Here is a 60,948-nt window from a genome sequence, read left to right as displayed (position 1 = left end):
ATGAGCCGCAGCCTTGTCACCCTCTGTCACCCCTGCAACTGGCAGATAGCTGGCAAGCCTTGCTTTCAAATATATGACAGCCCCAGTGAACTCTGTGGGACCTTCCTAGCTAAGAGCTGGGCACAGGGTGAAGGAACAACAGGGCCTGGCGTTCTTGCTGAAACCTGTGGTTCAAGCACATGTTTAAAGGCAGCTGTCCTTGCCCACATTAGGAGCCGGGCTGCTCGGTACTGAATCTGTGATGAACTTCTCACAGACGGGTCCTGGAGTGGTCACTGCTGGGTGAGGACCTCTGGCCGCATCCACGCTGCTCTGAACATGTTGAGCTGGGGATGGCAATGAGCACTGGTTAGGTACCTCTCCCCTGCACTTCTACCTCACCCAGAAGCTAAAGACCATTTGGAGCTGCTGAGGTGCTGGATGTGTGAGGTCCTGGGTGTCCCACAGAGACCAAGCAAGCTCTGGCTGTGCCTGGGGCTGCCCTTGTGGGTTGGATCTCTGCACAGGCACTGCGTCTTGCCTGCTGGGCTCCTCCAGCCCTGCAGCAGACTGTGACAATAGTGGTTGCAAAAGATTCCAGTATTTGAATAGTTTATTGAGGGCTCCCATGTTTATTGTGCTTCTTCTTTTCACAGCAGAATGGAGCATGGAATACACTGGATGTTGCTGTTTAGATACTACACTGAAAAGTACAGTGTCAGTGCCTAGACAAAGCTAATTCCCATCCCATTTCTAATTATGGCATAATTTCCTTTACAATAACTTGTGTGGGGAAAAAAAAGTCTTGATAGCATTTTTGTTAAGATCACCTGTGATAAAGCCTCATTTTCTCTTTTCTCTGCCTATTGTGCTTTTCAAAAAACTTTTGCTGAACCTATACTTTGAACCTAGTACCTTCATGCTTTGTACTACAGAGATCCAAGGAATTATTTCTTCACAAATAGTAGCCAAAAAAACCCCAAAAAACAAAACAAGAAAACAAAACCCCAAAAAACCCCAAGCAAAGGCTAGAAACTGGCATGCTGTAAAGACAGTTTAAAAGCATAAAAGCATACATTTTCCTCTGTGTGTATTTAACAGTTTCCATCTTTGCCATATGTTCTTTCCCTCATCAATTTGCCTTTTAGATTGTTCTTTAACACTTGCCTATTTTCTTGCTTCTGCAACAGAAGGGAAGTTGATCTTTCATTTGTTCCGCAAATATTCCTTATTGTCCCAGGTTTTATTACCCCATCTGTTATTGTGTGATCAATTGAAGTCTCTCGTGGTCTCACTTTTCCAACTGATCACACTATACCACAGGTTATATTTCAATTTAATTGCTATCTACTGTATAATATGTAAGCTAGAAAGAGTGGAGCATAAAGACGAGGATATTTTCCCCCTGCCTACCATTCCTCTCTTTCTGTGTAAGCACATATCTTCAGTGCTTACTTGTTATCAGTCACAGCGTTTAAACTAAAATCCCTCATCTCCATTCTTTTCTATGCAAATCCGATGGTTCCATCTCAGTGTTTACTACTTTAAACACAAAAGTATTTGCAGAACATGCTTACCAACACTTGAGTTAAACAGGTAGTTTCTGTCACACTTCATCAGCTAAAGCAACACTTCCCTGCAGCACCCTTGCCAAAATGGGAACTTCTGTCTCCAAGCACAGTGTTTCCTCATTCTTCCTCCTCCATCTCCCAGCCCTCTCTTACTGCTCCCAAACCCTTGGTCATGCACGGTTGTGTTAACTCTGAGTGCATGTGTATTTTCAAAATTACTTTTCTCCTTTTTTCTTTTTCTTTTTCTTTTTTTTTTTTTAGGCATTTGTAGATACTATCTTATGCAAATTCCTCTTTGATCTTCCTGCCCTCAGCTCTATCTATCACAGCAAGGTGTTCAAGGTCTTTTAAAATCAGAGGTACGATACTTTTTCTGCAAGGAAAGCTAGCCCTGTGAGCATGACCAAGCTGATTTGAAGAAGATGAGTCCTTTGCAGCAGGACACATAGATGGAAATTTCTACTATCTGTCCAGTTCTACGGGAGAGAAGACTCATTTATAACTATTGCTTTTCATAATAATAGTGCAAAGTGGGTCAATGCCAGGGATGAACACGGAAGCAGCTCCTTCTGTAACAGCGCTTGGGGGACATTGTGCAAGAAACAGCACCCCCGATTTGCCCCTGAAAATAATGACTCAAAGTATTGACGTTCATGCATGCTATGTTAATCCAGTGTCACGACCACATGTGCTGCTAATTTGGTGTTGTGATCCCTCATTTGATCACGTACTTAAAGACCAGGCTGTCTCTTAGAAATCAGGCCTCGGTGGACTGAGCTGTTGGGTGAATCATTTATAAAAACTTAACAGGATCTTTAATGTGGAGCTGTGGAATGAAATGTATCCTGTCTGCTTCCGGATGCGCACACGGAGATTAAATTTATCCCAAAAGCTCCTGATGCTGCTGCTGGGATCCAAGTCATCATTTTACAAGAGCTGCCTGCGCTGAGGCTGGAAAGAACAAAAAATGTGACTTCTACAGTGCTGTGTGGGCAGGTTTGACAGAGGGGAAGGGGGAACTAAGACAGGAAATACGAATCAATGCAAGGAAATACTAATATTGGTGGAAAGAAAAGCTGCGGTAAATCTATCAAGCTAAATATCTTTTCCTCAAGATATTTGAATGGAAAGCTCTTTCTAGATTTGACTATTTCCTCAAAAATATTAACTAAAAAAAAAAAAGATATATATATATATATGTATATACATATATAAATCTCGGTGCTAAGAATGGACAACAAGACAGCAGCTTCTGGCTCCCTAAGTGAACTCCAACCCACAAATGGAACACAGTGCCAATCTCCCACTGAAGGCATAAAGGCATTAGGCTCCATCATATGCATGTCTGTGGTGTGGATGCATGGACAGCAGCCAACTCCATAGACTGGATAACTCTCCATCATCAGTGGGGAGACAACCAGGCATTTCACTTCAGACTCAGTTTAAAAGAGATGAGCGAGAGGAATTCCACTTTGGGTTAGAATTGTAGAATCATAGAGTAGTTTGGGTTGGAAGGGACCTTCAAAGGTCACCTAGTCCAACCCCCTGCCATGAGCAGGGACATCTTCAACTAGATCAGGTTGCTCAGAGCCCTGTCCAGCCTGGCCTTCAATGTTTCCAGGGATGGGGCATCTACCACCTCACTGGGCAACCTGGGCCAGTGCTTCATCACCCTCACTGTGAAAAATTTCTTCCTTATATCTAGTCGTAATCTCCCCTCTTTTAGTTTAAAATCATTACCCCTTGTCCTACCATGGGATTTCCACCCTGCAGTTTCAGGGGGAGTTAAGCACTTTAAACATCTCGCTGCTGCAGGAGCAGGAACACGGACGGCTGGCTTTGTGCCCATGGAAGGTCCCCACCGAGCCTGCCCAAGCTACTCGGGACGCTCCGTGGCACCAGGCTGAGGGTGCGGGACACGGCAGGTCCCTTTGCGGGGGTTAAGGGGAGCGGATTTTGGCCGAAGGTGCCCGCTTCCCCGCCTCGGATCGCAGCCCCGGGTGTTTCCTGCCCCCTGGCGGTCAGGGCTTGCCCCGATCCGCCGGTGGGGCGGGGGTGTGCGCATCACATGCGCTTCCAAAAAGAGTGCAGTCGTAGGAGAAACCTCGGGTTTCAAGCAGAGTTTCAAATCTGACGCCCGTACTCAGGATGACGTGAAAAACTAACATCTTCCCTGCAGGTGGCAGTTACAATAAATGCATTTCCAGCTTTGTATCTGATATTGCACAAATACGGTATTTTCCAAAACACATCTTCTCTCAACTTATTTGATCTGAACACATAATTCAGAATAAATATAAGCATGCTGCTCTGCAGGAGTAAGTCTTCCTTGTACCTCTGAGTAAATAGAAGTAAATGTTAAAACTAAAAACCAGTGAAACCCCTCATGCATAAATATACACTATACCTTGGGTTTTCTTGAATGTAATGTAATACTGGCAGCTCCAGGAAATAATGTTGACATGTTGCACCGAACTCCCATTCCTGTGGGAATAGTTTCAGTGTTAGCTGGGCAATTGCTATCGCTTTATTAGCACTCTTGACCATCACACACAAAGATGGTCTGTTTGCAGCCTTGGTAAAGGACTTATGGACAAACCTAAAATTGGTATGGAGGTCAAGGATGACACAGTTGTTTTTTTTGATGCTTTCCTTTTACATACTTTGAAAATGCAAATAAGAGGATGTGGTAAAGCAGAAATAGTTGCAGCAACAAGTCCGTAGACCTTAATTTTCCAAAGACCCTGGATATTGTGTGGGCATGATTTGTAAGCCTGAAGCCTCCAGAGACCTCTGGGGCAAATACTGAGCCACCACGGATTCTGCTGTTTCCTTTAACAAAGATGAGATTCCATCCAGGATAATAGAGAGGCTTCTGCACAGCTGAAGTGTAGAAAACTGGAGCTGCTGAGTTAGTAGGCTCACATGCACCTTGATGAATATCTGTATGGCAATCATAGGCACAGAATGCACAGAAGGAGGAGAGCTCTTCTATCTTTTTATTTCTAAGATTTTAGGTCATCTCTGGCTGATGGAGTCGCATAAGGTGTTTCTTGTGGGAATGAGAAAGGGTTAGTCACACCTCTGCGGGCTGCGCTGCTGTCCTAGTATTTTCACAAGGCTTTTGAAGCAGCCTCAACAGCACATCAATTGCATGGAGCCAGCTTATTTCAGCTATGCCAGCCCCAGATGAGTCTCTAATGTATGCTGAGTTCAGCCAAGGGCTACTGACAAGAGCTGATCAGAAAAATTGCTTTCTTTTAAATTTAGATAATGGCAGCTTTTTGGCACACATGAGGAAATTGAAGTTTGATCTGGAAATACTGCTGGAGCAATTGTTGCGGGTTATACAAAGTACCTCCCATCCCTATCCTGTTTTATGGGTTGAATGACTACCTTATTTGGTGATGCTACTTAAACATTATGGTTGTGATGCCTGAAGAGAGATTAGTAGAATTAGGGCACATGGACATGGAAGAAAGTGAGCATAAGATGCTGCTGAAGGACAACACCCACGAATTACGAAATAATTGGATTTACAACAGGTATTCAGTTTGCAGATATTGCTTTTTTTTTTCCTAATGGTTTTATCTGAGAGGTAAACAGACTAGAAAAAAATAGAAAAAGGAAGGGCACCCCAGCCCTGAGGGGACCCCACGTCCTGCCTCACAGCTGCCCGATGAAGGGCAGAGGGGTGCCCTTGGCACTGTGTTGCTCAGCTGCCTCCTTTCCCAAATGCACTCTTGGGAACCAGCCTGGGATTCCCAGCAGCCCATTTCAAAGCTGTCCCCCTGAGAGCCCAGCCATGCCCGTCTGGGCTGGAGCTGATCCCCGACCTTCACTCAGCGCTGCTTGGTTTTCTCCAATAGCTGGGTGAATGATTGCCAGCAGTGGTAAATGATTTACTCCACGTAACACACTGTCTACTGGAGGCGCATATGTTGTAGAGCCCCAAAGATTATGAAATTATCTAATTATTTACATAATAAAGAATTAAAGGTAAGGATAGTGGTGCTGAAAGAAGTTTATTATTCCTTTATTCCATGGCAAAACAAAAATTTTGGAAAAGTGTTTTATTTTTATAATAGCTACAAAAGACACAGCTTTGTTCATAGCTGAAGATAACACACTTTTGACAGAGCAGCTTGATCCAGAGTGCCCAGATTGATTCAGGCATTTTTGGTTGTTTAGTAAAGCAGTCCCCCAGTTTATTTTGTTACTTATTAGGGCATCTTTTCCTCATGATCATAGCACTACATGTTTTTCATCCGTGTATCTTTGCAGCCCCACAGAGCTGACTCCTACCATCTGGTCTCTGTGAAGATGCGGGCTACACAGCCTGTAGGCGAGAAAAATGACATATGCTGCTGGAGCTGCCTATTTTGCTGCAGGAGGCACTGGTTTATTAGTTTGCTAGATTTCCTCACTACTAAATCAAAGCAACATCAGGACTGAAGGCAGATTAACTTCATTGACTGTGTTGTAGGCCGTTGGTCACACAGAATGAAATCTCTGCTGTATTTTCTTTTAACTTCTGCTAGATTTCGCACTTGTTTAAAAGCCAGATGTTTAAGAACAAAGGAGAAGATGGAATTTCTCTCTTCATGGGTTCACTGGGAGCAGCAGGGTAGCTGACCAGAGCTGCTAATGCCAGAGGTGGGCTTGGAGGGGTTCGGTGTGATGTGTCGCAGCAGGGCCAGGCTGCTCGTGGTGTTCCTTGTTGTGTCCCCCAGCCACCGCATTGTCCAGGCACTGAGGCACTCTGGATACAGGCAAAGCCTTGGGAAACCAGTTAATGCAACTAGAACTCTCTAACTTCAGACCTTGTGATAAAGCGAGCACTTTCCTGAGCGGTGCGTTCCTACTCTATTTCTGGCAAAATGGATGAAATTTGACCTCCCTTCTCTTCCAACAGCTCTCCCTTTTTGTGCTGAAGAAAGTACCTTCTGTGTCTGCTTCTGAGGTGAATTGAGTGCTGACAGTAAGACTGTTGGAAAATCACCTCTTGGCACCTTCCAAATGAAGTTCTGCTATAGTGACAAAAAGAGACGATCGTGGTGCCCAGTTCTGCACTTACTTCTTCTTTATGCAAAAATTGTGTGCTGAAGAATTATGCTTGCAAGTAGTTCAAGCAAAATGTATTTACAGATCGCTTTTATAATGAGTTTGGAATGAAACCTGAACAGTGAACATGGCCATCAGGAGTGAAGGAGGAAGATTATTTTGGTTGTAGTACGGTACTGAAGACTTGGTTGTATTTGAAAAGGACAAAGTTACGGTAATCGAGGCCTCAAGAATAAGACAAAGGTAGAAATGATTGAAATTGATATTGCAATGAAACACTGGCGAGAACTGAAGGGTGGAAGAGGACTTATGAACAAAAAGTATCTGTATCTAAAAGGATATGTATATGTGCATGTGGATATGTATATATACATGTATATATTATAAAACAGTAAATTGATACCTTGTCACAATACCACTTACTATGCGAGAATACACAGGCCATTAATTTTTCAAAATGGGTGATTTAAAGCTAAATTAGATCTTAAAACCAGCCCTTCATTATTTTGCCATTCAATATGCACTTGCCCATAAAAGCCCACGAGACAGTTAAGTGGCAAGTAGTCCTTCGAGAGTATTAAAAGAAGGAAATTCTTAAAAATCTCAACTTAAAAATACCCCTTTTTCAGTTTTATGAAATGTTACAATAATTCATTGCTATAGCTTTTCATTTGCACTCTTTGAAAAGCCACATGCTATTCAGCAAATATGCAAATGATCTTTTGAAGCTACTTTTTAACAGAAATTGTGTATTTTTATTATTATTGATGGAATTAGTATTTCTCACTGTCCTATTTTCCCCTCACATTCCATTAACAAGTACATACAGGTATATGCTTTCTAGATACATACAGCATCTTTCTAGATTTTTCTGGTGGGGAGTTTGAGGAGGGTGTTAAGAGAGGTCTCGTGAAACTCTATGTGGTTTGAAGTAACCTGCCTGAGATATTTTCAATTTGCCTATGGTGATATCATCTTACTGTTCTAGTTTTTGCATCACAATCCATCCCCTGGCATTTGCCAGTAATTGGTACGCAAATGAGTTTCACCATCACTCCTCAAAGGACACTTCCCCTGAGTATCTGTTGAGGAACTGACGCTGGGCACAGTCTGAGCATGTTTGACACAGCTGTGAAAATATCCCCTTTGATGCAGTCCAAGAAGAACTCATATGCCCTTATCTTTCATGAAACCCATGTAATCCCCACTGCCTGCTATTCTTTTTCAGCCCTTCAGAAGTCAAAGGTTTGTTCTACTGATCTCTTTGCTGAGGCCTTGAAGCTTCTCCAAGCCTTGACCAAATGCATGCGAGTTATGTGCCCAGAACACATGCATCCCTAGTCCTGTGATAGGCACATGTCTGTTCATATCATGGGAGTTTATGCTGATGCTGGGCAATGGGATGACATGACGGGATGTGTGTAGACCTTATTGTGGAGAAGTGTTTTGCCCATGACAAAAATGTTGGGTGTTCATTCATGACATATGATGGGCAAGCTTTCATTTTGGTCATCTTGGGGCTGCATTTCCAGATATGGGGTGGGGAAAGGTCAGGGACTATGTGTCCTGAGTACCACTCCTGGACTGTGCCTGGCACAGCCTGGTTGGAAGCCGGAGCATAATTGCAATAAAGCACTCATTAGACAGCCATTAGGAAACATGCATTTGTTTGATGCCAGGCAAGTGATGGCATCCTTATTAATTATGTCACATGCCAAACCTCAAATAAAAACCTTTCTTTCTTCTTCTCATTTGCATTAAAATTGTCCAAAAACCAGGCAAGAAGTTGACTGTTTCAACTACAAAGCAACTTATTACAAACTTTTGGCACCTGATGTGGCTAACATCATTAGTGTTATCAATGTTGGGTAACGCTGGCCTGTCTAATGAACAGAAAGGAGAAAGATGAGCTTCCACACCCAAGAGGAGGCTAGTGCTTGTGAAACCCAGTCAGAACATGAAGGTTTTTGCTGTGGTTATACTAGGCGGTGCCAGTGTCACGACGGAGAAGCGCTTCTGGAGGCAGGAGGCTGTCTGCCAGCCAGGGACTAAGTGCAAGGCTGGGTCAGGGGAGGATAAATGAGGGGACAGGCGGTTCGCGGGGCAGGGAGGGAGCCAAGCAGGGCGAGGAGCAGGATCCAGCCCCGCACTCCCTTCTCTCCTCCCCGCCGGTCCCACCGGTTGGTGCCGCCGCCGCCAGGCTTAGTCAGAGGAATGTGGGTGGGACTCTCTCCTCCCCGCCGCCTTAAAACTCCGCTCGGACTTACACGCCCGCAGCCTCCCGTCCCGTCGGAGCGTCCCCGCCGCATTCGCGGCACTCAGTCCCGCTGAGTGTGCCCCCCCACTCCACCGGCCGGGCAGGATGGTGGTGTGCGGCCTCGCTTGCTGGAGGTGCAGGTGGCTCCTGCCCCTGCTGCTGGGCCTGGCCATCATCATGGGCATCATCGCCTTGGCGGGCAGGGGCTGGCTGGAGTCCGAGTCGGAGCCCTATGTGCAGCAAGCTTCGCTATGGGAGAGCTGCACCCGGGGTGAGGAGGACCTCAACTGGAGCTGCGAGTCCCTCATGGACTACGGTAAGCTGGGAGCCTCCTGCCTTCCTCTCTGTGGGACCCTGGTCCCTGCCACCAGCTGCACCCGGGGACGGTGGCTGGAAAGCAGCGGGTGCGGTGGGGGCTCATCCCATGCACGGTTGCTCCACCACTGTTGTGACACAGCTGCTTCCTGGGATGGGGTTTCTCTTGCAGAACCAGTACTAACATTGTTTCAGGGCTTAAACCAGCAAAGGAATATAGGTCTAGACTGCCTCAGAGCAATCTTTTCTACTGGTACAACACTGAGCCAGGGTGGTTTGTTTTGTTTTGGTTTTAAGAGTTATTTTACAACCAAAGTAAGAGAGACAACTGGCCACAAGCCCGTTCAGCTTGCTTTCTCTCAACTATGAGCAGGCTGTGGTCCCAGCAAACTCACCTGGCATTAGCCAGCACCCCCTCCCTGTGCCGGTGGCCTTGCCGGTCAGATAGTAAGCATGGAAACTTTCACGCTGGGCAGACCTGGCCAATAAAAAAAAAAATGGTCTTCCCCTGGCCCTCTGGAGGGAGAGAGCACCTTAAATTAACCCTGCTTGGCCAAAGGAACTTGGATATTCAGATGCCTCCTGACCTGCAGCTTAAAATATCCTGATGTGAGTTTGCAGACAGAAAAAATGCTGTTTCCTCTCTATACCTCTCTATTGCACTGGGGCCTAAATCAGGGGATAATTATGCCTTTGTTTCAACTTACTGAAATGCTTTTACATCTGACATCACCAGTAGTACTCATCCCGCACACTCCCCATTTCTAGGGTTTTGGGGGGCTCTTTGATTTTTTTTTTGCTAGAACACATGGGTCTGGTTATATCTGCTTTTCCCTTAAACAAAATACTTCTGGACAAAGAAGCAAACCTGCCTGAAGATCATGGACAAGGGTGCTTTGGGGGCTGGGCAGCTGGCAGGGTGTATTTCAGCCAGGAGAGCTGGGACTGTTGCCTCACGCAGATCCCTTCCCATCTGAGCACAGTGGACTGACTTCCAGAAGCTTTCCATTGCAACACTTCTGCCTAAGCTAAATACTGAATATATTAATTTCTCAGCCAGGTGATGACTGCAAGTTGGACTGTAGGTGGAAGAAACCTGGTTAGTGTGACAAGAATATCTGTCTCCTCCATTACACAGAGAAGAAAAGCTAGTGCAGTAGAGTTGCTGAAATTTGCATTGCACAGGGAAGAAGTGCTAATACAGTAGCAGAGCTGCTGAAATTTGCCTTCTCCTTTCGTGACACTGCTTTTCCTGTTCCTGAGTACTCATGGGTGTGTGCTTCACATCAGCCCTGAGCGTTGTGGGGCAAAAGCAACTTTCTGCTGTTTTTTCAAGTTAACAAGCTGTCAAAGAAGAATAGTAGCCTTGACTTCACTTGTTTAAGCCTTGGCTTATTTAGTCCAAAATTTATTTAAATCTTTAGCTTATTTAGATCAGCTTGTCTTTGCCTCTGATTTTCATGACATCAATGCCACTGTCTACTCAAATACTATTTACATCTAGACACAGGATGCAACATATGAGTTCAGGTTTGATGTATTTAGTTTCCTTTTTCCTATGCTAATGCAATTAGTCTCAAAATAGGTGAGGGCATTTACAAAGGAAAAAATGACTAGCAGGCATTTACTGAACTGCTGCAGGAAAGTAAAAGTTAATTAATTGAGATGCAAAGCTTGTGCTTTGCATACAATAGCTACTGTGCATTAACCATCCTGTACCTCTCCTGATGAAACAAAATTCAGTGTGGATCCCCATCAATAGAAATCTCCATTAGACAGTTTCTTAGTTGAGCTGTGGCATGTGTACTGAGGAGGTGGAAAAGTAAGTGAGTCACCTATTTTAAGTGGGGGGAAAGCGGCAGGTACAGACAAACAAAAATTTGCAAATAGGAATGTCTCCTAAACATTGCTTCTTAATGCATATTTGCAAATGCCACATGAGAGGGAAGAAGTGGAAAGGGAAAAAGTAGGATGTAATTTGGTAGGGAGGTGGGGAAGGATTTGTTTAGAGCTCTATACTGGTTTGTATCTGGGAAATACCTGGCTGGCAGTGTCTGTGTATTATCAAAATGTTGCAATGTACTGTAATATGACTCAAGATGACTTAGTCCGGACCATTGCAGGATTAAACTGTTGATTGTGTGTTTAAAACATATCAGTAAGTCATCAGATATGACAAGGATTGTTTGCAATGTGGTTACTTGTAGAGGGTGATTGTCTTTATAGTGATGAGGCTCTAAGTCTAGGAGCAGTATTTGTGGGTAGCTGTGTCCTCCTGGTTCTGAAGGGCTGCTCCCAGCCACTTTGCTTTGAATTACCACTGTAAAAGATAGGTGTGTATGTGCTCGGTAAAAGTGATCCCATGGAGGTTAACTCTTTCTTATATTCCTACCAGCCACTTGGTAATTATGAAGTACACAACCAGCCTAGAGAAAGGGAACCATTCATCTGGATCCTTAGTAAGTGCTGGGGAAAAAAAGAGGGAAGAAAAAAAAAAGGAAAAAAAGGTGGAACCTAGAAGTAGGAACCCGGCCTTTGTGAACTGTGTTTCACTGTGGCTGTGCCACTGTACCTGTGTCCCTAGAGGCACGGACTTTGATACCACAGACTATTGGTGAAGCTGAGTGCATGTGTCGACTGCACAGAGGGGCCAGGTAAATAAAGGAGGAATGTTACAGGTATGCTTATCTTTTCAGTGCGCCTCTTTCCAGGCATGCTTCTGATTTATGAAGCCAGGATGTATTAGAGATAAACTAACTTAGTTTATAGTGTCAGCCGAGTGCAGGCATGCGGAAAATGCTAATGGAAGAGGTGTAGGAGTTGGTGTCCCTGTCTACACCCAGACAACACTCACTGAAACTCCCCAGTGAAAGATCCTAGCAGGCAGGTGAGGCTGGCACCCTTGCCAGTGGGTTTTGCTGGCCCCCAGGCAGGTGAACTTCCACTGCTAGCAACCTGGGGGTGTTAAAAATTGGAAATGTATAGGATCGCACCTCTCCTGAGCTCCCAGTGGAGCCGAGTGGGAGAAGCCAAGTTTGTATTAGAGGGCTTTTATTTAATAATTTGGTAGTATAGCAATTGGTTTGTATGCACCCCTAAAGCCCAAACAGAGCTGTGATTCCCAACCAGCCCTCCCAGCAAAACTTAGATTCTGGGCTGCCCTGTGCTCATGGTGGGTATGCACATACCTTCCCTTCACCAGTCATGCTACCTTGGAAGTTTGCACATTATGTGAGCAAGAAAATATTACTGACAGTGCTCTCTTGCCTGCAGTCCACTGCTCCTCTGTTTCATCAACAAAAGCAGATATTTTTGGGCATGCTATGTAACAGGCTCTCAAGTCCAAACAAGAATTGCTACAGCCATTTATATAAAGAAAAATATTATAACTGCAGTGTAAAAACATTCCTCATCCTTGCATGTCATGGTAAAAACTTCTACCCTAAGATTGCAGTTACTCACAAGCTAATGAACTAGCTTCTGCTTTTGTAAATGAACAAAGATGAGACAGGCTTGTTACTTCAAATCCTGTAGCAGGTCATCTTCTGCTAGACTATCTTCCCAGTCCTTTTATTCATTTCTAAAAGGAAACCTAGATTTCCCTATAGAGCTTCCATCTCCTCCCTGGTGAGGCTGAAGCATGGGTGAATAAAATCAGGAAATATACCTAACATTAAGGCTCTGTTGCCTTCTTTTTTTTTTTTTCCCCTTTTTAATTTCATCATATTACTGGTGCTCATCACTAAATAATCCTGACCCCTCCTAGTTATTTGCACAATAACATTTTCAGTTTAGTTCCTTTCCATAGTTGTCATTAATGAAGCTGTGTAATAAAACTCTTAATCCTCCTTAATAATTATAGACCTTCGGTCCCCTAAACTTTTTTCTTTTTTTAATGTTCTTTCAACACCACCTAATTGACAAATACTTTTCTGCTGATTAAATGCAAAACACTTGACTCTTCTTTGAGGTAAAGCTGACCTGGGGAATGCTAATATCTCCAACTATTCTGCTTTTCTACTCTCCTATTCTTCTTCTCTTTTATTTATGCAGCTTCAAATTACTGTGGTATTATTGTTTGGTTTCATAAACAGACATCATATTTATGCTTATTCTGAGTAAGAAGTGAAGAGTGAAGAGACCTGAGAATTTTCTGATTTTATGGAAAACTTAAATTCTGGCTAAATGTCTTGTGATTACTTTTGTGCACAAACCAGCTAGATGCTGGGGCTGATGTGTCTTTCGCTGTGCATGAGCAGGTCTCTCAGGCTCTTCAGGCAGCAAACAGTGAGTGTGTAAACCCGCACCTCTCCCCTCCCAGCAGCTGGGAGCTGTGGGTGGAGGATCTTGCAGATGCCGGCAGCAGAGCTGGGTCTCTGCGGGGGCTCGCTCAGCTCTCCAGAGCCTCTGGAGGGAGAAGGAACCCAGAAAGCCTGACAGGATGAGGGGACCCTGCATGGAGAAGCCTCGGTTTCAGTTGATACCCTGCAGCAGCCCCCCCACTGACACCTCTCCCCGTTGGTGGGGGTAGCTGTGGTTTGGCAGGGAAAGGAGCATGCCAGGGCTGCAGCCTGCGCTTGGTAAGGGTGCAGCCGCCCACCCCAGCCTCTTATATCAGTCACTGCTTAAAACACTTCCAGTTAATTTTTTGAGATTTCTCTTACACTGTGTACATGTACAAGTCCAGAGGTTTTTGCTGTTCTTCCCATGGCTCCCACCATTACCTACGTGGCAGGCTGGCTGCTCAATGGCTACTGTCTAGTCCAGCCCAGAGTAAACACATCCAACACCATGCCAGCACCTGTGACCCAGTGTTATCAGCATCAACCTGCTGATAAAACTGCTGCTGGAGCAGGTAATCAAGGAGAGGAAGGTACAGAGTCACCAGCACCAAGGTCTGTCACACGTGAGCACAAAACCCACTGAATTTCATAATGCAGGTACCTACTACTGCCCTGTTTATGAACACCTGAAACAAAGCTTGATAATTAATCTTCCTGACAAGACATCTCCTACAGCTATATGTCTTGTTATTTACATATCTCCAGATATGAGAAAATAAATCACTGTGAGTGAAGCTGGGGCTGACCTGTGTCCAAAAGCTTGTTGCACTTGTAAATTAAACAGAGAGGATATTTCCATAATAGCAGAGAGTGCACTGGGGACTTTCTGGCTCTTATCTCCTCCAGTCGTGTTTGTGATGCACCAGACTTCAAGGTGTGTGACTTCCACATCCATTTGAGTATGCAACCTAAATTTTATCAGACAGATGCAAGACTTTGCTTCCCACACTGTGCCAGCATATGTAATGCATCTCAAAGGGAATGTGCTTTGATAACTAAGTGTTCCTGCTTCTTGTTGTGCTTCTTTTTCTTAATAGGGCGAATATCAATAAATAGCATTCCTAGGTCATTTAGTCCAAATTACTTTTCCTGGGTTGGCTGTGTGTAATGGTTAAATACCCGTTTATATTATTTATCTCTAAACAAAACCTGTCATGGAGACAATACTCAGTACCTGTGTTAGGTACGTCAGAGAATATTTTGTATAGAAAGATTTTATCAGACCGCTGACGTAGCTTTAATCTCCAGATACTCATCGGGTGTCCTCCCTCTCTTCCTCCTCACCCCGCAGCACTCTCTTAGTGAAGAGGTATGGAACATGCACAACTGGCTGAAGAACTAGTTTGAAAAGTTTTTGCTGTCCTGAGTAGCTCCAAGAAAGGAGAGAGGGAAGAAAACCCTTTCCCTTACTCTTTCTATGCCAGCATGACTGTCTTCAGGTGTCAGCAGTGGTGGTTGTGAGTTTTGGGCTGAGATCTGTCATCTGATGGATTGCTGTTGTATTTCACTTTTTCTATTGGAACAGGGGAGAAAGAAACCAGTTCAGGCTGATCTAGTGAAAATAGCTGTAAAACAATGCTTTGCTTTCAGAGAGTAAATTGATGTACGTAGTAAAGGTGTCTAAGATAGTTTTACTGCATTCTCTGTCTCAAATGACTACTTTTTCCCCATTTATGCAACTAGTAGACTATGTGAGTTAAGCTGGAGAATTTTAACTCTTTAGGAAAAGGTTCTCTGTCTCACAGTCTTTTTCCACTTGGTTTTTGCACAGAAATATTGGAGGCTACTCCAATTGGAGGCTACTCAGGGTGTCTCCAGAGTTGCTTCAGCCATGTTGGAACAGACAGCTCTGATGAAAGATTTTATTTAATTTTTTTTAAAAATGCTCCGACCTAGGTCTCGCCACTCTTTTTATTCTTACATTAGGGGGAGCTCTGGATCTGGCCCTACCTCTATCTGAATGAGTGAAAGTAGAAAGCCACATTCTGCAGGCAGGCAAAGTGAGCTGTGATGACAGCTGAGTGGAAAACAAAGCACTAGCTGGTATGGTTTAGCCCATGTGGGCAGGTATCCTGCCTCCAGGGCAGCAACACCTTTGCTTGTTGTTGTTTGCATTGGGCTCACCTGAACTCCTACTTGGTTTCTAAAGAGGACAGGATCTGTCCACGATGAGGACCTTTCACAAGCCTGTGTTACTGTGAAAGGGGAATTGCTGGCTGTTTTTCTGGAAGGTTTTCTTATCTTTGTTGCCCTCTCTGGTCCTGCTAATTTTGCTCCACATGCATTATGCTTCTCATAAACAAACGGGCAAAAAAAGCTGTATGCTGACAGCTCTGTTATCTCCCAGCAGTTATCTCCTGCAGTGATACCCTCTTGTCGGCTCTCATACTTCTCCATGCATGGAAGTGGCTTTGTAAACTTGCATATTGAACAGGAACAGCAATGATAAAGTACATTCTCAGCAGTTGTGTGCCCTATCTGCTCAGATGTCTGTGGGTCTCTTACAGATATGGAGTTTGGAGGTGTTATCTCTGTTACTATGCAGCACTATATCCCTCTTTTCAGCAGGACAAGTTAGTGGGTAGGGAGTCCTGTGCTGCTCCACTGATGGTGACTCTCCACTGTGCAGCTTTGTGCTTTGGAGGCATCCATTACTGTTTTGATGTAGGGCATGCTTCTTCCAGTAAAGGATTTCAACAAAAAAATGATTAAAGGAAGCCAAAGACCTGCAATGACCTACAGTTCAGTGCACTGCTGTGTGTAACATCTTTCTTATTTTCTCTTCAAGGATGGGGGAGAGCAGCAGCTGCCACATACCTCGTTGGCTTTGTGATCCTGGTCATCTGTTTTGCCCTCGCAGTCATCGCGTTCTCAATCGAGATACTCCGCTTCAACTTTGTGCGAGGAATTGGAGGCTTGCTCTTTGTCGTTGGTAAGGCTGGGCACAAAGACAAGGCTGTTTTAGACGTAAAACAGGCATGGGCAGAAAAACATGCTAGGTGGAGCCTACCTTATGAAATAAGCTGCCTTTGTCTAGTTTATGACTCATTCTCATGGGAAACAAGGGAAGGTTGATTGATGTTCTGGGAGGATAATGGTTAGGGAAGCTCCAGCAGCCTTTGTCAGGTAGCACTTTCCCAAAAGCAGGGTACAAGGGCAACCAGCACCTTTGACCCTGCATATCACATGCTAAGACTTAGGAGCCAAGAGCCCTGGGTGCTTCCCACTTTGCCAAGGGGAGGAGGAGCACCAGGGCTGTGGTACCAGCAGGAGGTACCTGGCTCTGCAGAGACCAGGGCACCTGGCTGTGGGACAGGGCTGGTCACAGCATGCAGGTGACTGCTTCAGCAACCAGGCAGTGTGAGCCGCAGCTGCTGCAACCAGACTGCTGTGGGGATCTGCCGTGGACAGAAGTCACGTACCTCTGCAAGAATGCAGATTTAACTGTAGGACTGAAACTAGTCCATACTTATCTTAAAAGGGTATGCAGTTAACTCTAAGTACCTTTTTTTTTTTGTCAGAAATGTAATATAATTCATTGTCATTTACTCCTGCTTTTCTTGCTTTTTTTTTTTTTTCCCCTCTCTCTAGCTGCATTCCAGATCATAGGCTTGGTTATCTACCCGGTGAAATTCACAGAAGAAATTCCACTGACAGGAGATAACATGTTCAGCTGGGCCTATGGCTTTGGTTGGGCCAGCACTGTTGTTGTAATAGGGTGTGCTTTCTTCTTCTGCTGCCTCCCCAACTGGGAAGATGAAGTCCTGGGAAACATCAAGCCTAGCTGTTATTACTCCTCCCCAGAGAGAGCACCGTACTTAAATTGAAAGATTAAATCCAAGTGCAACCAACTGTCAAAACAAGAGGAGCACCTCTGATGTAAATTTGCTGCAATTACCGGAGACTGAAAAAACCCACCTTGTTTCTCCAGAGTATTTCTTACTAGCCTTGCCAATAAATTAGTAAAAACATGGGCATCTTTAAGCAAATAGCTTTTACCTAAAGTTTTATTTATGTATTCTAAAGCTGATTTTGTTTTGGTGGTTTACTTGCTCCTTCCACTCCCAACTAGTTGAGTCATCCTTATTGTATTCAAACAAGCTTATGAATAAAGATGTAGTGTTTCAAGGGTAGAAAGGGAGAGGAGAGATTTTAAACAAGCCATTAGAGAGACCTACAAATTATTGTTTTCACCTCTGACAAAATTGCCTTAAATTGAACTAGAAAAAAATGAAACAAAACAACAAAACTAACAGCCTTCCAAAGAACGTGTTTTTTTCCACCAAAGTCAGTCCCAAGGAAAGAACTTCCATGAGACTTTTGCAGTCACCTGCTGCCTAAGAATCTCTTCTCATTCTTCTTACTGGACTATTGTTGACTATTAGCTATTTGAATTAAGGGAAAAATAAAATTAAAATTTATTTTCTACCGATTGGTGCTGTTGGACAGAGATCTCCTCTAAAGCATAGAGCTGATGTATATAGCAGTGGCTAAAGTAACACTTACTGGGTTTTTTTGTGGCCACAGCAGGACTTGTGATGGAGCCACATATAATTTAATATACATTGTCACAGAGAGAATCAATAAGCCTTCAGTTGTTAAACTACATATGCTTTTACATGGTATTCGATAAATGCTGGTTTAGAAAATACCTTTGAGCAGAAACATACTGTTCTTTATGTCTACCTTTTTAAAACTGCAGTGTTATCAGCTGTGCTTTGGAGGGAAGTCTTAGCATAAGGTGTTGAAAACCTCCAAAAGTTTCTAAAGCACACTGTAGGTACTGCAGGGTTTAGTGAACTTGGGAATGCTTTGTGAGTCACTAGGCATAACAGGTAAAAGTAGAAAAGCAGTTCTGCGAGGAATTTGCATATGCAAACTTCATATAGACACCCGTCTCGGGGTATAATCTGGCTGGTTCCTAACTTGTGTTTCTGGAGCCAGCAATTCCAAATAGTATTCCAGCGAGGCAGAGCCATGTCTGTATTGGTCATGGACCTGCAGCAGCTTACAGCAGATTTAATTATGGTCTATAATCTTTGTCAAAGCTTCCTTTGTCTGAGGAAGAAGGAAGAGGCTAATTTGTGGATCTCCTCTTCCAGCTATGGGGGAATTAGCTCTAGCAGGGTTAGATTTCTGAGAGGGGTACCGGTAGGGTGGAAAGCAAATGCTGCACGTTACTGTGTGTAATGAGCAGCTGGGGGCTTATTTCTTACTGTTGTGAACCTGGTACTTAGGAGAGGGTGTGCGAGTATATATATTCATGTGTATGTACAAAGTGGAACTTAAAAAGCATTAACCAGCGTACTCTAAAGCTAAACTCACTTAGAACTAAGCTTTTTTTCAATGCCCGTTATTTCTTGTATTATATGTTGTATAGCTTTCTGTTTTGTAACACCTTTTTAAAGTTGGTAAATCTGTATATTGCATGTGATTCTGTTTTGGAAAGGCCAGGTGACTTCTGAAGGTCCCTTCCAGGCATTCACAGAATGTGAACAACCACAAACTTTAGAACTCAAGCTTAATCATGGTGCATACAATTAACTGTATTTATGATTCTTGCTGAAGAACAGAATCCTGTGACAAATGTGTCCTTTTTAAAATTTTTTTCTGTACAGTACTGGCTGGTGGGGAATATGGTGTAGTCTTCTCTGTATCATAAGTAATGATATTACCTACTTTTAAATGAATTCCAAAACCAGCAGAGAATCCCAAGTCTTGAAAATATTTGCACAGCTAAAGTTGAGGAGAAAATTCTTAAGAAAATGAACACTCTCTCTAATAAGAGAAAGGGTGGTATGGTAATAGTGTTTAGCATAACTTAAGTCTTTTGTACGTTTTTTCTTTTTTATTGTCATAACTTGTCAAAAAAACACAAATGTAAAATGAACTTGGCTCTGAATATACTGAGGGGCTAGAAGCATAACCAGCATGTTACACAATTAAGATGTTCAGGAGAAAGCTATTGCAAACAGTTATTAACTACTCTCAAGTGATGCTAATGTATGTGGCCCTCCTTTCAAATGTGGTGGCTTAATTAAAACTGTTTTAAATGATGGTTGTAGAAGCTTGGTCTTGTTTGTGGTTCACAGATTCATTTAATGAACTCAAGCAAATACTTCTCTTAATGTAAATATCAGTATCCATGAAGTGCTGGGTTAATAAAGTTAGGAGGCAGGAGGCAACAACTTCATTTTCTGGGCAAAAAGCTTGAGTGTATACTGCAAAACACAGCTGAGTGCTTAGCTCTTTGCTAAGCCGTAACCTTTTAAATGCATCACAGTCTGAGGGGGAACCCTGGACATTTTGAGTATATTATGGTCTACAGGAGGTCTCAGATGTGGGAAGCCTGTTCTTATTTTAATCAAAATTAAACCAAATAGCTTTCATATACCGATCAAGAACTGTACATACGGAGAAAAAGATGAAGTGCTCACCTGCACTTCTCCCATGATTAGAAATATTCCCATTTCTAACCTCAGATTATGTATGGCCCATATGTAGCCCTGTGCTAGTATCATTCTGTATCTTGAACAATTTTTTCTGCCTCTGTGCAGAGAGCAAATCTCCTGTTGGTCACTTCTGTCTTAAACTAGCCTGTGACTTCTGATTTCTGGAAAGACAGGTTCACCATTCTCCTGATTTTATAAGCTGTCTTCTTCCTTATGTATCTTAGATTTAAAACACACTTAACACCTTGGATTGTGGCAACTTGCTTTTTAAGTTTGTTTTTCACTCTCCTTCCTTTAATTACTCTTCATTTTAAATACAGAGTTAATGAAAATATTTGTGTTCCTCTTAGATTTTCCTAAATGCTTTGAAGATAATTGGAGGATTGATAATTCTCATTTTTTTGGTGTGAAGAACATTTGTACTTTTGTTTACCCCCCAGTCTGTATTCAGCTGCAGCTTAATTCTGTGCTCACTAAAATCCACTGAATAACTCCAGTGAGCTTCAGGCTGCAGCGCAGCTCCTTCTGACCCAACCCTAGAGAGGAGAGAGCAATTTGGGAGAATCTGAGCACACTTGGCTCTTGTCTCAGGGGAAGTTATGAGCAATCAAAAACATGCATGACTGGGTGCTAGGGAAGGCTAATTGACCTTAATGGGATGATTAATGCTTAATTTTTGTGAATATGGAAAACAGCTGCCACATCCCTCGGGATTCTGTATTTTTAGTTGGCATTAACAAGTGACTAATTTTTTAGGAAATTTATTGACAAGGTAGAATTTTTAAGAAATATTCACCTGATCTTTGCATCCTATATCTAAAGATTTTTGGGCTTAACATACATACATAAATCAAAGACAGTGTAGTAACAGAGTAACAGATCATTCAAGGTGTGTATGTGTCGTGGTGTGGGGTTTTTTTTGTTTTGTTTTTTGTTTGTTTGTTTGTTTGGGCTTTTTGTTTGTTTTGTTTTTGTTTGTTGGTTTGGTTTTGGTTTTTTGTTGTTGCTATTGTTTTGGTTTTGTTTTGTTTTTCGAGGAGGGACTGAGATTGATATGTTGATAAACACTACAGAAACAAAATCAGCCATGTGCTAAAAGGAAAGGTTATACACACACACACACACACACGAAGAATTGCTGAGATCATCGAGCACTTTTGAATTCACAGTGAAGCAAACACATACATCAATGGAAACCGAAATTCTTTATGAGATTCTCAACAGCTGAGAGAGCTCAGGTCCTGATCCCACAATCAGAGCAGTGGAGTGTTACTGGCAATACAGAGCAACACCCTGAAAAAACAGGGTTTTCCGTGCTAGTAGGTGGACCTGCACAGATTTTTAAATGAACTTGGGAGATGATATAGCCAGAATAAAGTATAATAAAATCTGGAGGATATGTTTGCTAAAAACTGGGATGCTGAGTTTCTGAATGTGATTCCTGCAACAGTTGTCTGTACACGAGTAGCGAAATCCATGTGCAATGAGTTCACAGCACCTGGGACTTGTCAGTGTTACTGCAAGGGCACAGCAACTCACATATATAGATCCTATCGACCAAGAATCTGTTGATTTTGCTGTGTATCTACTGCATATTTATAAGACAGGTCAGATGCACCCACCCTGCAGGTCTGTGCTGATGCAGTAAGCTGCCTTTTTCCTGGGGTTGCCTGGCATCCGAAGGTGGGGGCCATGCTACTCCAGCTATGGGGCCTGACACCCAGAAATTCCAGGAAAAGAAGCCAATGCTCTCAAATTTTGCCTCTATAAAATTATATTTAAATTACTTGGGAGCTGTCAGAATAATCCAAAGGGTCTTTTTTTATTGTGATTTTTGAACACCTAAATTTAATAAGGATTTATTTGTTATAAAGTCTGTAGTGCAAAACTTGTAGGAATATACAGAGCTTTATAATAAAATATTATAACTATAAATAATATAAATAAATAATAATGTATTATAAGCAATACATATTGCATAATATAAATAATACATAAAAACGTTTCCATGAATGGTATTCTTAATGAGTTTGTCTTTGCAGGATTGGATAATATTTAATAGAAGACTTGGTATGTCTATTGCTTCTTATTTATTTATGGGATCGTGAGCAACACATACTATTTTCCACAGAGACCTTTACGAATACGTAATATTTTATAAGTATTAAAAATTACGAAGTGTCAAGGGGACACACTGGAAATTGGGCTTCACTGAGTTTGAGAGGGCCCAGAAAGATTCAAAGTGAGTGCTTCACATGGAACTGTGAGCTTAAAAGCTGGCTAACTCCTGTTCACCACTGTGCTGTGCTGGGAAAGACCACAGATCAAAGTATATTAGTTGACTCTCTTGGATACACACAGAGGCATATAATTAGGGCAGGAGCCGACATGTGGCCATTACAATCCCTTTTCAGTAAATAGCCTATTTTTAAGCTCTCTTGGTGTTAGCAATCCCATAGGCCAAGAAATGCGCAGAACTTAAAGTGAAAAAAAATAATTTAGATGGATTGTGATACTTGAAAATTAATTTCTGTCCTGATTTGCAACAGGAAGACAAAACAACCTGCAAAATAAAACTTGGGAAAACTGTAACCAGCATATTGAATCAAGACAATAGGAAAAGTTGAAAATGTTGATAGGAGACCACCGTTTTCATTTCAGGCAGCTTCCCAAATCAATTCCATATCATATGTTTAAAACTGAAGAGGTTATTTCCACGTAACATTTTGGTTTCATTGAAACCATTCTTTTGGCTGGAGCATCCCAAAATTCATGGCTGAAACTCTTAAAGATATGCTTGGTGTGCTGGTGCTGTTCCCAACTGACCCATAAAGCACAGTGAATGAAAATTATTTCTTTGACAAAGAAATGTAAATAGCAAAGGTGTGGCACCTTGGAATTACATATTCAAGGCTGATTTTTTTCTCCTAAGGCAGTATGTTTTAAAAGGAGTTACTGTTATGGTCCACTGCGATGGGATGACTATTTAGCTAACCTAGCTATGCCACAGGGAAGTTGAGGGGTCCAGAGCATGTAGTTTAAGTAAAATTATCCCATATGTAGAACAGGGCTGAACTGTGCTACTCTAACTGTTTACATGTGACTGTTTACATGATGTTGTATGCAATATACCTCATGGGTGCCCACCAGAGAGCTTGTGCTCATGGCAGCTGCCTGAGAAAGGTACAGACCCCCACAATGGTCAGAAGCCAGAAGCCATCTCACCTGGTAACTGCATGGTGGGCTTACAGGATACCCTTGGTATCAACCATGTGCCTTGGGAGGTAGGCTGAATTCATCAAACCTCTGCAGAGCAGCAGCAAGATATAACTGGGGATTAAACCTTCTTCCAGTATAGAGCCCACCCCGAAAAAACAATGTCCTTTAGCAAAAACTAGCTGAAAATTAAATCCATGCTCAGGCACACAGAGATTATTGTATTTTCCTAATTCTGTGTTTTTCTGATTTTGTGTCTTCCTAATTTGTGTTTGCCTAATATGGTCTTGAATTGCTCACATAAATAACAACCCTCGATGTAGCCTCATGTTTGCGACTCAGCTCTTAAAACTTGCTCTTGTGATAATCTGATTTTGCACATGTAGCCTCACTAAGGAAAGAAAGCGCCTTTTAAGCCCAAGCGTTTTTCCCATTGAGGCAGACCTGGTTTTACGGACAAGAGTCAGCGAGTTCTGCTCATGGGGCAGGCTTTCTAGCTCTGTCAGCAAGCAGGTCCTGGGTGGCTTTTGATACAAGTCTTAACAAGACCTTGTGGAAATATTCCTCCAAGTGCAGTGGCCAACAAACAGAGGGGTCTCAAGGGTCTGCAGAGCTTCCCTGCACTTCACAGGGCAGCTTGAGGAACCCCATCCCAGCTGGGCAGCTGTGGGACTGAGCACCGACCACTCCCAGGTCACCACAAGCCTCACAGAAGATCTTCAGCATCAAGATGCCATGGTAGAGTCCCTCAGAAAGGTCTGGTGCGTGGCAAACTACAAGATCTCAACTGGGTTCAGGAGGATATTCTTATTTTGAAATGAAGTCAGGTCCTGTTCAAAATGCATTTCCAGTATACTTCTAATTAATGCAGAGGAATTGCAGCTTGGATTACCCTGTGAACACCTTTGACGCCGGAAGGTATTTTTCTGCATGTGCTTACTATGGATGGAATATTAGGCATATTGAGAACACTGTTGGTGCCTACGTGATGCAGGGTACAGAGACTGAACACAAGGTACAATTTAGCTCAAGCAGGATTTGGCTGACAGGGTTGCATCTCTCTATAGGCTGTAGATTTAGCAATAACTGCAGTTCATATAACTCAGCTGACCCGGTCAGAAGACTAAAGGTAGATGAATATTTACTGCCAACCATTTGTTACCTTCTTCTTCCACTAAGAAGCCATTTGTGTCTTGTCTGAAAAGGGCATATTTTTAGCTCTAATGCCACATAATTGTTTGTTTTAACAATATCCTACTGCTTACATGATTACTTCAAGTAGCAATGAATCATAGAATAGTTTGGGTTGGAAAGGACCTTCAAAGGTCATCTAGTCCAACCCCCTGCAATGAGCAGGGACATCTTCAACTAGATCAGGTTGCTCAGAGCCCTGTCCAAACTGTCCTTGAATGTCTCCAGGGATGGAGCATCTACCACCTCTCTGGGAAACCTGTGCCAGTGTTTCTCACCCTCATTATAAAAAATGTCTTCCTAGTATCCAGTCTAAATCTCCCCTCTTCTAGTTTAAAACCATTACCCCTTGTCCCGTTGTTAATACGCCCTTCTAAAAAGTCTGTCCCTATGTTTCTTACAGGCTCCTTTTAAGTACTGAAAGGCTGCAATATTGTCTCCTCAGAGCCTTCTACAGACTGAACAACTCCAACTCTCTCAGCCTGTCCTCACAGCAGAGTTGTTCCAGCTCTCTGATCATCTTGGTGGCCTCCTCTGGGCCCCCTCCAACAGGTCTATGTCTTTCCTGTACTGAGGGCTCCAGAGCTGGACACAGGTGGGCTCTCACCAGAGCAGAGGAGAGGGGCAGAATCACCTCACTTGACCTGCTGGTCATGCCGCTTTTGAAGGTTAAGTAATATTTTCAGATGCAGAAAGTACACTACTGTCTACCACGCTTAACACTGAGAATATGTCTCCATTTTCAACAAATGAGGCTGATCTTAACCCAGGGCAATTATCCACATATAGTGGAAATGCAAAAGCATTTGCTTTAATGTAAATAAAGCTAATTCAGCTTATACACTGAAAAAGATAGAGCAAGTTTCCAATAGTTTTTCTCTGTTTGCCATAGGAGTATCAGAATTACATTAAATACCTAATTTTGTCATCTTTGAATACATCCCCCTCTCTGCTGTTACAGACATCACAAATTACCCTTGTATTGAATGTGAAGATTGCTTGTAGTTTTAAGTTACTTAAGGATGACAAAGATGGGCAAGGCACAGAAACACCCACGGTGACTGAACACTACTCATCTTTCTTTCACAGCATGATAATGTGTTCTGCAGTATCATCTCACAAACGCTAACTTTTGTGACAAGATGCTTTCATCCACAGGTGAGTTATAACAAAAACTGATGATAAATCCTTTCGTCATAAATGCCTATCTGAAACATGGCTGAGTATTCAAAAAGCAGGGAAGAGGATTTTATTCTTCAACAACTACTGGCTCTCAAATACCTGAGAATGCCTGACTTCATACTTGATTTTGGCTGCAGAATTTCTTTAACTTGATATGGCTGTTTTCTATGAGAGGAAAAAAAAAAGAAAAAAGAAAAAAAGGCTGAATTTTAGAAAACTAACTATTCCTGAAAGACTGAAACTTGGCAAGAGACTGCATATAGACAGCTGAGCGAGGGCTATAGTCTACTGCCACATGCATGAGTATTTTGAAGTAATCTTTAAAAAAAACCATTTAATATCCAAATCCAAATCTGTGTTCTCTCAACCTTCTGGTGTTTATTGTGCTCATCTCTATCTCAGCTGTGGCAACAGAAAGAACATGTGTAAACAGAACTGGACAGCTTGAAGGTACCAGCGTATTGTACGAAGGGTGAACTTCAAATGATGTTTGTTTTAATATAAATATTAAAAATAAATGCATAAAACCAGTATATCACAGTGTTATAGAACTGCTAAATTGCATTTTTAACATTATATTTAAGTTAAATAAAGTGCATTTGTGGACAGTACAAATGTGGACTACAAGGGAAGATACATAATAGTCTAAGGAAATGGTGGTTCCCTAAAGTGTCCTTTACAAAAAATACTTGAGATCGTTCCTTATTTCCAACCCAGAACAGCAGCTGAGGTGTCTGCATAGTTGGCTTTTTCTTTAAGTGACATTCAAATTCAAAGGCCAAAGCTGTAAAAATGTCTCCTGCACTAACAGAGACTTGTTGGACACCCCTGATGGACCTCTCACAGCTGCAGGGATGCTGGGCTGTGTGCCATAGGGGAACTGCTGGTAGGATGCTTCAGCTGGACAGAATTGCACTGGCTGGTGAAGGAAAGGCAAAGCAGCCCCACCACTGATAATCTACCACCAGACTAATAAGTTATCTCTTATTAGAGGTAAGGCACAGTGTCATGTTAACCTGCTCAAATTGCATTCAGGACAGAGCTACTACTTCTTCACAGTGCTGCAGCTTGTTGCTGTGGATGTTCTAGTGTGGGTCAATGCAAGCTCAGTGCCTCTGCATGCACTCCCTCGTACAGTGTATAAATTCAATGTAAATTATTAATTTATTTTATTTAGTCCATTGTTGATTTATGAATACTAATTCAGCAAAATGCTGTGGAGTTTGCAGTTCAGTGTAGATGTCAGATTTCACTGCAAAAGCTATGGTACAGTAGCACGTCTCTGTGAGTAAACGAGGCTTGTACTTGCATGCAGACCTCTCTGACAATACCCAGCATGGGAGCAAAGGATACTTTGCATCCTGCGTGCTTAACCACGTTTCATAGAAACCAGCTTCAATCCGCAAGAGGTGCAGCTGCTTCCACATGTAAACATGTCTGAATGCTGCCAAAATACTAGCAGCTGTAGCACCTGTAAGTTCAAAGGGAGAGTGATACAAACGTGGTTCTATCGCTTCTGAACTGAAAGACAGAAAACTGCCTGCACTTGGCTGGTGGCCTCTCGGGGCACAGAGAGATGATGGTTCATCTCTACATTGCTCTCACAGCACGTTGCAGACAGGCTCTGACAGGCCTTGGGCAGTACACATGCAGCCAGAGCCACACACAGGGAGTGTTCATAAGGCACAGTCAAATCAAAGCTCAGTTTTTGTTCTCTCACTAAAGCTGTACCCACACCATACTATACTTTTAGTGGTAAATCTTGTTGTTTATTTTCCCCTGCAGCTATGTACCAAAGGAGGGAGGGCAGTCACACATTCTTTATTGCCTTAGCTTTATAGTAGCTAGAGGAATTTCTTTTTAATTGTAAAAAAACAATGTATCATTTTATTTTTAAATGGAGTCCAAGAAAAGCAGCTTTCAACCTCCAGGTGGCAAGTTTCAGAAGCAACCACCCTCTAATGCAAATAGTTTTCTGGTTTTTCTCCTGTATTCGCCTACCATCATGCAAATCCCTTAGGAGAGAGAAAGGTGTAAACACAGCTGTGAGATGCTCCTGCTGGTGGTAAATGGCAGGAAGGAAAGTGTTAAATGCCGAACATAAACAGCACCCGATTTGTTACCTAGTCAGCAGGACAGAGAGGATCCCACAGATAAACTCAGCCTCAAAGCTTCTCCCCAGCTCAACTGGTTATTGCTCAACAGCAGCTCTTACTCATCTGAATCTAGGTGGAGCTTCCTCCCTCCATCCTTCCCTCCCTCCCTTCCTTGTCTCTCCTGATTAAAAACCTTTTCTCAAACACCTGCACACCTTCTTGCAGGTACTGGCACTCGCTTTCCAGATTTGCAGAAGCACCCTCGCTTCGTGTCGCTGAGTCAGTGGCAGAGACGACCACCCTCGTCCCGCCAGCCTCTCCCCACCCTGGAAGATGGTGAAGTACGGCCTCGACTACACACGGTGCAGATGGATCCTACCCCTGCTCCTGGGCATAGGCGTCATCTTTGGTATCATTGCGCTGTCGGGCAGGGGCTGGCTGGAGTCGCAGACCCTGCCCTACGTACATCAAGCATCGTTATGGCAGAGCTGCAGGAGGCCTGAGCAGGGTGGGGAATGGAGCTGCGAGTCCCTCATGGGTTACGGTAAGTGCCTGCAAGGGTGGTGGGGAGCAGGCTCTGAAGCAGTGGGTCATGTCCTGGGCTCGTCTTTCCTCAGCTCTCATAACCGTATCGGCTAATATCTGTCATTTATATGTGAAATTATGGGCAATAGGGACTGTCTATGAAGTACATCAAGGATTTTGACTAAGAAGACGAAGAAGAAAAATGGTCTCACCTCTTGCTTTTGAACCATAATTGCATAGTACAAAAAACCCACATGTGGTAATGTACCAGTGCGGAAAATATTACAGCCTCCAAGATTTTATTCCTCTCTTAGAAGAAGCTACTAACCTGTTCTCACAAATGACTACTTTCCAAAACATAACAGCTGCTGCTGATCAAATGTCCAAACAGCAAATTGTGTGGGCAAGCCTGGCATTAGTGTGATAAGCCAGTCCTGATTGTCAGCAAGGAGGTAAAAATGTAAGATGGTGACAAGATATTGCCAGGGAGTGTCAGGCTGCAGAATGCTGCCCTGAAACTGCTCTGGTAGGTGGGTCGTGTGAAAGAGTCTTCTTGTGATTATGAAAGAAAGCTTTGAAAGATGAAAGGATTTCTTGTTTGTATTAAGTTGAGTTTTGGTTAAGTGTGGCATTAAACATGTTGACCCAGGTGCAACCTTCTGCTTGAAAAGATGTAAACCACTGAGAACAGGCCAAGAGAAGGATCACTCTAGATGTCCGTGTTTCTTTCTTTAATTTTTTTTTAATGTATGTTTCCCCTCCCCCCCCTTTTTTTTTCATTCCTCTCTCTCTTTTTTTGTTTTCTATGTATCTGTTATTGGCCACAGTCTGAAACATGTTATTCTGAGTGGTGAACTGTTAGCCTAAGCCAGGAGGAAAGTTCAAGTGTCCTTACAATTTATGCTAATTCAAACTAAAAGGAAGAATGTCTTCTCTAAGACTCAGAATCTCAGCTGCTCTTGCTGAAAATAGGAGTAAAAACACTTGCAGAAGCAATCTCAGGGATCTTTCATTACAGCTTTTAAAAATTGTTCCTGAAATTTTATTTACGGTCAAACTCTGCCTTCTATGCACAAAATTCATCTGTGAGGAGTGAATTGTAGCAGGCCTCTGTGAATGTGGGGCTCCAGGACAAGACTGGTTCCATTCAGCATCGCTCCCAGCCCTGCCCTCAGAGCTCCTGTGTCAGCTCTGTGGCTGGGCATAGATCCAGCCAGTTTGCTGCCTCTGGTACATGGCGCTGGAGAGCAGGACAGAGACCATGATGTTTAACAAAGGGCTTCTCGGTCCTGAGTTTCCACGAGAAGTGAGTCCTCCTCCTGATCTCCAGGTTAGGCACTATCTGTGTCATGAATGCCAGCTTTAACAGGACAGAAAGTATTTAGAAGTCTCACCTTGTTTCCCTTGATAGTATAGAAGAAGTTTCACCTTGCTTCCAGGTCCTACACGTTTTTTGGCATTTTACTTCATTGTTCTGCCTCACTCTTACATGCTTAAATCCTGCAGTTGTATACAGTTTCTCAGTGATAGCATCTATAGACTAACCAGAGAGGTCATCCTCTCTATGGACTATACTGCAATGTCTAGGGTTACCATGAATCACATCCACAGTAAGTCCAGCACTTCTAACACATTGGAAATGTTTGGCTTAGTACACACATGCAGAGTACTCCCCAACATGTACACTGGAGAGTCAGCTGATGCTTCTGGAAGCATTAAAAATGCTGTTCATCTGCTGCATGACTGCATTAGGCTCTCAATGGGCATGCATCTATCTTCTGACCTATTCAAGCCTACTAAATACCTACAAAACCTAAGAAAATCCTCCAAATCCTCTTGGACAAAATTTCAAGATGGAAAAGGAAGATATGTCTGGGACAAAAGAGTCATTCAGTCAATGGGAGAATATGTAATCCTGTATGTAAAAAACGTGTTCATAGGCCAAGCGATAGTGGGTTACGCTGCCTGCTTCCACCTCTGCAAGATTTTGCCATTACAATGTAGATTTTTGGCCATTGCAGGAGTGGGTTACCCCTGACCCGTAAGAGGGCTGTAGGTCTGACTATTAAGGATGTAAACTCATGTTACTGTCTTGACCCTTTCCAGCCCCTTCCTACATACACCTTCCCTCCAGAAGCCGGATGTGTTCAGATTCAATCCTGTCTTCAAGTTTTCCATTCATTCTGTTCTTGCTGAGTTGGTGTGGTGTTGGGATTTTTCTTCTGGAGCTCCTGCCTTTCCTCATGCAGGGTGCAGGAACCTGATGCTGGATTTGGATTCCAGTCAGAAGAGCTGGCCATGAGACAGCATCTTATGAACATCCAGGTCTTGCGTTGAGCCTGGTTCTACCTGCCTTAGTGCTGAAACATAGGGTTTTAATAATTCTAGGATTACATTCATCCACACTGCTCCAGAAAGGTCACAGAAAACAAGCATTCAGCATCGCGTTCTGTGGGATGTTGAACTTCATCTTGTGCCAAGTTAAACACAGTGCTTGATAAACAAACTGTAATTACATGCCTTCCTGAGCACAGAGACAAAAGATGTAGTGTAAACAGAAAGGATGTGTTTTACATTTTTCCTGAGATGAAATCTTTCTCTCCCCCTTCTATTCCACAATTATCATCTCCTTTCCTCTGGGCTTTGCTCTCAACATCCCCGCCTAATCTGCCACAAGGTGGGTAGGTTCTGAAATTCGGTCTTCCTACAGGGATGGTTTCACTGATATAAGTAATACACAGATGTACCCCAGCAGCTGCCAGCAAATATTCTCAACATGGGTTGAACAATATAGCTGTCTTAATCCACTACAGACATCTTCATCCTAGCATAATTAGATATAATTGTAATGTAATTCCCCTTGAATCTCTGCCATTTGGCTAAACATATGTATATAGACAGACAGAAGACAAAAGGCCAACATTGTTGAGGTCAGTTAGTTTGGAAGGAAGGAAGGCTGAATGTTTCATTGGTTGCACCAGTGGAGTTTGGGGTCTCTGGATAGCTGCGTAAGCTGACAGAATTCAAAATATCACAGGGAAGACAAGATGCCTGTACTTTTTTTTTCCTTTTTTTTTTAGAAAGCCAGGAGAATAACTCCACCAGTGCAGTTATCTTCTCTGAATGCATCTATACACTCTAGGCCTTCTACAAAGTTTATTAACTTGGTGGAAAGTGAGAATATGAAGAGTTTATACACTCTGTTATCTTCTCCATGAGTTCAGATCTTCTGTTTTAACCATATGACACTCATTTAGACTTTTCATCAGAAGTCTTTTGCTTTTCAAGCATATTTAGCTGAAATGAATAGAACTTTCAAGGAAAAAATATTTAGTGCATTAGGACACTTACTTGAAAAGAATTGAGTTTAGGATGAGGGACTGAGAGATGCAAACTGCAGCTCTGCAATGTTCTGGCACTTGAAACAAATAGAGGACTCAAGTTTATAACATGCTTGAACCTTAACAGAGACAGAGACAAAGACTTTTGGATACATAATGAGTACAATATGGAATGTATCTGGCTGGGACATGGCTGAGCTTGCAAAGAAAATGCAGAGGTTAAATCCCTTCATGAAGCTGGCACAGCACTTCTTTGTTTTTCTTGATTTTTGGCTATATAACCTTTCTTGAATAAGGTGTGTCTCACAGACCTGAGATATTTTTTCAGTGTGTAATTTATTCCACTGCAAGCTTTGAAGATGTTTAAACATGTGTGGGTTTTGTTGGGGGAATATAACTGATTTTATTTTATTAGTCCCAATGTGATGCACAATTGGATGAAAACTCTTGGCTAGACTTGTCCCATCTTACTTTCTACCTGTCCCTGCAGCTCTTCTGCATGCAGATGCCACTATTAAAATAACTGCAAGCTTAAAGCTCTAAACTTAAGTTGAAGTGGTCCACTGATTTGCATGGTGCAAACAGAGATCTTGGGGAAACAATCAGGAAAAGACATTTCCACATGACAAGTGGAATCCAGATCTTCAGTTATTTTCACATCATAGTATTCAATTATAGGCTTTTCGTGGGACGTGTTCAGGTTTTAGTGACTGTGAAGATTAGTGGAGGGATGAACGATTTTGCCCTCTGGAAAGGACACCTTCCTGAATCTTGTCTTCCAGGCAAATAATTGGTAACTATGTTCTAGCTCATTTCAGTTTTATTTTGGTATTAATGCAATACTACAAGATAGGATAGTTAGTACAGTATGATTATAATGAACAAAAATTACTTCAAATATGGGACCAGATGAGTATGTCTACAGGATAAGTGAAAGAAGGGAATGCTGCAAAAAGTAGCATGGTCTTGAGGAGAGAAATATTCTCCTCTAGTCTCATAAGACCCCCATTGATGGGTAGAATTTGTTCCCTGTTTTGCTTATATCAGGCCCTTAGGTCTGGGAAATCTTTTGCTATGATGAATCACCATTTATTATTCTGGAGGACTAACAAAATGGAAATCGCTTGCTAACAATCCCCAGCTAATGATACAACAGTGAGGTACACAGTGTGGTCAGGATCAGTCTCTGAGCGGTGAAGAACCTCTCTTGGTACTACATCTCCCACTGGCCTTGCACTGCTGGCCCCATGGCTCTCCCTCGGGAAAACTCAGTTCTCCAGCGGACCCTTGACTCATCACACCCGGGGCACAGGACAGATCAGACACTGAGCTCTTTGTTGCCACGCTGCCCCTGTAAAACTGTTTTGCCTTTCCCCATGTTCCCATCACATCCGACAGCACTTAATCCCAGGCATGGGGAAGCCCTTGCCTGCCTCAAGCTGAAGCAGCGCCCTGGGCAGAGTAACACGGGGGTATTTCCAGCGTGATGGGCTGAGAATCAGCCCCTCTCAGCAGGGCTGGTGGCTCTCTGGCACCCCAGGGTGTCTGCAAGTAGGAAGAGAAGTGAAGCAGACAAGTAACTGTGCTTTGGAAACAGGAACCAGCTCAAGTCACAGGGCCCTTATTGCAAACTTTCCCTGGAGTCAAGGTTCTGCACCTAAAGGCTTTCAGAATTTGGTAAAATTCAAGTAGATTTCAAAAAGTGTCCTTGCAGCTCAGAAGCAAAGGCTGGAGAGGTTTCTGATCAGTCCAAGGAAGCCCATGGGAGAGCCCAGGATGGAGCCCAACTCTATGCTCTGTGCATTGCCTGGATTACAGGGCAAACCTTAACTCCTTTGACACAGGGTGAACTGAAAACAAAAGCTTGTTGATGTTCCTGCTGCATCGTAGCATGAAACAGTTATATTTATATATGCTGTCTGCCAGTAGTTTTAATGACAGTGTATAGAGAAGCACATAATTTCCTAAGTCATTAGTCTCCTAAAAGTGCAATGTTACCTGGGACTAACCAGTGAGAAATGAGAATACAAGATCAGTTACTTAATAACATAGAATATTCAATAATTATTCAAAACAGAATGCTAGAAAACACAGGCTCCATTAAATGTATTGAAAATATCACCAGAACAGTATATTTGAGGAACTCTGATGCAAGAAAGAGAGAACAAACTTGATTTTTCCCCAGCTTGTAGGAGATGTCTGTTGTTACTAAAGAGGTGTAAGAGAAGGGAATCAAACCCAGAGCATTTAATTACTATGGCAATTTTCATTCCTCATCTACAATTATTAACATGCATTCCCTTGTAATTTTAGGGCTTGTCCTCTTATATCTTTAGTGGCAGATTCATTTGATCAGACTATTTTCTAAATAATAGTTATGCTCTTCAGCAATTAACTGTACAGAGAGCAATTGCAGATGGCATCCCACTGTTTATTATCCAACCTCCTTTTAATAATTATAGTTAAGTTGTGTGGAAAAAGAGCAATTATGTGGAGGGTTCTTATCTCCCTATCAGGAGATATGATCTGCTGGTGTTGAGGACTTTGTGAAGATGCTTATCACTTCGTATCATCAGGACCTCAAGTCCTTGAGATGACACCACCCACATAGACAAAGGGGAGGCATCTCTACTGAAAACATATGGAAACTTGTGGCTAAACTCTCATTTCTCTTCACCTCATCTCTTCCTCTAGCTTATTGAGGTAATCTGATACAGTAGGACTATAATAATCTTTACATTGGAAAGTGGTGGATTCTCCAGCACTGAACAATTTTAAGATTCAGCCGGACAGGGTGCTGGGCCATCTTGTCTAGGCCATGCTTTTGCCAAGAAAGGTTGGACCAGATGATCCTTGAGGTCCCTTACAACCTGGTATTCTATGATTCTTAGTGTGAATGGTGATAAGGACTACAAGATGGATTTTGAACTCCACTCCAAGGTTAAACAGTCAGGTTACTTAAGCAGGAAAGCAGCTGTGCAGGAAAATAAACAAAACTCTCAACTACTGTAATTTTACATTTCCATGTAACTTCTCTCTGACAGCTTGTATTGTTCTAAGCAAACCTGAACACATTGAGTCAGTGACTATTGTTATGCCATGCTTCTTCTCTGTCAAACACTATCATCTCTCATGGATCAAAAATTCCCAGGATTTCAAGTTGGTTGTGGCATAATAACAGTAGCCTGTGTCCCAGAGGTTTCTGGCTTCCTTCTGCTGGTACTAAATAATACTTCAGATCACACACAGTCCTGTTGAAGTACTAATCTGCAAGTGAATGCATCTAAGGTCACCTGTTATGTTGAATATGCACACAGTGCCCAAATCAGGCCCCAAATGTGGGAAGCCTCTGTGCAGTTCATTAACAACCCCATCAACAATAAGCAGCAAGTGATGCTGCTTATTTTGAGATGCATTGTAGAGCTTATGATGTATTTTATGAACCCAAAGTACCATTTCTGCTTATATGCTGGGTGGTTATTAGTTTTGCAAATAGTAAAATTTTGCTTCTAACAGAAGATTAAATCCAGATTCACAGCTCTTCTCTATCAGAAACAAACTCCCTAGTGCAAAAGGCAACTTTCAGCAAGGTTTCAGAACAAAGTTTGTTCACAGCATGAAAACTGTGGATCAAGAGTGAGAACAATACTTGGTGCACATGGAAATAAGATGTAAATTCAGTGCTCTTCAGCCTCAAATGTCCTGGGAAAATAAAACTTCAAAAGAGATTTGTGGAAAGGTTTCACTGTGCTGTTTCAATTAAAATTCCTAGTTCAATAGCCTGTGTTATCATGGACATTGTTTCTGTTTAATTCGCATTTAATATTTTTACCCAGCTTTAACTCAGGTGTAGTCTTGCTACTCTGATTAACTGAGCTTATGCATATGTACTGATTAGTCAATACCTTACCTGTTTTATTTACCTGACCCACCCAACCTCCATATACACATCCAAGTGTAGGTAATCCTGCTTTAATTTAAAACAAATAGGAAAAAATAGGAGGAAATATGTTACAGTATTCAAGTGCAGAAGACTGAGCTTTAATCCCAAGATGTTCCCAGTGTATGCAACTGCATCTGAAGATAATGTGAGATAGGGGTACTCCCTGACTCTCATGAGCAAACATTTAATTTTGAGGCACTGCGTGCAGATCATTTTAATAGCTAACTTACTCCCCGGTGCTCCCTTTGATGATGGCTCTACGCCCTCTGCCACTTCTGCCTCCATAGCACTAAGTAAGCATCAGGGAGCAGCCCTCATTAATATAAGATTTGCAGAAGCCAGCTCCTAGTCAAGGTTGTACATGCCTGGGCTCATGATGAGATGAATTTGAACCGCTCCTTCAAGATGTAACTGCTCCTCCCCTCAAATTCAAGTTGGAGTAGCTTCTGAGTTGAATTGCTTACCTCAGTAAGAGACAAGGTTTGCAGAAGTAGGTAAAGCCTTGGATGCAGGCTTTGCCTGTATGTTTGTGGGCGAAGTCAGTGTCAGGGAATTAATAAGTTTTTGCTCCAAAGGAGTTCAAGTCCACCAAGCCAAACTAAACTGTCGCCTTAGCAATATGCTATGGTCAAGACTGTATGCTGGTCAACACCAGACTGCTTTCTGCTAATATATACTGTATTTTACTGATAGATGCCCGATGCATAAGGTTCTTTCCCTTACTGTTGCCATCTAAAATAATTGTTATGGCATAATTGGAAGTCCTAATTATTTCTTATTTATGTGGGACCCTCTACTAATCACCAATAAACTTTTGCAATGACATTATCTTACTGTGAACCTAAATAGGTCATTCTTTGTTTCCATAGTTGTCTCTTAAGTAGTGTCAAGCTAAAAGCTGGTTCCTGTTCACAGAAAAATGGCTTGCATGTCATGAGATAATGCTCTGTTATTAAATAAGAAATTCGTATTAACTGCCAATGAATTCTAAAGAAGAAGTCATGCCAGGGGAAAAAGAACAGAGTTACCAAAAAGGATGCCAAACTGAAGGACCAATTATTTTGCATTCCACTCCAAATTATATAAACTCACACAAAAAATCCCCCCCAAAAACATCCAGTATTGACTTCCCAAGGGAAAGATGTTCAGAAAATGCAGTTTTAAGAAGGATCCAGATGCAATGTACAGTGTGTTTCAAAAAGATTAATCCAATTTCAAAGCAGTATGAATTCAAGTTGGATCCACCTTTTGAAACACCCTGTAGAAACTCAGAGAATAATACACACCCGATCATGCCTTTCATTTTTTTCCTCATTTTATTCTATTCATAAATTATCCATGACTAATATGTGATTTTCTTTATTTGTATAGCCTTCCTTTGAAATGATTTTCTGTCAACAGCCTTCAATCTGCACATACAGTTTATTCAGAAGAAGCCACTTTTAATAGTTCCTGATTTATCTTGTCTGTGTACAAACAATGCACACTGGCATTTCAGTATCAGCTCATGTGATCAACAAACAGTTACAGAGATTTCTATGTTCACTTATTTTCAAAAAAGCACAGAAATTTCTTGTAGTTGGCATGTTACAGGGTTACTATTTCCAGAAGATGGAATTTTGCACTGTCCGATATAACACAGGTAACACATGGGAATTCAGAGTCTTGGATTACAGTGGTTTGCAAATATACCAACAGCTCGTAACCCTTCAGCTGATAAACGGAGGTGTGGATTGAGTTTGATGGGCCATCCTAAGATTGATGTTAGGGAGAACACTTGTTCTTCTGCAGACATGCTCACTTTCACATGGAAACTTTCTTGAGGAGAACAAAGCAAAAGGAAATGGATAAAACTTGGCCAGAGCATTTCCTTTTCAAAGCAAAGCATGGGCTCTGGAGTGTTCACCACACCCTGATGAAGAACATCACGTTGAGAAACCAAAATGAGTTCAGCTTTGTTTCCAAAATAATGCCCTTTCCCTTTAATCAGAGAGATGTAAAACAGGTTGAGCTCTGCAAACTCAGCCCAGAAACATTCTCATTACATACAACACAGGGATGAATCACCACCATGGCAGATTTTAGTTCTTGTAAGAATTGCTTTGCAAGACTGGAGCTAGAACTGCAGGGTTTATGTTTCTTTCCCTTGGTGGTATAAGATAACCCTGTTATCCCTTGGATAACAGAGCAAAATATTAGTCTGCTACATTTTCTTCCACCTCCTCCCTGTTTCTTTTGAATTAAAACTAACCTTCCTAAAATCGCTGCACAATTCACTGCAGTTGCTGATGTGTTAAAATGATCCGTCAGCAAGAACCTGTAGGTAATTGTTGGTGTCTGCGAGCTGGCAATAAACTCGTGTTTTTCTTTCCAGTGTATTTAGCTTCAATACAGGAGGAAAATTTGGAGAAGCATATTCTAATTGAATAGACCAGGAGAAGTACTTCTGAACTCTCTGGGGTTGCTTTCAGAAAATGCCACTCAAAGAGCAAGACTCAAGAGATCATGTGGCTTGAGGGTACCAGATCAAGAAAGACACGAGAATGTCATTATGAGTGTTCTCCCATGTTTTGAACCACATACACCAGAAATAGAAATTTATATTTATCAGACTTCACATGATATTTTCAAGGCACGACAGCTCTTTTCTGAAGGCACTGTTTGGAGCACAAAACACATCAGGCTAAGGGAAGACTAGATCTTGGCTCCATTTACTGCTGAGCAAGGAAGTTTATTTCCTTATATGTGAAGCACAAACAGTGTTTACACTTTTGCAAACTGGAAAATGCGTGACGGAGTAAAATCAGGAAGGCAAGAAACCAAAGACGTTCTTGGTTCTGGATCTCTAATGAAGTCGGTCAGCTTCCCTCTGGCTGCAGTTAGCAAGAAGATATTCAGAATGTGTTTCAATGGTGCAATACAAGAGAGGTAGTCATGCTACCTCTAAACTGTGTTAGCTTTAATAGCAGAGTAATAAAGTGGCATTGTTACTGTATAGTGTCTCTGCTAATTATCTTGCTCATAAGCTTCAGTGAGCTCTGTGATGGCGTGGGTGGGCTCTTTCTGGTCTCTAATTAGCTCAGGGGTCTCCTCACACAGCAGGGAATTTTAGAAGGCAGGCATTTATTTTCATTTTCCAGTAGTCACATATTACTGCATTCACTGTGGGTAGCCTGGACTCTTATGAATTGCGGTGCAAAACACTGTAACTAGAAGCACTATCCTTGTTCTGCTTGAGATAGGCATGAAAATGTGGGTTCCTTTTGACAGTTTGGGGTAGCAAGGTCTTGGTTTAAGATAAAATTGTTCAGAAAATTGTCAGCTAAAAGGAGTTCTCAGCAGCGAATGGTGTGGATCTTCCTACAAACCCTCTCATGGTATTAATTGGTGTTCTCTCAGCTGACACAGGAGCTGAAAAAGGGAGAAATAGGACTGACACACAACTGTTTTAGGATCCTGCTGGTATGCAAGGACATTCTCACATAAACACACGTGGTGGTTGGTTGTTGTTGTTGTTGTTTGGTTGGTTGTTTTGTTTTGTTTTGTGTGTGTGTGTGTGATGGGGTTTTTTGTTGGTTTTTGTTCATTTGTTTGTTTTCTTTATTTCCTAATAAGCACATTTTAACTCTTAAACAGCTAAAAAATCACTGCTGTTTTGGTGGGCTGAGAAAACAGGTCTCACAAATTGCTGAATATTTTCACAGACCCAGCCTGGCGTCCTGTAACCTGCTGCTCCCTCTGTTTCTGTTTTTGATTTTTTGACAGGTGACCTAGATATTTTCATCTTTCAGCTGCCTTCTCTCTAGAGTCAAGTGTACTTTGAGTTAATGTTGCACCTGTAACCATTCTTCCGTGTGGATTCACATTTTTAGGAAAAAGCTTTGCAGTTTAGAACAATTTATTTATGCTTTTGGTTTATGTTAAAGCAAAACCAAACCAAAATGAACAGATAAACAAACAAAAAATGAAACCCAATGAAACAAAACAACAACAGCAAAACCCCAAAACAAACACTCCACCTACCCCCCCTTATACTGGCAGATAAGGAGAGATTTGGGACCAGATCAGCTACTCGCTTGTTGGTGTTTTCTGACCAGTTTAATTCTGGAATTTTTAAGGAATTTTAAGTATTAATTATATTGGTAAATACACTAAGCTACTCTAGTGCTTCTGGCTGGCAGAAGGAAAAATAAGGATGTCAGATACAGAAAGAGTTGCAATCGTTCCTACACATAGCTTTTGCTGCCTTTTACCCTAGACAAGTAAGGTGCTTGCACACTGTGGTCTTAGACTACTGATAACTGCTACTTTTCATAAAGGACAGATGAAGTCAGAGTACCTTTCCTCAAAAAAATCCACAGTGACCCTTCCATGCAGTCCTATTGCCTTACCTGGAGCTACATATTGATTTTCTTACGATCTTGAGTTAACATTTTCTCTCTTTTCTGGAAGTGAGAGTCACAGAATTGGCTGTTAGGTGATTAAGCAATGCCTCCTAAAGTTGTGAGCACGCTGCAACAAGCATGTCTCTTCTTGCCGTATAGCCTGTGCCCGGCAGCTTGGGTGGGTGCGCACCCAATCTGCTTTCATACTGTCATAGCATTTGTAACACTACTTCAGGAAAAACACCTGGACTAGCCTGACAGAGGAGGGAGATGGTGGCGTGGGCAAGCTGCCACCACACGTGTCTGTGGCCACCAAGTGCTGCCCCCTGAACCCCAGCCCAGGTGATGCTCCCCCAACAGGGGACAGTGCTCTGCCATCAGCTCCTCTTGGGAAGCAAGGCCAAGCTTTGGCAGACCCTCTGCTGCCCACAGCAGCGGTGGTAGTAGGGGGTGAGCTGAAACCCCCAGGTCTTCTGGTGCCTCAATACTCCCTGGGTGGGCAGCGGTGCTCTGAGTCTGCTCTGGAAAAGGACATCCCAGGAATTTTGCACCTAATCACAACCAGTTATGCACATAACAAAAAACATCATCTCTAGATGTCCTTGTGATTTCACTGTGCTCCCAGAAGTTAGAAAACTCGTATCCAAGAGCAGTGAGGTGACTACTGCTGAGTGACTTCTCTTATTGACAGGTGCTCCTTTTTTTGCTGTCTTAGAGAGATGGCAGGGGGGCTGGGAGCAGGAGCATCCTCAACACAGTAAATTGAGCTGTAGCAGTATGAGAAACTCCTCTTCCTGGCTCGTTCCCTTGATACTTTGCCTGATGTGCTGCCCTCCCACCTGTGCCTCCACATTGCATGATCTACTTCCAAGACTCCTGTAAACTCCCCAGGAGAAGAATTTGGGCTAAAATTCTGAGCTAGAAGCTGAGATAAAGGCACAGCTTTGCTCTCCCTTTGAGTCTTCTCAGGCAGCTGTCTTTTTACAGGAAAAATAATAGAGTTGAAAAGCCCTGTAAGCAGATAAAAACTTTTTGACATAAAGAAGAAAAATGACATGGCACAAAACAGAAAATGTAATGCTAGAATTAAACAAAGATTGTAAAGTGAGGGTGGGAGGGGGGATGGTGAAAAACAAACGAAAAGGGAAATTGGTTTTGATGGGCTGATGGGAAAAAAAGGAGAGCTGGAAAATCCTGATGCACTTTTCTAGTTTAATAGCAGAGGTGTTGTGAGGCCTGGGGGAAGAGAGGTTGAGCACCAAGGTGTCACTCACCAGGCACAGGACAGTGGCTTTCGTGCCTACCCAACACTGGCCAGGGAAACATAGGATACTTTGCACTTTATTATTTGTGTGCTCGAAGCAAGCAAATTGTCAGGTTCCTGGATATCAAAAATCTTAATTTAGTTCCATTGGGAACTTTTAATGAACAGTGTGCACTACATTTGAGTTGTAATTATTGTCAGGGTTGTTTGGGCTATGATAATTTTTTGACACTGCTGTTGTATGTATTTGGCTAGAAGCCAAGACCTTACAAACATAGTGTAAGAGTGGAGGTGAGGTCTGTAAATGCCCAACAGACTTTAACCACCTACTCCATCTACATACACAATTTAAAAATTGTCAAAGTGGGCTTTTCACATTCAGAAGTGGAGACACTTTGATCTCTTTTAGCAGTGGCTGTCCCTCAAGACTTGAATTATTGAATGAATAAATAATACTTTATTTTTTTCAGTTGTTATGCCAACACAATATGCTTAGATCCGGCATGTTATAACATAAAGTTGCATACTTTGAAAATGAAAGTATTAATACTCTGAACAAGCTTTTCAAAATGAAATGGTTCTCACTCTAGATCAAAAGCAGAGGTCAAATTTCCCTACAAAACGGATTCCAAATCTTTAGATAAATTTAGGACACAGAGCTAAACAAAGGCTGAAAAGGCAGAAGCCACTGAATTTTGATATTTATGGACTATTGCCATACCTTTAAATTTGCATGCCAGAGTGGCAGTACTTGTATTAGCACTTTTTATTAAATAAATACTTTAATTAGTTCCAGGAACAGTCTAATTCTCCTTGTCCATGCAAAAGACTGCTGTTTTTATGACATCTGCTGAGGCAAGGGCATTTGTTATCAACAGAGTGTCCATTCTTTAGATTTAATTTTTACAGTATTTTTTGTCTCATCATGCAGTTGTTAAAACTAAAGAAGCAGCTTGCACACAAGCCCCATTGCATTTTCTAAAAGAGGTCTAAGATGGCATTTTTTTGCATTCTGCACTTTGTGAATGATTTCTTGTGGAATTAAAATGCTCACCTCTGAGAGGAGAGAAAACTCCTGTGCTTTCCTTCTTGGGAGCTGACCTTCTCTTCACATTTGTTTAAAATTAGCCTTTCATTATAAACCAGAGAAAAATACTGTAAAGGATATTTTTATTATTTTCTAATGTATTTTCCTTTTGATTTCAGCTTGGGGAAGAGCTGCTGCTGCCACATACCTGGTCGGTTTTATACTTCTAGTCATCTGTTTTGCTCTGGCCATCATAGCATTTGCCATTGACACACTTCGGTTCAACTTCATACGAGGGATTGGAGGCCTGCTTTTTGTCGCTGGTAAGACAGTATATGAAGTCAAGTTTAGCTTATGCAGGTATATCTATACTAGAACTGGTATTTCCCTCAGCTGATTCTGTCTGTACCCAGGTCTTTGCCTGTGTGCATCTGAACTCTCAATGAAAAATAACGCAAAGTCTGTCATAGCAGCAGATGAGCTTTCAAGTCCTCCTAAATGTGGGTGGGTTTAGCAACAGGTATTATGAAGGCAGGTAACATGGCATGTGTTAGCTTAACCTGTTTTTGTTTTCTCCTGTTTCTTCAGCTATGTTCTCCATCATGGGCCTGGTCATTTATCCAGTAAAGTTCTCGACTGAAATTGAAATGACAGGAATCAATATGTTCAGCTGGGCCTACGGCTTTGGCTGGACCACAGCCATCATGGAAATATGTTTGGGATTCTTCTTCTGCTGCCTTCCTAACTATGAAGATCAGATCTTGGGTAATGTGAAGCCCACATATTTTTACTCTGCCCCGTAAGCACGAGTAGAAATGTATACTTTTTCCAGAGATATCTGACAGACCAGCTACATTTTCCAGAATATCATCATTGGATGTCAGTAGAAAAGTCTGGAAACTTTTCAAATGTGTGTAGAAAAACGGCACTGGCATTCTGCAATAAAGTTATCTACTCTATTTTGGACCTTCATATCTGATGTGCGTTGGTTAGGTAAAGTCTAAACATTAAAAAAACTTGTGTTTCCTCATTCATTCCCATGAGTGGGGTGTATGTGGGTTCCATTGTATCTGAAATGCATTCATATTTTTTATTAAATTCAGAAAAGCTTTTTAAACTGCCAGTAAACAAAGCAACATATATCAACTTCCTGAAGGAAAGCAGCTCATAAAAATCTCATTTTGTACGTATTGTTTTTAACCTGAAGATTTTGCACATTTTTCAAGAAGCCTTTATCCACTGACTGCCAAAGTAGTAAATTAGTTAGCTGACTCTTCATAGCTTTGCTTCCATTTTTCATTCATTCATTCATTCATTCATTCATTCATTCATTCACTCACTTAAGCCACAGGGACAGGGCAAGTAAAGGACAGGAGAAAGCCCTCTACTAAAGCCAGCATTTTGACTTTTACCCATCCATGTGGAATGTAAGTATTTGTTTCTGAATATTTGTAAGAGTAATCAATGACCATCAGTAAACCCTTAAAGTTCCTGGCATGCCATTGCTGGGCCAGCACAGAGCAGGCAGAGGCAGAGGGGATTTCAAGCCACCTCTGCAACCCATAGACCTAGTTTGAAGAGGCACCTGGTATGGCTTTCTTCACGACCCTCTTCCTCCCTTATCTGCTGTATCAAAACCTATGGCTTTAAAAAGATATATTATACTGGCCCAGCTCTTTTATCCAGTGTAAAAGGGTCAGGAAGGATTTAAGCAAAGGTGTGATCCCCCTACATATTGGGAATGGACCTGGAACAGTGTAAATGTAGGTATCAAACATTTGTTAAAAGGCCCCTTTTTCATTGGTTTGCTGTTCATAAGTATTTTAAAAGTGGAAAGTGTATACTGTTGTACCTAAGTGTAAGATGAATAAATGGCCCTTACCATCTCATACTTAGGCTCTCATAGAGAAAATCACGTCATAAAATACCCTCCAGTATCTTATACTCCACCGTGTCGTGACCGAGGATATACTGCAAACAATGACATATACTCAAGACTGCTGTTTTCTGCCTTGTTAATCCTAGATGTATAAAGTTCCATTTTTTATCTTAAGTGAAAAAAATGGATACTTCTGCTATGTGGAAAAAGAAGTCTTATCTAAATCCTTAGCTACAGAGGATTCTTAGCTTGTAACACATTTGCAATTTTCTAACTTCCTGTAGTTTATGGAAAGCGCTCTGCCTAATGTTCTTTACTGCAAAGAATGAGAGGTAGAAAAAATTTTTAGTAAATTTTTGGGTAACTAAAATTAATAAAGACAGAGGACTCAACCTTTTTTTTTTTTAAAAAAAAAAAAAAAGAAAATACAATTAACTCCATTCACTTTTATATATGGAGTGGCTTTTAACTTCGATCAATAAACATGACAGGTGAATCATACCAATGGGGAGAGTATATGTGACAAGAATAGTTAGACAGGAACTTGCAAATACATTAAGATGTTTCCTAGTTAGACAGAAGTTAAAAAGAAATAGAGTTGAGAAAGCAGTTTGCATAAAATGACTTGCAGTTTCTTAAGTAATATTATCTGTTCAGGAAAAAGAATTATCATAAATATTTTCATTATGCTTATTACAGCTAATAAATGATGGTGTCTGTGTTGTTTCAAAAGTGAGTCTTAGCTTTTGTTCTCTACTAAGAGGAGGGCAGTGTGGAAGTCTCCAAAGCCGCCTCATGCATTGCCTTGGAGCACTTGGCTACGCTGGCTAGATTTTGAGTGGAGAGAGTAACTTACAAATCTGACATCACAACAGCTTGTATTTTTCTTCAGTCCTATTCTGGCTGTCTCCTGAGGCTTTTGTCACAAGTGGATGAGAATACTGGACTGTCTCTATTTGCCTGTGGGCTATGTGAAATCAAGTAACTATATGCACAATTCTGTGCTATAGCGTGCTACAGCTCGTTTTGGCACAGGAGGCAAGGCACTCCTGTTCACCAAACAGGGAGCCGGCATGGTCCCACTTGGTGTTTTTATACCAGTGGATGTGGCAATCCCCTGAGGAAGCAAAAGGGAACTTGAGCAACCACTGATTGTATTTACATATGCTTTAACATTAGCTGGACAATGACCCAACATCTGGAGGTGGGGAAAGGTGCACAAAACAAGGTTTAGGACTGACTCCAACCTTGATGAGACAGCTGAACATAATTAAAAGGCAAAGAAAATTTCCAGTGACAAATCATTCCCCTTCCTCCCTCCTCTCCCTTGCTGCTCTCAGCAGCTTCACCAACTCCTCCTTGTCCTCTTTCCTCTTCCTTCTCCTCCCCACTAAAGGTGGCAGAGCACTGTCAGGGCTGGTGGCCATGGCTCTGTAGAATGCAGCCCCAGTCCTCATTCCCCGCTGCCACTTTCCCTTTCTGGGTGAGAGGAGGAGTGAAGCACCTTGGCTGATCCCAGCACAGATGCAGAGACCGCAGCCTGGCTCCCTGGCCCAGGCTCCACAGGGAAGGGCCCTAAAAATAAAAGGAGGAGGATGGGTGGGTATTCAACAAGCAGACTCATCAGAGAGGCTAGAGCTCCAGTGTCTGCCTTTAGGGCAGTTGGCCTCTAGTCACACCAAGCCAGTTCACCACAGATCCCTAGAGAAACACATCCTAAACCCTGCAGCAAAAGGAAACAGTGAGAAAAAGTGTAAAAATGTTGTACAGATGCCATTGCTGTCTCCTGTGACTGCTGTGACAGGGGAGCATGGCAAAAGCAGCATGCAAAATGCAATTGATTCTGACAGAAAAAGAAGCTGAATCCAGAAGCCAAGGATGTGCTTCAACTACATTATTAACTAACTAGGTTATCAACTGAATTGTTATATTAGTCTACAGCTAGGTCAAGGAGATTATTAACTAACCAAATTGTTAGATTAATTTGAGCTACATCAACACCAGAAAGTTTGGATTTTTAAGCAAAGGGAAAATTAGAGTGAGAGAAGGCATCCCTTTAGTTCTGCACCTCTGTTTGGCTCCATTGATTTCTTGCTCCAGGTCTTGCCTATAAGAGAAAAGTGCACTTTTAACCAGTAAAAGCAGCACAATAAATGACTTAAAGCTTCACTGTGCCTAATGACAATGCTAAATCTAATTCAACTATACTACTGAAAAGGAAAGGAAAAATTATGCTGAAAACAAGTGGAACGTCAAGCAAACCTACAGATAAAAAACTGAGGCAGAAGAAATAATGAAAACTTTTTACTGGTAAGTTAGTATGTTACATTTAATTTCTGGTGTTTCTGACAGAGCTTGTATAACATGTGGGCATCTTGGTCTTTTCAATTTTCTCTGCAGTTATGTCTATATTTCACTACACGTTTCAGACACCTGACATTTGGTCCTAAAATACAGCCTGCTTAATCAATAATTCAAATGCAATCTAGTTTGCAACTGTATTAAAGTTGTGCATATTTTGTTGTATGAACTAATGCTGTTAGTGAAGTTTTGACCCTATTGGCATCACTTGCAAAACATTTATTGATTTTCTTGAGGCTGACATTTCATCCATGAAGCACAACCCCTTTTTTTTAAATGTGCTCAGGATCAATAGTATCTCTATGCAATGCTCCATTGATTTCACCAGCTCTGTTTACTTCCGGAGTAAGACATTGGTCTGCATGAGCAAGGGACAAGAGTTACAGTAGACAGGATCATTCCCAGAATAAAAGACAATTCAATGTGGGTAAGATTAGCAGAATCTGGGTCATAATTAAATCACATTTTCTTAGGTAGACAACATGGTTGCAGTAAAAAGATTCACCTTTCCTTTTGACACATCTCAGTTGTGCAACAGTTATTACTTTTCATCATTCAATTTCTCGGAACACTCACTTGTACATTTCTATATTCAATGAACTTCTGTGTGCTCTGAAGGTGATTATATTTAAGGCAATAATGAAACTACCAAGTTTGTGATGAGAGAGAACAGAATTGGCCCATTTGTACACTTTTGGAAATTGGGAATCAAAACGTCTTGCTAGGATAGTGAACTAAACAATGAACGAGTTACTTCTGAGTCATATCAGAAGTTCAAAACTGAGAACTGAAACACTGTTATGTAGTTAATAATGGGGGACGGGAGACAGTCAAATGTATCTTCCTTTATCTTTTTCCTCACTGTCAAAATATTGCTTTTACTAGAAATTTTGGTTTCAATAAAAACTATTACTCCGGTGCAGCTGCATAATAATGTATAGGGCTAAACTTAATCCATAAAGTGCTAAGTGCCAAAATCTAGAAAAGCACCTGGATAAACTTAGGATTGAAGATGGTTCTGATGGGATCATCAGAGCTCTTTACATAGATGGTTCCTTAAGTGACTTAATACATTAGGGCTCATGTCTGTCTACACACACTGCTTAGTTCCACAGTTTTCCTGCATATGAAGTGATGTAGTAATTATTTTTAAATGTTGCTCTTCATTTTTTTATGATCAGAGTGAAATGTGGATGCATCATACAATTTTTCAATGTGACTGCTGCGTGTGAGGAGAATTCACAGGTACAACTTTCAAAATAGTTTTATTGTTTATGACAAATGTGGTGAGAGTAGATCAAACTGCTCTCTCTTGGGTGGCTTTTATGATACACCCTCTTACTTGTGCCACTGTTTGTCTAAGCCATCTGTTCTTTTGTAAAAACAGTTTTGTGAAAACCTACTCTAATGACTGTATCATACTGAAAAGAAATTATATTAGGTATCCATGGAGAACCCATCATAAAGCAGAGTAAATAGCCCTTCATTGTTCAAGTTCAGTTCAGAGAGAGAGATGTTGCCCGCAGGATTTTTTCACAGAATTTGTAAACCCAAGAGAAGCAGAGTTACTCAATGACTTCAGGCCTGGGTTATGTGCCCAGCTCCCCATTTCTTAAAAAGGAGCTAGTGCCCTAGAGCCTTGTCCTTAGCAAAACATGAAACAAATAAGTAAAATGCAAACCAGAAAAACAGTTAGGGGAAAATGTTTGATAAAAGCATATACATATATACATACTTTGTATCGGTGAGACCCCATCTGGAGTGTTGTGTCCAACTCTGGGCCCCTCAGTTCAAGAAGGACAGGGAACTGCTGGAGAGAGTCCAGCGTAGGGCAACAAAGATGATTAAGAGAGTAGAGCATCTCCCTTATGAAGAAAGGCTGAGGGAGCTGGGTCTCTTTAGTTTGGAGAAGAGGAGGCTGAGGGGTGACCTTATTAATGTCTATAAGTATATAAAAGGTGAGTGCCATGAGGATGGAGCCAGGCTCTTCTCAGTGGCAAACAATGATAGAACAAGGGGTAATGGGATCAAGCTGGAACACAAGAGGTTCCACTTAAATTTGAGAAAAAACTTCTTCTCAGTGAGAGTGACAGAGCACTGGAACAGGCTGCCCAGGGGGCTTGTGGAGTCTCCTTCTCTGGAGACATTCAAAACCCACCTGGACATGCTCCTGTGCGACCTCTCGTAGGTGTTCCTGCTCCAGCAGGGGGATTGGACTAGATGATCTTTTGAGGTTCCTTCCAATCCCAAACATACTGTGATACTGTGATTGATTAGTCCATAGCTGATGTCAATGTGAGTGAGAATGGACCACGGTTACATAAAAGACATTTGGGTTTCCACCATTATTTCCAGTTTTTTATTCTTTTTTCTCCCATATGGAAATTTTCTCACCTCACTTCTGTAAAGCTTTATTGCTCTTTGGTGAGTTGTCCCAATTTTACCACACTCTGTCCTGACAAGCACACCTGTGCTTGCCACACTCATATCTGAAGCTTTATAAGCTTCAGATTATTAATACAACTAGGAGTATTAATACAACTAGGCTTTTATCCCTTAAGCCTCCCTCTTTGCTTCTTAAATAAAAAGGGTTTGAAGTAATAAAAGGTAGCAAATTAGAAGAATGGCAGACTTTCTCAGGCTGCTTTAGAATTCATCCTAGAAAGAAGAAACAAGAACTCTGTGTAAGAGAAAAACCCAGTCTAGTCTGAAAATGGTACCCGAAACCTACTTGCAGTCCTGATGGTAAAATGGTTTGGGGTGATCCACAGCCAAATTACCTTTGCAGCTCCCCCATTACATATGAGCACATTCTCTCTGCTGCCTTACAGCTGCTCACTGAAATCACCAAATCCTCTGGGCACTGGTTTATGAGTCCTCCAGTACACAGAAGGAGGAGCTGCTCATCACCCCTGCCTCCTACAACACTCAGGGAAGGGAGTTTGGGGAAAGACCGAAGGGCTTATTTGCCCTTGTGTGATGTGGCTGATGCCTTCAGGGCAGGATGGGATTGTTATCGACCTGAGCAGAAAGTTTCTCTCAGTTTTAGCCTACAGTCCCAAACAAAAACACTAGCAAGTTGAAGCTGCCATTTCACTCAGCTGAGAGGGTTGCATGTGTGAGCAGATGGAGGTTGGAGACTTGGTGACTCTTGGTTAGTCCAAGACAGAAAAGTATTCTCATGTAGTAAAAAATTCACTGTGTCAAGCCTTCCTCAAGATACTGTCATGTATAATACCTGGAAAAATTAAGGGAACAGCCACACCTATTTATCGTCATAATTGTTAGGCCTGGTGCTTTGCGACCAAGAAATACTCTTTGGATTAGTAACGAAAGGACACGTACAAAGAGCTGAGACTTTACACCTTACCCTGTGTCACAGCACAGGTGAGGATCTCCTGAGTCACTGAGTGTTGTCCCTGACTACCAGCGAAAATTTCTTATAATCTCATTCATTATCTGATCCCAGCTCAGCTTTGCCATCCATCTCCCATAGGAGGCTGGCCTGAAATATTATCTGAGAATCAGTCTCTGATTTCCAGCTGACGTGCATCACTAGCCAGATGACAAGAGTACCTCTCTCTGTCACTGCCTGTAAGGATACCCAGACCTCACCCTGGCGCACCATGACTGCCTCTGAGGTTTCCTCCAGCAGAACTTCTTCTTTTGACTGCAAGAACTTGCATTTTGTCTGCTCCATTCCCTTCAAGACATCCTTCCCCAAGCAGTACACTGCCTTCCAAACCTGTGCTTATTTCCTGACTGCTGCCTCACTTCTCACAACTGCCACTCTGGATAATCACTATTATCCCCAGTATGTCCTTGGCATCCTTCAGGTCCTTCTTTTCCCTTGGTCAGCCTAGAGAACAATTATTCTAAGCTGGCCACACAGCACCCAGATGGGGAGCACCCCTTGCCGCGTCCATATGAGCAGGCTGGAGGGGAGTCTTGCTCACCTCTGTGACAGTGCATGCTTAAACAGCATCTAGGCCAGCACAAGGGAGCATTGGAAAGGAAAAAAAGAAAGTGAAGAACAAGGTAAAAGCAAACTTCTTCAGTCCTCCATCTGTGCAGCTAAGACAAATAAGGATGCAAGAGCTGTCTGCTAAAGCACTTTTTTGCAATTGTGCACTTGAAATGACATGTTCTGTCTTCACCTCCCAAGCTCCTGAGGGCACTTGGGAACCATGGTTCTCACAGGAATGAGCCCCGTAAAGGTTCAAAGAAAGGGGGAGGGTTTCTTTACCACATACTTTTCCACCTCCTCTTAGTGATACAACTCAAAGATGGCTCTGGAACCTGCAATGGGAGTGTAAATAACACGAAGCAATCAAAATAGCTCTGAAGAGGAAAGATGGCCTCAGGCATCGTAGTGGGTTATCATCTACTATCTATAATATTGGTTTACGTAGAATATTACACAGGTCATATACATTGCATGTTTTGGGAAAGGATGCTTTGTTCTAATGTATTAAACGTTGCTACGGGTGGGGTACTGGCTTGGATTAATATTGGAAATAGGACTGATATTAAGCAACCTTGTGTCATAAAGTAGCTCCAATTTGATCTGTATTTATTTGTAGCTTACTGTGTGAAAAAATCCAGAAGTTGGGTGTTCAGTTTGCCTAAATTATTGTTTCTTCAGGACATTTTTGATTTCTTTTTATCTGGCTACTTTCATGAACTTCAGTTCAGCTCAAAACAAAATCTTTATTTCAGCTTCCTTTTGCCAGTGCATTTTCCCCAGATTTTAGAATAATAATGTTCTGAAAAGAAGTATTTAAACTTTATTTCAAAAGTATGCAGGTATGATGTGTTAGTTATTTGATTTTTATTTTATAGTACATTAAAATATTCACAAATAACAAGCCTGAGGCATTAAAGTCAAGCTGAGATCTGATTTATAGTGAAAAACATATTTGTCCCAGAACTGGCCTGGTTCTGCTGTTGTAAATACAGTAGCCGCTTTGCTCTTAAAACCAGTAGTATAGCTAAACTAATCTAAAGAAATTCTTTCTTTCAAGTCTCTAGTGATAAGATACAAACAGAGAGCGCAATACAGAGACAGGCACAGCTTTGCAGGTTATCAAAGGAGAGATCGGAGAGGACTAAGCCGAGTTACAGATGACTGGGCTTGTACATGGGATGCTCCTCACCAATTTGCCCAGTTTTCAGAGTCCCTGCCAAGTCAAACACAAACATAAAGACTTGTTGACAGCCTGTGAAAAGCATTTTGAAGGCAGGGAGGTACTGCAGACAAATGCCAAATAATTACGGTTCTGCTGCTGTATGCTCCTGTCACTAAAAATGTGATCTGTGCCTCACCATAGCTCCACGGATGTTTTATTTTCCTTACATGTGTTTTCCTTACATTAGGAAGCCTCATTTAGTCTGTGTTAATAAAATGAAGATGTTTTATTGCTAGGACTGACCCGGCAATAAAAAAAATTAATGAGATAACGTGCAGGGGTTGTTTGAAAAGAGAAAGCTTGTGTCTGTTTTACAGAGCTTTACCATCGTGCTTCCTTCTTCCCTCATGGCTATGATAAGTAGTGCTATAATCCACCTCTTGTGAGCAAAAAATATGAATTGATACCCCTCAAATGCCAATTCACATCAGGCTTTGGGGCTGCCAAAATACCGTCTAGATGCAAATAGTAGGCATCTAGAATATCTGCTCACATGAAAATTATGAAACTGTTGATCTGGCCATCAGAAAGCCTTTGTTCCAGCTTTAGGGCAGCCACTGTATTTCTACTGTCACAACAGATTAAGAAATACACTGCACACTCCCAAGGAGCTGAATCGGCAGAAAACCCTGGGCTGAGACGCTGGCGATGAGACATTCAGTATCAGTTCTTGGGCAGAAAATGCCCCTGGGGCTAGGGCTGGGTTGCTCCAAACCTTCTCAGCAAGGAGGCAGGAGGCGCAGGTGGTGCAGTGATCCAGCGCTTGGTGCTGGGGAGCAGCTCCTCAGCAGTTGCTCCAGGGCAGTGAGACACTTGGCAGAGAAGCCGTCACAGCACCCAAATTAAAGTTACAAGCTGCTTTCCCATGGCAGTGCTGGGACACAGCATGTTGCTTTATAATTATGTTTTGGAAGCCTCCACCCTCTTGCCCTGATTTCCAATTAGCATTTATCCTAATAGTGATTGCAAACACCCTGCAAATGGGGAGGAAGACAGGAAGGACCATTCTGTGTAGGTTAGTAGCAGGCAGCATTCTGGAGAAATCACTTTATGTCACCACCACCAGCTTCTTGGCCCTGTCACCTAATGAATTTTCTCTTGTAGACTCACTGACAGCATATTTAAAGCCCCGTGAGTGGAATGGAAATGTGGTAGGAATGGCCGGTGAAGGGAAACCAAGACAAGGGAGCAAGGCAGTGGGATGCAAAATCTGAAATGCTTCAGCCTGGACGTTATTTCTAGTGTCAGCCAACTTTGACTTGTCCAGATTGAAATGCTAGGCTAAACGTGTCAGCAAGGGATGTCCTTTTTTCTAGTTTGTTTAGACTGTGTCTTCTCTAGTATGGGTCCTCTGGTTATCCCTGACTCATCCTAGACTACACAGAAATTGCACTGAGAAACAAATCTTATTCAATAATCTCATGATTTTTTGAAAGGTATGTACAACTAATAGTATTTTGAATTTTTTTTTTCCCCAAGTTTTGTGAACTGTTTCACAGGTTTCATAAGCCACTGCAGTCTTGTATAGAGATTTTTAAGATGTTTGCAACTCCTGAGTCAAATCAAAAATGTATAAGACCCACATCTTCATCTCCAGAAGTGTGTCAATTGAATTTTCTGGTGCCTTTAAATGACTGGTAAACCACTCTGAATGCCAAATGGCATAGAAAAAAGCAGGGTATATGATTTGTGATGCGGACCGGTAGCACCTACTTTAACAAGGAAGAAAGATGTAGGTAACTGCTGAAAATTCTCTGGTTTACCACCACTGAATAGGTAGTCCTTCCCTGCTGAGTAATGTTACCTGGTCAATAGGTTGCAACTGTGAAGCAAACACCACTTGCCCACCACACGGATCCTCCTCTGACACTCTTTCATTCTTCTCATTCACTGGTGGAAGGAGGAGGATTTCACAACTCTGCAAACATCCACTCTTTTCATGTGGGCATAAATTAGGGAAAGACCATAACCTCATGGGGGTAATTTAAAGCAGCAACTTTGCCCATTGTAATGATAATAATTGAATATCTCCAACAGGACGTTTCTTCCTCCATCTGCGTAATAAAGTTTCCTTTTAACTTTAATAGTCCTTGTTCTATCCTCTGTGACTAGCAGAATGTAATATTAGAAATAAATATAATTCATATAATTAGAGGTTAATGGACTTACATTGAACCCTTTACTAGCCTGTTCCTGTTTCCATACATTGCAGTTTTCTTGTTTGTTTTTGCAGCTGGTAAGAGCCTGGGTGGCTGTTAAAATGGAAATTGTGAGAAATGTTCATATAGCAATCTTTCCTGCTGGAAAAATCAGATTTGGATAAAAAAACCATAACAATGTTTGTGAACAAGTTTGGTTTAATATGGACTCTTATTAAAAAATGACTAGAACAGTATGTAACACTTAATTTGCAGACTTAGGCACTTTATTTCAATATTATTTTTATTCACGTGAAACAACAGAAACAGTATTTAATAAGATGCATTTTTTAATCTTATCAAAACAAAAGGACTTTGACCTTATGAAAATAACCTGAGTAGATCCTTAGGTTGTGTTTTTAAATAACTTTTCCTTTAGATTTTTTAAATCTATCTCACAAGGAGTGGAAATATCAAAATACTACAACATAAATTGCAGAAAATAATCTGCTCATTGACCACTGTCAATAAAGGCAACTTCGGGGGATGAGTTTTATGAAAGCTTTGACTCGCGGGAAGCCATTAGGACTGGTGGTATCAACCAAGATTATTATTCATTAAGGAACTACTTTACAGGATAAAAAAAATGTGAAAAAGAAAAATATTCCTGCAGTTAGATGTAAAGAGATGAAAAGGTAGAAGAAATGTCCATTCTGATGGGAATGATGAATGCCTTGACCATTCGAAGAGTGAGTACCAAAGCTCAAGCTCTATAACTGTGGCTTCAGCCCATTTGGCTGGGTGAGAGGCCGCCTTAAAGTGAAGCCAAGTTCAAACTGACACCCCAGCACTGGCTACACTGCTCGCCTTGAGCCATCACACACCGGGCACCTCAGTCTCTATACACTTACCTGAGGAACAATCTTGGGACAAGGCTACAGGGGAAGCACAGCTGGACCCAGAGACAAAGGTGATAGTCTTTCTTCATGATTGGAGAAGTTGCAACACCATGGGTTTATGACCAATGCAGTTGCTATTGCTGAGGATAATGCAAAGTATTGGCTTCTGCTTCAGTCCAGGGTGGCATCTGGGATATTTCCTTTGCTTCCTGTGTAGTACAAGATGGATTACAAGCAAAGGGAAGACTGTTAATTGTATAATTAACAAATGATTTAAGCTGAAATGTTACTGACTTAGTAACAGCTTTTCTTGCAGCACAAACAAGCCGCCATGTCTCACAGAAAAGACATAAAGATTTTTGCTCATAGTTCTTCAGGAGTTATTAGTGTTGAAGCTTTTTTCAAGCTAGCCTGGACTGAAAGGTTGAGTGACTGATCAGCAGCTGCACTAATTGGAAAGCTTTCAGCCGTCACTTAAGGAGGAGGCAGGGGCAAAGGACAAATGCACATGTTCAAGACAAGAGTCTGTATTCCAGTTCAACAAGTTAATATTAACCCACATTTTTATGCCCTTTTGTCTGACTACACTTGAAGCCACCTGATAGCAGAAATTCAGGACAGCTTATTTTTCTGTAGCTCAAAGAGGGCTTCCCTAAGTATCCAGGAAAAAAAACAACAACCCTGAATCCACACAGAAATGATAAAAAGGATCCAGTTGTTTTTTGTTGTGTTTTGTTTTGTGTTTTGTTTTGTTTTGTTTTTCTTTCCTTTCCTGAGAAAGAGCAGGCGGTGTGGAGGAGGAGGAGGAGGAGGAGGAGGAGGAAGAGGAGGGCTTGAAATGACTGCGAATCCTGATGTGAAACACCAGTGTTTCAAGTACCGCAGTGGATTGATTTCAGTGTTATTTTTCGATTACATCTTGTGACAACTGCAGCTAGTGATCTATGTGGGAGTACTGTGGGGAAAGATTTTAGCGAGCTGCATGTACAAACTGGGCTTTCGGTGTTATAATTTGCTTCAGGAAAGCTGTTATCTTTCAGCACTTTGTTGTGTGTGAGGGTTTGGGTCGGAAGGGAGCCTACAGGGAGTTGAGCTTAGCTGTGATTTATTGAGTGGAAACCTCAGTTTTGCCTACACGTGTGGGTATGCGGAATTAACAGAAAAGTACAGCCAACAACCCAGTGAGCGCAGGAACAGAGCGCTGTAATCCTCCAGTGTCACTGACCTCCTCCAAACATCTGTTTCCATGTAAAATATGCATAACAGCATCTTGTAGAGTTGTTGGGTGGATGCATATTTGAAAGGTACGCTGAAACTGTGGATGTTTTTGCATTTAGCTGTAACTGATTGCTAAAGCTGGCAAACAATCTGAGCCTGTTGTTCCTCAGGATGCCAACGCAGACACTCCTGAAAGGCAACACCCAAGGCCATACCACCACCACCCTGATCTAAAAAGAAATTAAGAAGTTGGTTTCCTTTCTCTTACTTCTTTTTCTCCCAAAATCCCAAGTCACTCACATCAGACACCACAGTGATTAAAGTGCGTGAAGCAATACTGCCCTTTGTGTCATTTTCCATATTTTAGAGAAAGGACAACTGTGACAGCACAAAGTAACTTCATTAGCAGCACATTCAAAATACTCAGAATATTTTCAGTAACCTTTGTTGCTGATTCAGAGCAGCCTGCATACTCTTTGGGAGTTGTATCTGTTCTGGCAGAAATCAGCAGAGTTCTTCTTTTTTGCTGGCCTGGTTGAAAGTTCAGGCTTCATATGTCAGAGAGGTTGAAGCCTCCCCCACTGTGACCCACACCAGTGGTGCTGGTACTGGGGTTTCTGCAGTGCACCAAGGACACCAGGATAAGCATCAGTGTTACATTAGCACTGCTAGTGTTGTTATTCTCCTCCCAGTTTATGGCACAGGTGTGATTACCTCGGTGTCTTGGAAGTTGCCGAACGGCAGAATTTGGTTTGTTCTTGTAACTGAGCAACACGTTGCTATTGCACAGGCGGATGATGAATCATGAGGGTGTTGGTTCAGGCTCGGCAGGGTTTGGCTCAGAGAAAGCACTAAACAAAGGAGTCTAATAAATCATGTACAAACCCAGGACAACACTAACATTGTAATTGTCCAGCACAGCCACTGACCCATGCAACAGATAGATAGCAGGATATGCACATGAAAAATCCCTGGCTTCGCAGCCAGAGGTGCCAGGTAGCAGAGGCAGCCTCACCAAGTGACCAGAAAACTAATGCTATTTACTCTGATGTTTTATTTTGGTTTTTTTTCCCTTCAGGGATTACTCTGTATTTAACAAAAGCAAGACTCTAACGCTTGTGCATGTGAGAGAATGAAAACAGAGACTAACAGCATCCAGGCAACAGCTTTTGGAAAAGCGATGAATGGATTTCAGGGCTTCTGGCAGAATAAGAAGCTTTGGAATTTGGTACCAATTTTAGAAACATATGCAGACTTAAGGAATGGATTCTCTTAATCTATTTTTCTTCTAACTTTGAACAGATTTATGAGTTTAATATCCTAAGCAAATGTTATGGAATTTTCCTATTCACTGCTAATAAAACAGGAAATAATGAATGGTGGGGCCATATCAATTACACGGTTTGATAAGACTGGTAAATAAACAAGCAAATCAGCCCTTGAAACACAGTTCTTGATTGAGTATGTATGTAAATCTGTAATTTCATTAATGAGAGGCTGTACAAATAGAGATACATTTGGTTCAGAGAGCCTCCAGCTGGGAATATACAGGTAACTAATTGAAAGCTTGTCCTTTACACCAGGTATCGTGGGGCTATGTCCTTGAATCACTAATTTTCTGTTTATTTTTAAACATAAATTGACTTCAACTGAGTTTCAGCACAAACATTTAGAAATCCCTGTTCTAAATTGATCTGACTTGAGCCATAAGGATTTTTGTACATATCAGAAGCTGTCTGATTCTCAAGTCTTCTCATTTGTCAATATTGGAAGGATCAATTTTGTCTCATAAAAATGAGATGTAACTAGAGCTCTTGCTTTCCCAAAACCTGGTAATGGCTGTGACAGTCTTTCAACGCTTCAGAGAAGGATCCTCTTCAATTTTAATTTCTTACTACTCCTTTTGTTAGTCGTACACCTCTTGCCACAGGTTATATCTTGCTGATCTGCCTGTAGAGTGACTTGTGTTAATGCTCTCTAACTTGTTTAAGGCACAGTCAGTTGGATGATTTCAAACCTTTTTTTCCACCAAGTCTCTACTTTCCTCTCATTTACGTTTTTTAGCTTTGTTGATTAACAGTGACATGAATTAGAAAATGTTTCTGCAATTGTGGTGTCGACAGAAAAGCCGTGGAAGAAAAAAGCAGCCTGGAATCACGTTTTCTGCTGTCACTGTACCCAGAAGAGGGTCCCGTCTTTGCAATATCTCTGAGAGCTTCTCCAGCTGGGTTTCCATCAAGGTCTTTGGTAAGCCCTTCTTTAGGTGTACAAGGATAGGATTTATTTTTTCAAATTACATTTAATTCTTTGCCTGTTTCCTTTGAAATTCCACAATGTAAAGCACTTCTCTGTAGCCTGAATGCAGAGTTAATTCTCCATCGATGTTTTCTCTGGTTTCAAAGGAAAAATCCATTGTACACTGGGGAAAAATAAAGGCAACAGCACACAAAAGGTCAAGATATTTCAAGTACACAGGTAAAATATCTACAGTATCTCAGGATCTTCTGGCTTTCTGAGTACATACAACAGATAATCCAAAGTATTCAAGCAAAACCAAGACCATTTGTATACATTAATATTCCAAGTCATACACTGAGTACAACAGATCTGTGTTTGGGTTTGGGATTCTACAATTTTAAGAAAAATTCTCCTTTGAAATAAAAAGCAAAAATTTAAACTATTTTCTACTAATCCCCAAAAGCAAAGGGAATCAATTTATTGGCACCATCAGCAGGAAAGATAGATTGAACTGAACTACCCTTTCTCCTTTCTTAAATCAAGAGCTGAAACACATTAATAAGCCAGCACTGGGGAAGCTTCCATCATTGCTTCTTACACCATATCTGCTGGTAAATGAAGGATTGCATCTTCCACCACAAGTGGTAGCTGGGTGCATCTCACATGAAAGAAGTGTGCAGTAGACATGAAAATAAGGAAGGTTTGAAATGGATCTGAGAGAAAAATTTAGACAGCTGCAGTGCAGCCTCCTTTGACCATTAGTAATTTTATAGTCAGGAGAGTCTACGAGAAAAATCATCTCATGCACTCCTTTGCTGAGGAGAAGGTGAGCCCAGCCAGAGCAACTTTTGTATAGACATTTAAGGAGGTTAACCTGTCTACATGTCCATCTCACTTTCTCTTGACTTGTGTATTGATTTCAATAATCTCAGATTTTAAGGCTGTAAGGGACTTGCTACTACAGTCTTTGCCTCTTGCATGTCACAACTCTAAGTGTTATTTTGTAATGAATGAAATGTCAATACTGCCAAACTCAGCCTTTATAGGTAATCTGTCAGAAGAGTGAGATCACTTTTCCAACTTTTAAAGTGCTTACTCTTTTGAAGGATTAATAGAAAAAAAAAAATCCAAGCAACCCCCCTCTGCCTGTTCTAATCCCTGATCATCTTAAATTGGGAAGAAAAAGCTGCTCAGAATTTACAGTTTTTGTGCGTATTCTCCACACTGAAGAGTTGTGGTTAGCATGAGACTAAACTCTCCTACAGATCTGGGCCTGTAGGACCCAATGCTTTACTGTTGTGACTGGGCACCTGTGAGAGACCTCCTGACCCAGAGAAACCTGTGTGGGCCGAGGATCTCCTCTCCTGGAACAAGCTGGGGGTGACACTCTGAGGACGGGAGATGGGAGGAGGGATGGCTACCTTCTCACACTGCAGGAAAGGGGCCAGGGGCCTCTGTCATTAGCCTCTGGCAGGTCTCAGGCACAGAAGGTCTGTAAAATAAAGAAAGAACTGAAAAGACTTGGTTTTAGTGTACTGGCTGGGAAAATTTTAACAAGACTTGGGCCTGTCCTGGATTACCCAAAGTCAGGAGTGCTTTGTGAGTCAAAATGTGAGGTTTTACTGATACTGGCACCAGTAGTACTGACATTTTTGTTTGTAATACGAGTATACATTCAGTACTCATTTTGCTCTTGGTCAACTGAGGACATCAGGCATAAAGCAGTGGCTCTAGACTTCGATAATCCCCTTTGGGGATCCTTTCCCACTCTTCCCAGATAATGTTTTCTGGAATTACTGAGTAAAGACTTTCTATATAAAATCACATAACTGGCCTTATTAAAAAAAAAAAAAAAGGGAGGTGTGTGTGATAGAAAATAAATAAATAATATTGAGAAGCTACTAACTTTAATTTCACCTTAGTTACCAATGCTCCTTGCATTTTGTACCCTGCCCATTACAGCTGGTTGAGATTTCTCTCCCTCCTTGAGTCCCTAAGTGTGAATTCCTCAGAGCTGGTGACATTGCTGGAAGCCACCAGAGACATCTCTACAGTCCTTCTCATCAGCAGTCTGAGGAAATCTACTTCAACCAGGCTGCCAGAAAGCACAGTAATGCTAACTGCTGTGTGTTAGAATGAAAACTTTCCCAATATTTGTGGCTTCTGCACCTTTTTGTAAGCCTGCTCCCTGTGAAAGTGAATGGCAAAATTGCCTATGACTCCATTTTATGGAATGCAGTTCAAGTGCTGGTTTTGTATCTGCTTCTCTAGCCCAATGAACCTGTAAAGGGGCTCATTAACATCTATCCCTCCAGAGATTATGTAATCCTGCTTTCTGTAGTCAAAGCCCCATAATTTAAGTTAAGCCTTCAGCCTCACTCTCAGTTTAGGCTGAAGCATAGGAGCTTTTATTTCAGTTCTTTGTTTTACACCTCACTGAGCTTGACCTTTACCGTGAAGATCTCTTAGAGAAAAGGTTAAATCTGATCATATGGCTGGTGTTTTGCATCCACACTCCAAAACAGAAAAAATACCCTCAGTCCAGTCTGCCATGCATGTTGCAATAAGTAGGGGACAGTACTCACGAAAGGAAGAATTAACTCAGCTTTAGGAAAGGCCACTAGTACTTATTGGCACTGTTACCCTCTGATACCTGTACAAACAACCTTCATGTGCAAATATGCTATTAAACACGCTTACAAGCGAACCTTCTTCAACTCTAATAGAGTATCTACATGCCTATTCCAGTTGTGTAGATTTTCCTTTTATTCACAAAACAGTCAAAAGATAGTTTTTAGGAGCAATGCCTTTTTCACCAGGAAGACTGTCACAAGCTCAGCTGCAGCTTATCATGCCCTGGAGTTCTTCGAAGTTT

General features: G+C 41.8%; 2 protein-coding genes across 2 annotated transcripts; both read left to right on the top strand.

Moving 5' to 3' along the window:
* Window positions 1-8,976: 8,976 nt before the first annotated feature.
* LOC308038534 (p53 apoptosis effector related to PMP-22-like) lies at window positions 8,977-17,356 on the top strand (the record flags this gene model as incomplete). Its single annotated transcript, XM_080341189.1, has 3 exons — window positions 8,977-9,187; window positions 16,318-16,461; window positions 17,121-17,356. The coding sequence occupies 3 exons, from the start codon at window positions 8,977-8,979 to the stop codon at window positions 17,354-17,356; spliced, it is 591 nt and encodes a 196-aa protein (XP_080197315.1).
* A 10,643-nt stretch (window positions 17,357-27,999) lies between these two features.
* LOC308039215 (p53 apoptosis effector related to PMP-22-like) lies at window positions 28,000-42,954 on the top strand (the record flags this gene model as incomplete). Its single annotated transcript, XM_080342341.1, has 3 exons — window positions 28,000-28,210; window positions 42,331-42,474; window positions 42,740-42,954. The coding sequence occupies 3 exons, from the start codon at window positions 28,000-28,002 to the stop codon at window positions 42,952-42,954; spliced, it is 570 nt and encodes a 189-aa protein (XP_080198467.1).
* Window positions 42,955-60,948: the final 17,994 nt, after the last annotated feature.

The sequence above is a fragment of the Nesoenas mayeri genome, assembly GCF_963082525.1.
Source record: "Nesoenas mayeri genome assembly, chromosome: 3".
Classification (NCBI taxonomy): Eukaryota; Metazoa; Chordata; class Aves; order Columbiformes; family Columbidae; genus Nesoenas; species Nesoenas mayeri.
This window is presented reverse-complemented; position numbering and strand designations above follow the sequence as displayed.